The sequence below is a fragment of the Callorhinchus milii genome, unplaced genomic scaffold (assembly GCF_018977255.1).
Source record: "Callorhinchus milii isolate IMCB2004 unplaced genomic scaffold, IMCB_Cmil_1.0 Scaffold7, whole genome shotgun sequence".
In the NCBI taxonomy this organism is placed as follows: Eukaryota; Metazoa; Chordata; class Chondrichthyes; order Chimaeriformes; family Callorhinchidae; genus Callorhinchus; species Callorhinchus milii.
Genome location: NW_024704748.1, coordinates 26,562,639 through 26,624,841, shown reverse-complemented (window position 1 = coordinate 26,624,841; position 62,203 = coordinate 26,562,639). Strand labels below are relative to the sequence as shown.

General features: G+C 42.1%; 2 protein-coding genes across 2 annotated transcripts; both read right to left on the bottom strand.

Moving 5' to 3' along the window:
* Positions 1-1,595: 1,595 nt before the first annotated feature.
* On the bottom strand, positions 1,596-32,720 carry LOC103186581. Its single transcript, XM_042336862.1, has 26 exons — positions 32,626-32,720; positions 31,591-31,612; positions 28,455-28,553; positions 28,159-28,266; positions 27,699-27,815; positions 26,875-27,000; positions 26,235-26,406; positions 24,885-24,979; positions 23,335-23,608; positions 22,185-22,327; positions 21,596-21,730; positions 21,320-21,462; positions 19,567-19,719; positions 14,811-14,897; positions 14,393-14,420; positions 12,779-12,886; positions 11,828-11,935; positions 9,571-9,687; positions 8,961-9,080; positions 7,398-7,569; positions 6,635-6,729; positions 5,668-5,935; positions 4,832-4,974; positions 2,992-3,132; positions 2,355-2,500; positions 1,596-1,823 (listed from the first exon to the last, which is right to left on the bottom strand). Exons 1-26 carry the CDS (start codon positions 32,692-32,694, stop codon positions 1,668-1,670), a joined length of 3,345 nt encoding a protein of 1,114 aa, XP_042192796.1. The 5' UTR covers positions 32,695-32,720; the 3' UTR covers positions 1,596-1,667.
* A 6,782-nt stretch (positions 32,721-39,502) lies between these two features.
* LOC103186547 (hyaluronan-binding protein 2) lies at positions 39,503-46,794 on the bottom strand. The gene is made up of 7 exons (XM_007905653.2): positions 46,706-46,794; positions 45,763-45,787; positions 43,483-43,750; positions 42,295-42,440; positions 41,670-41,795; positions 40,797-40,945; positions 39,503-40,396 (listed from the first exon to the last, which is right to left on the bottom strand). Exons 1-7 carry the CDS (start codon positions 46,772-46,774, stop codon positions 40,241-40,243), a joined length of 939 nt encoding a protein of 312 aa, XP_007903844.1. The 5' UTR covers positions 46,775-46,794; the 3' UTR covers positions 39,503-40,240.
* Positions 46,795-62,203: the final 15,409 nt, after the last annotated feature.

Genomic DNA, 62,203 nt, shown 5'->3' with positions numbered 1-62,203 from the left:
ATGTGGAAGCACATGATTGCAATACTCTTTGCATTTTGGGAGTGCCTTATCACTTCAAAGTGTCTCAAAGAGCTTCACATGATTCAATGGAAAGTCTAATGTATTTGTAGGCAATCGCGGCGGCCAATTGCACATAGTGATGTCCCTCAAACAGCCATGAAGTGAATAACCAATTTCATTGGGGAGTTGTTGGCTGAGCCATTGGGAGAGAGAAACTCTCATTTTGTTTTTGAATAGGATTGTGGGGTCTTTAACATCCACCCGAACAGGCAGATGGGACCTCAGTTTAACATCTCGTCCAAAGAACAGGACTTCTGTCAATGCAGCATTGAACCCACAACCTTTTGACTCAGAGGTGAGACTGCAGCCAACTGAACCACTGGACGTGACACCTTTTCGGATAAATAAAGGACTGGGCTACTTATCCTCTTGAAGGAGAATATGCAATATCATCCTACAGCTTCGGGGCTTGAGATCAATAGGTTTTTCAAGTATCGCATTTTTTTAAATCTTCCCTAAGGGCAACTTTGGCCTTTAGTGTTGTCGCAGTTCTGAAGACACAAAGGCTATGGATGTGGTGCAGCAATTATCATTCACTCGCAATGTGTTAATGATAGAGAATTATTGCGTTGAGTTTATGTAACTGTCATACAATGCCTTCTTTGGGTCGATTAGAGAAATACAAAGAACTTCATACGATACTCTTAGAGGGCAATCTAGCCTCAGTCACTGAATTCTTGAAGTACCTTAACAATGCAGCCCTTTAAGGCACTATCTCAGCTTTCAGTCATGCCATCCTTTGGCACACAAGTTAAACATCAATACCCCTATTGTGCAGAGATGGCTCACTGTATCTAACGCTCAAGAAGTAGAGAGAAAAANCGTATCACACGACAAGGAGTATGTTCAATCCACAATAAGTATCTAGCACCTTGCGGCATCCACCCGATGTGAAAGGCGCTATACAAATGTAATTTGTTGTTGTTGTTGATCAAAACATCAGTCTCAGAAATGCGAATGTGGACAATATCTTTGTCTGAATGCATATATGTGTCACAGCAATCATGACCCAAAGTGGGAGGTAGAAAACACACATGGATGGAAAATCCATTGATCTAAAAGTGTTGAGATCACTAACAACAATAACAACAAGATTCCATTGATAAAGCGCCTTTCACGTCGGGAGGACGTCCCAAGGCGCTGGACAGTTGGGTCAGGACCCGAGCAGGGGGGAAATGGTCAGGGTGAGGAGAGGGAGGGAGCGAGAAGGGGGTAGAAATAGAAATGATGCTGTTTCAAATCGACTGACACGACCCATTTCTACTGATTAAAAGCTACTGATATCTCAAGAAGTAAACTGTTACGTTCATAAAATCCTTCCATTTGGCCAGGGAAGAGGCTGACCATATTCGAGAATTATTCTGACCAGGGATGAAACTGCAGCAAAAGCAATAGCCTGCGTACCTCACAAGTTAATATTAACTGAAATCTGGCCTTTTTACAGATGATAAGGAAACCCTCGTCAGTGTCGCAATCAGAAAAACAAGTAGAAACAAACATTTTCGGAAGGTTAGGCATTGATTATAGCAAAGGTCTTTTGTAAAGTCACAATTTATTTAAAAGTAAAACTCATTGAGTTAAAGGCAAGTGTTGAAAATGTGGGCCCCCTAATCAATCTGTTTCAGAATCCAGTTAAGGTAGGTGGTGACCCGCACGTAAACACCGGGTTTCTGTCTCAGTCCGCAGCTATCACCCCAGCTGACAATCCCGTAGATTTGGTGACGTCCATCCTTCAGGCAGGTCAGTGGGCCCCCAGAATCACCCTGAAAGTCAAAGGTTCAAGACTGAGCTTGGCGGAGCAGACATTTTGTTTTCATATCAATGAACCAGAAAGCAAGACCTCTTTTTAGGTCATGAAATAAAATCTGCATCAAAGCGTCCAGGAACAAACTGTACAAAAACTTCCCTTTCGGAAGTTCACTCTTCCAACGTTGTTAGCGGTTTTATCTTGTACTGTAGAAACAGTAGAAACAAAAATCTGCAGGGATGCTATTTCAGGGAGTGAGTCGTAAATGTATGGAACAGACTCCCTCGGGTGACGGCGGAAGCAGGAAGTGTTGCTTCTTTCGAGAAGAAATGAGATAGATTTCTGTGTGGAAATAATACCTTGGGATATAATATTTAGTTTGGGGCGACTGCCAGGATGGGGGAAGGCAAACTGGATAGACTTTGGTCTTCTTTCAACGAGCAAATTCTTATGCTCTAACTTGCTTGAGTGCTCGGCTACACTATTTATAACACTGACAAACCATTACGACAATAAAATGAAATAGAGTATTATAGCTGGGACAAACCTGACAGGAGTCCACTCCGCCCTCTTCTAAATTCCCTGCACAAAGCATGCCCCGATCTAGGATCTGATTGTAAGATACACGCTTGTTGCAGGATCTTTGTGAGATCAGCTTTACAGATGCAAACAATAAGTGTTTGGAATAAGTTCCTAGAAAAAGAAAACGGTTGCATGAACAAACATCAAGTTTGCTGTGGAGTCTTGGAGCTTAGTGGTTAGAGCATTCGCATCGCGAGGTTCGATTCCCGGGCAAGACAGGGTGAAAGGGTGGGCAAGTTTCCTTACTCCACATGCCTCTGTTTACCTAGCAGTAAATGGGAACCCGATTGTTAGTCAATTGGTGGATCACTTTTCCTGGGGTTAAAGTCCCTTCAAAATAAATAAATGAATTAATAATAATAATAATAATAATGTGGTCCCTCAAACCACGACTGTTTGTGTGGGACGCTGCTGTGCTCAATTGGCTGCCCGGTTTCGCCCACATAAATACACAGTTAATTAATTCACTTTACAGTATACTCTGTGAAGCGCTTTGAGACGTCTCGAAGATGTGATAAGGCGCCATATCAAATGCAAAGATTATTATTAGACGTTATTAACGAGGACCTGGTAACTTGAATCACGGCTTAAGAGGTACTAACCAAATTCTGTGGTACCCCACCCTGAAATGTAGCATTCGGAGTTGAGTGGCAGGTCAGTGTCACCATCTGGTAAGCAAGCTGTTTTGACATACTTGGTTTCGTTGGCACAATAACCGCTAACAGATTTCAATTTCATCAAAGCTGAAACACAAATGTTAAAGTTAAACATACATTGCTATGTCTTGGCCAACATTTCCCTTCCCTCCCCCCCCCCCCAATAAAATTGGTCATTCATATCATAGATGTTTGTAGGACACCAATTGGTTGCCAAGTTTCGTCTACAAAATTCACAGTCATTACACTTTACAGTAGATGCTGTGAAGTGCTTTGAGATATCATCCTAATGTGAAATGTGCTACATTTGAATGTAATTGTAAGATTTATTATTATTTTTAACCAAGTCGACACGTTTTCAGGACCAATATGAAAGCCATTACAATATGGTATCTTCAAAGTGTATAAGAGGAGGGTGAGGGGTGACCTGATAGAGGGCTTCAAAATGATGAAAGGTTTGGATAGGGTCGACATTGGGAAGATGGTTCCACTTGTGAGGGAGACCAAAACCAGGGGCCATCAATATAAAATAGTCACCAATAAATCAAATAGAGAAGTTAGAAGAAATATCTTCACACAGAGAGTAGTGGGAATGTGGAACATGCTCCCATGAGGAGTTGTGGAGGCAAATAGCGTAGATGTATTTAAGGGGAAGCTGGAGAGGTACATGAGGAGAAAGGAAAAGAAGGTTCTCCTTGAAGGCTTAGTTGAGGAAGGGCAGGAAGAGGCTCATGTGGAGCATAAACACCGGCATAGACCAGTTGGGCTGAATGGCCTGTTTCTGTGCTGTATATTCTAATGTATTCTAAGTATCTAGGGGCATGAAAATAATACAGATTTTTAATAGTCTGGCAGCAGTATCCCACCATAGCATTTATAATTATAAAAATAATAATCCTTGCCTTTGATATATCACCTTATCATGTTGTTAAGACATCTCACAATGCTTCACGTGATATACTGTAAAGCGATGTTCCTGTGCGTATTTTGTGGGTGAATTTTGTGAGCATTTCAATGCAAGCACAACAGCAACAACTTGCATTTATGCAATGCCCTTCACATAAACTTGCCTAAGGCAAAACCTTAGACACGTTTCCTTACTCCACACGCCTCTGTTTAACTAGCAGTAAGTAGGAACCCGATTGTTAGTCGATTGGTGGATTCCTTTCCGGGAGTAATAAACCCTTCCAAAACAAAAAGCAATAATTTGGTCACTCAATCCATGATTGTTTGTGGACGCTGCTTTGCACAATTGGCTGCCGTGTTTCGCCCACAAAATATACAGTCAATTCACGTTACAGTACATTCCGTGAAGCGCTTTGGAAATGCAAGGATTATTATTATTATATTATATAAGAATGTCCAAGTAGGAAAAAATGGCATTTGTAAACTAACATGCACGAACCTCAAATTTGTTCCACACTCAACTGACTAACTGAGCTACACAGGCCATTTCGTATTGAGAGTTCAGCAAATACTTTGATGCTATCAGATGGTGGATGGCGGAGGGGAGGATGGGAGGAGACGCAAAGCAGCTCACCCACAGCTAGCGTAGCCTCATGCACATTGGTAATTCATTGTATCTAGATATATGGAGGTGTTTGCTTCTCTTTAGGTTGGAAGTGTGGCATGTGAATAAGGAAGGGGACATTGTTTTCGAGAAAGAGAGGAAATTAAGATTTTTTTTCTAAGAAATGTTCTACCAATCACCCCAAAAATATTTCTAGTTTTGCTTCAGTTCATCTCTGAAGAGCAATCCACTGGACCCAGAAAGCATCCTGCTTACCTATATCATTGTACAAAGCATCGTCCGTGTCTTCATAGTCATCGTGCACAATGATTTGCTCGACATCAAACCTCTGCTGATTTATTTCTTTTTGTCGTATCTTATTTTTTCCAAGGAACACTTGATAATGCTTAGGTTGTAAGCTAAATATCATTGGGTAAAAAATAAACACATCTTCTTAGAATGCCTTGAAATATATCCATGTCATGACTTTATCTTATTATAGAGCATCAGGCTCTAATCACCAGCAAAGATCTACTCAGCTAAAGTCACTTGTAAATTTGATGTTAGTTTCAAGGCCAATTTCAGGTAGCAAGGACTACCTGGTATATGAGTGACAATTTCCATGAAAGTTGCAATCCTTTGAGTTACATTTGACAATATTTGGCTCAGAAAAAGAGTAATGTGTGTGTTGGAGTGTCACTGGAATTTAAGCAGCTAAAACCAAACAGTTTATCATTGTGAATATTGCCTGGCAAGTTTCCCATTGCTCATCCAATTAATACTATCCTGCCCATTAGAGCTTTGATTTGCAGGGTTATCAGCTGCTGAGTGAGAAGAATCCCTGCTCTTAATGTCTGGTCTGCCCCTTCAATCCCTGTCAATGAGCCAAGCTGTCTGGTGCCTTGGAGTACTCTGGATTTGGATGACTGAGACTGCCATCGAGAGTTGTATCAATTCTGATATTCCATTGCCCAGCACTTCAACTTGGAGCTATATCAGGCCCAAGGAGACCTCTTTTACCTTCCACCCAAGGAGGATATTGCCTCACCTTGCTAGAAGCTGCAAGCTAATAATGGATCTACTCTAGATCATGTTTGCTTCTAAGCATGTACCTTATCTCAAAGCAGTGGGCTGCAGTAAGAACCCAACAAGGTCTGATCAATGTTCCTCCACAAATATGTCCCGGGTCCTTTATACCAATGGCGAATTTCAGTTGCACAGATGCCTGCCAAGGGTGTCTGGAGAGAGTTGTCTTCTGCCCACCATAGATCCGTTGTAAAGAATTCTTGAAAAATGGCTGTCCACAGGTATCAAAAGTCCGAGGAAGTAGGAATGGTGTGACAGTAGGCAATGATGTAGTTTGAGGCAGTGTTGTGGTTTCTACGTGAAGTGCAAAATATTAGCGAAGAGAGTTGCGATCATTTCAAACACGTTTACTTCTATAAACTAAAGCACTATTACACTGTACGATTGCACTATAGTATTTAACACCAAATACGAAGGACAATATTACTTGCAAAGCTGACCCATAATGGTCACTTCACTTTCAGCCATTGCATGTCTGCTAACCAACACTCCACTGCTGGCCACCAGTGCAATAATATTAGCTATGGCGGAATTTTGTGCTCAACTATTATGATGAAGATATGAAGGATGTGGGAGGGGGGGGAGAGGAGGTCAGGGTCTTAGACAGTCTAAAGTGTCTTGTAACTGACTCACTTTGCTGACCACTTTTATCAACAATGTGCCCAGTGATAATTAACACATCAATTTTCAATTTCCTATTTGAACTCGTTCCGTAGCGGACAGCACCAAGACAGATAGATTCCACTGTATCTTTGTCAATGGGTTATGTTGTGGGGGTCGGGGGAGGAAGGGAGGGGAGGGAGAAAGACAATGAAACACAAGTTAAATGTTGTTACTTGGCGGCTACCTCCACTGACTGCATAGACCTTAACACAACAGTGGGTGGAAACTGCAATGCTTCATACCATATGTAATAATTATTACATCAAATCTGTTTAGCAATACTGGGTGTTAGCCCCAGGAGTCAACCATTCACAATAGCCAAAGATATACCTCTGTCGCATGAATAGACTGCACAAAAATCCCATTTCAGTTTTCCATTTGTACCCTCATAAAAGCACCAAGGTTTCTCATCATCATCTGGGTTCCTGGTCAAAGGTACAATTAACATGTAAAGCCAATGTTTCACATCACCCCAAAATGTTCACCTTACTTCGTGGTTGTTTCCGGGCTCCCACATCTACACAATACACACTTTACAGCAAAGCCTATGAAGCAAACCTGCGGAAACACTATTTCAGTGAGCGAGCAGTAAATGCAGGAAACTGGCTCCTCAGGATTCTTTCATGAACAAATTAGATTTCTGTTTGGAATTAATATCTCAGGATACAATAAATAGTTTGGGACACGACATGTGAGTGCGTCTGCTAGGCTGATGGAAGGTGAACTGGATGGACCTTGGTTTTCTTTCGCCCAGCAGTTTCTAATGCTCTTATGCTTTCAGACATCCGTCTGACTTGAAAGACACCGTAACAAATGCGAGGATTGTTATTTTATTTTAACATGGACATCGTTACTTTCATTTTTTTGGTGCCATTTATCTCCCATGTCTCCTTCACTTACATTTGAAGATTACTGCGTTCGACCACAAATACAGAATTACAGTAAAATCTGTGAAGTGCTTCGAAACATCCTCCTGGCATGAAAGGCGTTATATCACATGTAAGGATTAGGATTACTTTAATTGTGTCTTTAATAGTTAATGCTATTTAATCCTAATTAAGTTAATCCTAACCCTAATCCTAATCTATTTTACCTGCAAAACCTGTGGTTAGCAAGGCCATTCTCCTCAGCATGATCTCCAAATATATTGATGTTTTTTTTCAGAAGGCGATGGGAACTCCAATACAAGCACTTTTCCCCGTCATCAGTTATACTAACATTGCCTCTGTAGCTTTCACCAATTTCGTGATAACAGTCATTGGATTCTGCAGAAAATTAAATCCTGTGTTACTTTCAGGCAGGATTAGCGACATCGCTATTTCGTTGTTCTGTCCAGGGCAAATGATCATCCTGTAAAGCTAATTGCGGGATTTTGATTCGGATAATCTTTGCACTTGCTATGACACCTCATCCCATCATCGAAACGTCTCGAAACACTTCACACGATTTTACTGTAAAGTGTAGCAACTGTGTATTTTATAGGCGGACGAAACAGCCAATGTGCCCACGATAATATTGTGTAGCAAACGGTCATGCAGGGAATGATCAATTTTGTCAGGGGACTGGTTGATCAGCACACAGAGAGAAACTCCCTTCTCTTCCCAAATAACCGCTCTAGGCTACTACCTTGATTGAGGCACACGGCATAAATGCAAGCTGTTGCCCTGCGATCTTTAATGTCCATCTTTAACATCTCGTTCAAAGTATCTGCTGAGATTAGATGCACCTCATTGTCTGGATCTAAACAAGCTGATTCATTGAGTGAACCGTTGGACCAGACATGCTCTTTTCAATAGCATATCTTCTGAGGTTCTTTTCAGTAACTTATTTAAATGTGTGTTTCACTATGTGACATTGACTTATTTGTCTGTAATTTCATCCTGGGCTTTATTAAGCAGGTCACGGTGGAGGCGTAAAACAATTGGTACTGTGACCATTGAAATTTTCACAAATGGATTTCATTCTTGACATCTCTAACGCTCATCTTTTGCATCAACTCAAAGTAGTTTCAAGTTCCATTTGCTTCCCACTTATACTCATGATTTATGGTTCACTAAATCACATTTCATCTTAGGCAACGCATAAAGACGGCACTCAATGTTCCACAACACAAGAACCTAGTTATGAATTTAAGGTTGTACTCTGGGAACTCTACTCTATCTTGACGTCACCATGGGAATAATATCTCTAACGCACTATTGGAAAAAAACTTTCCACTAAAGGACGTACAATGAAATTGCAAATTAGCAGTTAACAGCTGAACCAGTGAGGATAGGTTGCCCTCTATCAAGCCTTATGATACTGATATACAATTGGAAATGACTAAATTCATTACTTTTATATCACAACAACACCTTGCATTTACAGAGTGCCCCTCACTCAGTCCCAGAGTGTTTGACAGTGGCAGGGCATGACTCTGAGCCAGGGGAGGGGGGAGGTGACTGCAGGCACGGTCAAACAGGAAGGTCTTCAGGCACGACCTGAAGATGAGGAAGGAAAGGGCAAGGTGGAAGGATAGAGGAAGAGTGCTCCAGAGTTTCAGAGTGTAGTGGCTGAAAGCACGGCTGCCAATGGTGGAATGGAGGGCATGAGGGAGCCAGTCGAGCGGAGGCAGCATAAGGAAATCCATCAAACAAAGACTAGAAAACATTATTACCTGCTTCACAAAATTGTCCTGTGAAAGCTGGAGGACAGGTGCACATGAACGATCTTCTTGCTCTGCCGGGGTTGCATGTTCCTCCATTTTTACAAGGATTTCGTGAACATGGGACAATTGCTGGGAAAAGAGGTTTGGGAAATATCATTTAAATTGTGCGACCATAAAATCTCTCAAGCACATTTCTGTTTGTTGCTTTTGCCTTCCGGCTTGAGTCTGGCTTATCTTTTACACTTTTGGTACGTTCTCAAATCCAGTAAAACACAGAAAATACTCAGGAAAAGATAATAGCTATCATTAATCAATATTGTCCAAATGGATCATTTCAATCGGTACCATAAAACGAATTTTAAGATTTGATAGAAAAGAAACACAAGTCTAGTAAGGATTATGTATTAATTTGTATTTGCTTGACTGGACCTTAGAAGGCATCCATCTGTGGTTATAGTTGGCTTATAGCATGGTTGACACACAACTGTCTGATATTGTCACTAGGCACCACAAGTTGGGATTCTGTATACTGTGTTTAGCAGCCCTGACATTTTTCACATTAAAGTGATTATAAATAGACTTATGTTGTGTTTTAAACGAAAGTTTGCAGTTTACCTACCTCTTCTGCAAAATGGCGGTTTGTAAGGGTATTCACATTTGCACTCGTAGAAAGGTGGAGATGCAGTGAGAACACATTCCCCTTTCCGGCACATGTTTCTCTTGCATGGATTTATCACTGCGTGAAAACACCACCGAACATTCAAAGAATAAAGCACAGGTTTAAAACGGATTTCATTAGTTCCCAGTTCCCGGTTTACCTGCTTTCAGGTTCGGGCGTAAATCAGAATTGGAGCGTCAGAGAAACGTGTCAGAATTATTTTCATAAGAGCAAGAAATCTTGACGGTGTTATAACAAGGTAATACCGATTCATTTATCAATTGAGTCAAACCACATTTCAGTCTTTAACATACAGCTAAAAGAAATGTCACCTGGGTCTAGATTAATCCAGCTTTTAGGGCCTCCAGAATTTTGCAAATTCAGTTTAAACTTTGAAGCCTTTTTTTTGGTAATTTATAAAAGAGTTTACAGAAAACTGCCTTTAAAAGTAAGCTCTTATTTAAGGATTTGCCAAATTCTGGACCCTCTGAAATGCAACCATAAAATAACTGTCATTTCTCCCTGATAGCGTTTGGCAAAACAACGGGATCTAAAACACAGAGATTTCTAATGGTGAGGGATAAGCAAATAACATTTAGCATTGGGAGGAAAGAGAGAGGAACATTTAGAGGCACAATTGTCATCCTAGCGCTGACAAAATAGAGACAGGACTGCAGACATCAAAGTTGACTTCGCTGATAGCATCTCGATTACCTTACCAGAGGTCATGGAGGGAAAACTAAGCAAATATAAGAACCTTGAACATTGCTCCATAAATTTGCTTTTGTGTCACATGGGTATACTTTGTGTTGCAAAACTACGAAGGGACGTCAAGAAACTGAAAGTCACATTCAGAGATGCCGGGCAAGAAAAAAACACAATAGGACTTGCTCAAATTTCACAAAGTGGAACAGTTGATTTAGGTTTTGTTCGCCGACGCTCATTTACCAGGCAAAGGATACCCGTGAACAGGGAGGGTTCGATTTTCGAAGCCGAGAAGATGAAACGCTTATGATAAACAGCAAAAAAAAACAATAAGATGCCCACAGATGTTTGAAGTGTTACGTAGATTCCATATGGTGTGTGCTCTGTACGTGCGTAGGTCTATATGGGTCTAAGCTGGACAAGCAGCGCGGAAGCTTGCCGGCCAGTGATATCAATGGCAAGCTGTGCGGTTTTAGCTGATTTGACTCCGGCAGTTACCCCCCACCACACATTCTGTGGCCCCCCCCCCAAGCCTTGGCTCTTGCCAACCTATGCCTAATACTTTCCAGAATTAGGTAAGCAGGATGGGTCCCTCCAGAGAGGCAGAGAGAGAGAGAGAGAGAGAGAGAGAGAGCGCATTCCATTCTAACAATCTATCCCTGGGATTCCCTTGTGGATGCATGGAAATCTCAGCCTTGGTTTGGAGCCGCTTAAGCAATGGTGATGGGTTTCCGCGTGTATCAGACACCTGACTGGGTGTAAAAATTTTTTTTTAAAAAATGGATGTTTGAATACCTTGAGCTAGTCTTCCAATGGAAGAAAGGAAAGCCACCATCAGGCCAATAGATCAGGAAGGATTACAGACTAGTCATCAATGTTAGAATGAAAAGTAGACGCTAAAGTCATGTTCAGCTGCCAGACTGCCCAGCTCCTCGCTATGAAAGCTCCAAATCATCCAGACTCCTGCAGTCTGTGTTCCCTCCCACACCAAGTTCCTTGAGCTCACGTCACTCCTACTCTCGCTCAGCTCCCTATCCCCAGTGGATTGAATGCAAGATCTTTGTCCTCACTTTCAAATCCTTACTCATCTCACTCCACCTACTGCCTCCTTCCACTCGGTAAAAACTGGCGTGCTTCATGTGGTCTACCCAATACATCCCACAACACCACTGGTGGATGAACTTTCAGCCATTCTGCCCCCACTCTCTGGAACTCCATTCCTTGCTCCCTCCCTCCCTTCCCGCCTTCAAAACCTACCTGAAGACCTAACGTTTTGGGCTGCAAGTCAACTACGCAAAGCTCTTTGGGACATCCTCCTCACATGAAAGGCGCTGTGTAAATGTAAATTGGTTTTGTTTTACAGATGGTTTCACTTATTGCATCAAAGTAAGTAGCAGTGATTATTAAAGCTTTTTTGTGGCACCTCGGTCAGATTTACAAAATAATAACATCAGTAAAAATATACCAGTAAAAATAAACTCTTCAGGAAGACAATATTGAGAAGAAACATTACCTAGTTGACACTTCTTCCCTTTGTACTGAGGGGTGCAATGACACTGGAAGCCTTTCAGCGTTGCTTTACAGGTACCCTCATTTTCACAAGGATTTGGTGAGCACGGATCTACAAAGATGTCTCAGTGTTAGTATTAACTGTGTGCGTAAGATACGTGCCTTAATAAACAGACAATGTACAGCTGATGTACAATACAGGTGTTCGATTCCAAGATCCTCTCACTCGTTTTCAAATCGCTTCATGCCCTCGTACCTCCCTCCCTCCCCGATCTGGTTACCCCCCACTCCACCACCCGCTGCCTCCGCTCGGTTGGCTCCGGCCTCCTGTTTGTCCCTCGTCCCCTCCGTTCTACCATCGGTGGCCGTACCTTCAGCCACTACAACCCCGAAACTCTGGAACTCTCTCCCTCAATCCCTCTGCCTCGCCCCCTCCCTCCCCACCTTCAAATCCCATCGAAAGACCTTCAGCTTCCTTGTCGACTGTGCTTACGGTCACCCCTCCCTCTCCCCCTGGCTTGGAGTCAGACTTTGCCACTGTTAAGCGCTCTGGGAGGCTATCCCTTGTGAAGGGTGCGACGTAAAGGTAAGTTGTTGTTGCTGTTATTGGAACGTGGAATGCCTTGCTGTGAGTGGCTCTCAATTCTAAGAGGTTAACAATATTTAAAAGGCAATCAGATAAATATCTGAAAAGAAACAATATAAAAAAGTTCCGGGGTCTATACTGTAAATTCTATGCGTCAATAAACTAACAGAAACATAAAACTAGAAAATTACCAATCAAGGACACAAAGAAAGTGTAGTTTTTCTCAAAGCCATTAGTGTGCCTGACCTGTTGGTGGGGAAAGGCAGGAATGAAATACCCCTCATCCAAGAATTTATTTTCCCGATTAATCTGTGAGATCAGATTGCATTAAGAATACGTTATAGAATTGAAAGAAAAAAGACAAGGGACCTTCTTCACTGTAATCGTAGTTAAGCCACGGTGGATCCAAGTCTTCATCATCTTCATCATCACCCTCATTATGTTCATCAGCATAAACCTCGTCGTAAATATCTAGATCTTGAGCAGAGTTCAGCAAAGGGTTATTCATTCTCTTTATATTTGTCATGCATGTTCTTGAGCATCCCACGAGTCAAGGCCATCGCACAGTTTGTACAAACTGAACAGAAGACCATTTGGTCATTTTAGACGTAATGGAGCTCAGCACAAAACAACGCCAGTTAATTCTTTGTAGAAACAAGCCATTCAAAAGATTCCTTCTTCTCCCGATGACCCAATAAATAGAGATTTCCCGAATGACCCAGGGAGAGCAACTGAGTACAGAGCAGCCCAGTCTCTCCACCAGTCGCTGATCGGAACCAGGGCTACTATTGAATGTTTTGGCATCTGTAAGTGTGTGTGTGTGTGGGGGTGGGGGGGGGGCTTTCTGCAAGTGTGTAAGGGGTATATACATCAGCATGGACTAGTCGGGTTAAATAGGCTGCTTTCTTGCTGAAATGTTCTCCGTAAAAGATACTCAATATCTTGTTGCATGAAGAATCATCAGTTGTGGAAAGTAATGCATAGCGGGACATTGTCTGTTCAGTAGATAGGAAAGATCTACTCAGGAGACAGATAGTAGCAAAGAGAGGAGGTTCCAGTTCCAGCACATTCAGTTAACTCATGTTTAATACTTCAGGAATGTATTTGTCAACGTAAAGCACGTGTTACACCCTTAGACTGTCTGTGGCAAATGTATACCAAACAGTCAAATTATTAAGCCTTTGCTAAGCCTCTGCAACTGCATGGCCCTGATGCAAGAGGGGAAATGAGGAGAATTATTTTTACCCAGAGAGTCTTCACGGTCTGGAACTCTCTGCCTGAAAGGCTGGTGGAAACAGATTCAATAACAACTTTCAAAAGGGAATTGGATAGGGACTTGAAAAGGAAAAACTTGCAAGGATACGGGAAAAGAGTGGGGGAGTGGGACTAATTGGGTAGAAAGAGCCAGCACAGGCACGATGGGCCGAATGGCCTCCTTCTGTGCTGTAATATTCTATGATTCTATAAGTTAACATCTATCGAGGATACAATCTCTATCTGTCACTATTCTCCCTTTGCACTCCTCACCCCTTCCGAAAGCCCCAAATTCTTTTCATTTTGCAAATAAATCCGTCCTTTTTGTCACAAAAAGCACATTCTGAAGGACTCTGACTAGAATAGAAATAATTAAAATGGCAAATTTGAATATGTAGAGTTCTAGAGATATAAGCTGGAATTAAATCCTTTGACTAAGTGTAATCAATTGAACCTTGTTATCATTTTCATTATGATATGCAAATGTTATGTCTGGAAAGTTCAGCTCCACAATAATCTTTCCTGCATGTTGTAGAGCTGTATAATAGGCAGATATTATATCATTATATTCTGCAGAACTATAGTTATACCTGACTGAGCCTGTGTACATTTCACACCAACTATGGCAAACTACATTTTATTTATGCTTTTGTTCGAAATCTTAATCCTTTTTCACACGAGTAGAAAACAAGTTTCTTGTTTTTATTAAAAAGAGGCAAAGTCACTTACCATCGAGATTCCAATATGCATAGGATTCCTACACAGAACAGAAGAAGCATCAGAACATTCAAGATTTACACAAACTCAGCAGAAATCAGCGGAAGCTTATCTTTTGTGCAAAAAAAAAAGCCATCAAAGGTTCAGCAAAGAAAGAATCAAACCAATCAAAGAAACCAATCAAACCCATGCAATCCCCCCGCCACCACCCCCACCAAAAAAGTAATACACTTTTGAAAATTTGCTTCTGTTGCGATAATATGCTTCTATTAGATAAAAACTCCGAATGACACCCGAAAGGACACGTATACTAAAGATCATGCCTCGTCTATGTACAGTCTGTGCGCGCATAAAGTACCATTCATTTACCTGAAGCACGTTAAAACAAGTGAGAAAGGTTTTGGAAACCAGATTTATTTCTGTTACTTACCGTTAAAGGAACAACCACTTGTAAGGCCACGCACATGAGGATCAGAGTTATGGCCTTTGCCATGGTGACAAGGAGCAGGCCGGTCAGTTAGCCACCAGCTAATGTACCTGAGTTTGATGTTAAAAAACCAAGCACGATTACCGGTGTCAGAATGGCCCAGTTTGGGCCATAGGTGGAAACTGTTAACTGGACCTCAAACCCAGATTAATGTTTAATGAACAGACGTCCTGCACTCTTACGCCATACCGATGGAGAACAGTCACCTGACCCCTTTGTTATTCCAGCGTCAGTTTGTTCAACAAATGTAACTTTGATAAGATAATCAAAGTCCATTTAACCAGAATTTACGCATTTTCTCTGCTACCTTTAGTTATCAGGTAACATTTTAAAACTATTTTATCGGGTACTTTTTAATAATACATAATAATCCTCGCACTTGATATGATGCCTTTCACATCGATAGGATGGCTCAAAACACTTTACAGGATTTACTGCAAAGTCCGGTGACTGTGTATTTTGGAGGCGAATTGGGTATTCAGTTGGATATTATATTATTGAATATTTTTTAAAAAAAGCTACGTGATAACGAAAAATCAATACTGAAACCTATGATGAAAATCAGTAATAAGATGAGACTTCTGCTGAAAGTTAACCAGGTTTCTCCAAAGTATTTTCACAGAGTTTAAATCAGGTTTTACTCACAGTTTACAATTTAAAGGCGATTTTTTTTTCTCGAACTGAAAATTGCCAATGTGTTTCTGCCATTAAAATTGAAACGTAAAACAAAAAATTAACCCCGGCCTAAATAATAAATTAAATTGCATAGTTTATCATTGGAGATTCCCACACAACCCTGTTCTTGTATCCCAATCTTGTAAATCATTCCATGTCTCCAGCACACGATTCTGCTGGTGCAAAACAATGGTGCTGCGTTCAAAGATTCACCTGTCCTAAAGATGTTGTTTTCCTTTGGCAATGGAAATACGGTGATCAACCTTCAATAGGAAAGGGTTCAAATCTATTCTAGTTTTAGGCTTGGATAATACAATACAAAATGACATTTGTACAGCGCCTTTCACGTCGAGAGCATGTCCTCAGGCGTTGGACAGTCAAGGACCTGAGCTGGGGTTTGGGATCAGGGAGAGTAGAAGGGTGGCTGAAGGCACGGTCAAAGAGGAGGGTCTTGAGATGTGCCTTGAAGGAGGCGAGGGAGGGAGCGAGACAAAGGGAATGTGGGATGGAGATAACTAAGTAATTTGAGATGTGCTATTTTTGTGACAGCATCTGAATCCCTCAAGTACTTTGTCCACAATTATAATTCTTTTTTGTCTAACAGCTCTTTTGCCTTAATTAAAAGAACGTGGTTTGTGGAGGAAGCAGCCCTGATCAGCTGAGTGACCCATGGTATTCTCATTTCCTGCTCGCTTGTGATCTTGCTCCGAACGATTGAATCATTTTCGATACAAAGCCCAGCGGCTCCTGTAATTTTGCTAACACCAGACCTAAAAATTTCCCAATGTAGCTAAGAGAGAAGTGAGACTCAACAACAACTTACATTTATATCGTACCTTCAAGCAGGGTAGGGTCCATTGCCCCGAGCACTTGGATAGAAGCAGTCAGAGTATCCAAACATACAGAGTACCAGAAAAGGATGGTCAACAAGGTCTAACCTTCAACAGGCAAGTCCAAGGAGAAGTGACAGGTTGGTGTGCTTTGTAGAGATACTTTCAAACCCATCTGTTCACATCAGATCACATTAGACAACAGGCAAATCTTTGGCGTTAAAGTCAGTCACAGGCTTATACAGGGTGAATCCAAGGTCCTCACTCATAGGTCTCTCTAGGAGATGTTCCAACTCTTTGTTGTGTAAACATTCACACACACCAACTCGGTGACAAAACCTTCAGGGAAAGACATCTCCTCTAATAGCTGCGCACTCTCTACCAATGTTGTCTTAAAAAAACATAATTAATAATTAAAAACTCGATAAGTAAGGACTTGTGATTCACCCTGTTTTATTGGCTAGGGCTTGTTTGTGTGTGTGTGTGTGTGTGAGTGTGTGCGTGTGTGGGGACCATGTTCAGTGTACTATTATTGTAAGCTTGGCCAGATGGGCTAGATTTCTTTTCATCAAACACTTCCTCTCTGACTTGGCTTTCCGCCACTTGAGATGTTCTCTGATTATGCTTCCTTCTCTAGAACAGTCTCCACCTCCAATCATTCTTTGCTTGTCCTTCTGTTCTCTGTAGGAATCCTTCCCCTGCAGGTACAGTGTACGATAACATTATTTTCCAAACCTAAATCCGGAAATACATGGATAACAGCAATTCCCGTCTTTCAGATTCAAGTGCACAGCTTATCTGTGATCAACATCATGTAACATGGCACCATGGACAAAGCACAACTATTAATATCGATCCTGCATATTAAAGATGGTAATACAAGTCATACCGACCTGTTTAATCTGAGGATGGATGAAATATTATTTAATGATTCAGTTAGTGTCATTCAAGGTTGCGACAAGTAACTGATGTTCGTTCCAACCTTTTCCGTCTGTCTGTGGTGAAAAATCGGTCATGCCTTTGCTTCTGCCACCTCTTCGTGTTTTTAAAATTAAAATCTTCCTCTTAACTACGAAAGCAGGTAATTTTTTGGGGGGTGTTTACTATTACTACCTTCTTTCTGTATCTTTAAGAGAGAAAAAAAACTATTTGCTTTGCACCTTTTGTGTCATCTTCAAAAGGGAATTGGATAGGTACTTGAAGAGGAAAAATTTGTAAGGATATGGGGAAAGAGCGGGTGGGGGGGAGTGGGACTGATTGGGCAGCTCTTCCAAAGAGCCGGCACAGGTATGATGGGCCAAATGGCCTCCTTCTGTGCTGTAATGTTCTATGATTCTATCTGGCAAAACCTCAGTAATAATAATAATAATCCTTGCATTTGAAATGACGCCTTATCACCTCTTCGAGACGTCTCAAAGCGCTTCACAGAATATACTGTAAAGTGCAGTGACTGTATATTATGCGGGCGAAAGTGCCAAGATATCCAATAGGAAGACAGATCTACCCACTGAGTGCTGCACCAGAGGTGACTGCTACTTACCCTTAGCAATTCCACTTGTTATCGAGGGCTTATTTTGTTTCATTCACTATGTGCTGCCAATCCTTCTACGTGCACTTATTATGGGGAAATTCCTGCACTTGGATGAGCGGAGTAGATAACAAAGATTCCTTGACGTGCAAAGCTTTCAGGCTGGAATGTCCCTGTTCGTGGTTCCTTACCGTTTTACACTGCTCTAGTCCGAGATCCTATAATTCCTAAAAGTACTGAAATTTAAAAGTATCATTAAGGTATGTAGCCCCTTGTTGTGAATATTCCTGAAGGCTTTAAGTGATCCTCCACCTCCCCACTTGAACCCAGAGGTCTGAAGCTATATGTTTTTATCGTTTTATGGGTTATACGATTCAACTACTTTCAATGGAATCACATGTATTCCATTTTAAAGGATTAAAATGAACTACTTTGGATTTGGGGTTTGTGCTAAATGTCCACTATTCTAGTGAGGAAAATATTCTGCTCGTCAATGTTCCTTTAATCCTGCAATCACAACACAAGTAAAGCCAATTTGCTTAAATCTAGGAATGAATGTATAAACTTCTCGACTTATAACCTCAGTACGTCTCAGACCTTAAAGAGGTTCAGCACAATGCTCCAAAAGATGTCCAGCTAAATCCAAATGAGTTCTAACCATCTCTTTAATCAACAACAACAACTTGTAGCGGCATACACGTGGGGTAGCATCCTGGAGCGCTTGACAGTGACGGAGTCTGACACAGAGCCAGGGGGAGGTGACCATAAACACGGTCAAAAATGAGGGTCTTTAGGTGGGATTTGAAGGTGGGGAAGAGGGGCAAGGATTGAGAGAGAGAGAGAGAGAGAGACAGTTGCAGGGCGTAGTGGCTGAAGGCAGAAGAAACATATACACGGACACTGAATTTAGAACTTTTCTACAATTCTGCACAATCTTAAATCCTTAGATAAAATAATTATCCTGGCAATAGCACCTTACCATATCACTGGGATGTCTCAAAGCTCTTCATATGATTTTCCTGTGAAGTGCAGCTACTGTGTACTTGTAGGTGAACGAATATTGAAGATCTTACAAGATATGTGGAATTAAAGCACTCAAAATTAGAGATAATAATCCTTGCACTTGGTATAGTGCCTTATCATGTCATAGAGACTTCTGAAAGGTTTCACGGGATTTAACTATGAAGTGTAGTGACTTTGTATTTGTAGGAAAACATGGCAGCCATGCAGTGAGTGACCAATTTTTATTTGAGGGATTGTTGACCAAGACATGATGAAAAACTTCTGTGTTATCAAGGAAGCTATGGGGAGAAATAGGCCATATATTCAGAGCTGGTGATCACAGAATAGCCCATTTGAAGTTTGATACCAAAGTCTGTATCAAAGACTTGACAGAAACAGTTACACTCAGCAAGTACCAGACAAATGACACCTCAGTAGTCCCCAAATTAGTCATAACCAGTCGTAATTGATACAGTATTAATGTCTTTATGGCAAAAAAAATTTAAGGACGGAAAGTGATCCCATTGCAATTAAAACTCTGGCAATAACACATTTAAAAGGGCTTTCGTTGAAAAAGAAATAGATTTTCCAAAGATTTTATCTGACGCCCTTTTTTCCCCACCTGTTATTGAGAAAGATCCCATAATTTAAGAAATTGGATTTAATTGATTCGTGCGTTAATCCAGGAGAGGAAGGCGGGGACACGAGCATAAACTCCGGGTTTATTTCTTAATCCACAGCTATCGCCCCAACTGACCAAACCGTACACATGGTAACGTTCATTTCTCTCGCACGTCAGAGGTCCTCCAGAATCACCCTGTGTGATAAAAGGTACATCAACCACACATTAAGTTTAGAAAAACATAATCCGTAATAATCCTTGCGTTCGATACAGAGATTTTCACATTGAGAGCAACACTGTAATGTGTTGTGACTGTGCATTTTGTAGGCAAACACAGCAATCAGTGTCCCACAAACAATCACAACAACAACTTGTACTTATATTGCGCCCTTCACACGGGATAGTGTCTTGTCTCGGAGCCTGACATCAAGCTGTGGGGACAGTGGAGGTGACGGTAAACATGGCCGAAGCGTAAAGTTTAATCTGAAAATGGGGAAGGAGGAGGCAAGGCGGAGGGGTTGAGGGGGAGAGGGCCAAAGTCTCGGAGGGTAGTGGCTGAAAGCACAGTCGCCAATGAGGGACAGGCAGAAAGTCATAGCCAGCCGAGCGGAGGTGGCAGGTGATTTGGGATTTAGGGAAGATAATATTAATAATAATCGTTGCATTTGATATAGTGCCTCATCACATCTTCCAGACGTCTCAAAGCTCTTCACAGGATATACTGTAAAGTAAATTGACTGTATATTTTGTGGGGGAAACACGGCAGCCAATTGCGCACAACAGCGTCCCACAAACAGTCGTGGATTGAGTGACCAAACTATTAGATTTCCGAAATCTCACAGCAATCAGGAGTGTGGTCGCTTTACACCTTATGTTACTCGGTCACTTTTTTCTATTTAAAAAAGTGTTGACTTCTGAATTTTATGCATCAAAAGCTCCTTTGATATTTTTTTCTCCGCTGCGGCTGCTACTTTTTTAGATATATACTGGTAGTTAGTGCCGCAGATTAAAGGAATCCTCTGGGGAAGGCTCAGGGTAGCTGTGTTTCTGAGTTTACTGTGGTATCCAGCAATTTCTACACTTAAAGCATTACATTTAAGTGCACTTGGGTTTCCCAGTCTTGTATCTTACCCGCCAATGGTCTAGCAGGATATCACTTTGACGCCTCATGAACAATGTAAAGGAACCGACTGCCTAGAGGTGTTAGTGTATGATGTTACAGTCAGAATTTATTCTCAGTCAGACTGGGCAAGTTTCCCTACTCCACACGCCTCTGTTAACCTAGCCGTAAGTAGGATCCCGGTTGTTAATCGATTGGCGGATCGCAATTCCGGGCGTAATAATCCCTTCAAAATATTTTTGAAGGGAAATCTAATAGATTGGTCACTTCAGTCAACGACTGTTTGTGAGACATTGCTGTGCGCAATTGGCTGCCGCGTTTCGCCCACAAATACAGTCAATTCACTTTTCAGTACATCCTGTGAAGCGCTTTGAGTACGTCTCGAAGACGTGATAAGGCGCTGTATGGAATGCAAGGATTATTTTCCAGCAGTGGCCCCAAAATCAGACACAGCCTGATTAATCCCCTCGATACTGCAGCACTTCCAATTACTGCTACAGCTGAGATCAGATAACTCAACAAAAACAAGAACTTTATATAGTGCCCTTCATGCCAGATGGCGTCTCGGAGCGCCTAACGCAGGTTAGGATTGGAATCTGCAACTGTATTAGCTATGTCACCTACAGGATCAAACAACAGAGCAGGTTCCACAATCCAATAGTAAGTAATGCAAACCTGGCAGGAATCCACACCACCTTCTAAGTTCCCGGCGCAAAACATGCTGTTATCAAGGAGTGTTCCATAAGACCGAGGATCCTTGCAGCGTTGATTGGAAATCAATCTCACAGTCGTATCCAGTAACTGATCTGATGTTACATCTTGAAAATAGTCAATAAAAAAATATTATATATGTAAGGAAATGTTTTGTTAATAATCAGCAATTCGTATGTTACTCTAAATTGGGTGGGGGAGGGGGGGGGGGAAACCTATATATAATAATAAATGACGTACCTAATTCTGTCTTGCCCCATCCTGAAATGTAACATTCAGTGCCTGGCTGGAAATCAGTGTCTGGTAAACAGGCAGGCTTCACGTACTTTGTGATCTCGGCACAGTGTCCGTTGACTGGTTTAATCTTTACTAAAGCTGGAATGAAAACGTGGATTTCCATCAGCAGTGTCGCTGGGCAGGCCAGCTGGACAACGATATCAATGGCAAGCTGTGTGGTTTTAGCTGGTTAGACTCCAGCAGTTACCCCCCAATGCACACTCTGGTATCCCCCCAAGCCTTGGTCTCTTGCCAACCTGCGCCTAATACTTTCCAGGAGTGGATAAGCAGGATGCATCTCACCAGGGAGGAAGAAAGAGAGAGAGAAAGAGAGCGCATTCCATTCTGACAATCTATCTCTGGGATTTCCATGTGTAGGTGGGGATGCATTGAATTCTCAGCTTGGTTTGGAGGCTCTTAAGTCACGGGGGTGGGTTTCTGCGTGTGTCAGACACCCGGCAGACGAAATAAAAGTCAGCATTGTCGGCGATACTGAAAGGTTAGTGAAGAGGAAGCGCAGCCGATCTACTGAAATGGGTTGCGGTTTGCTTACCAATATCATTCAACAAAACCATTGGGCCCCCATAAAAGTTCTCGTGGACAAAAGTCCTTTCGACATCAAAGTTCTGCTCGTGCATCTCCGTCCTTTTAAGATTTTGTTTACCGAGTCGTAAGCGAAAATCTCTGGCCTGTGCACTATGTATTGGTTAAAAAAGACAACAACTTCCAACTATAAAGGTCTTAAAGTGAATTGCAACAAGTTAGTGAAGAGCACACAGTATATTCATTCCAATCGTAGCTGGCTCTTAACATTAGACGTTCCTTAACAGATTTAAGGTCCGAAGTACTTGTTCTTGAGTTTTTTTGCAAGAGCCAAGCAAAAGAAAATATATTTTATAGATCACAACAGTAATGTCATAAGATAATTATCCTTGCATTTGATATCGCACCTATTACAGTGAATTGACTTTACAGCATATTCTGTGAAGTGCTTTGCGAGGTCTCGAAGACATAGTAAGGCGCTGTATCAAATGCAAGGATTATTATGTTATTATTATATCGCATTGAAACATCTCAATTGGTTGGTTGACAAGTGCTGTAATTTTATTTTATTTGTGGTATAATAGTGACTGCTCCACATTCCCCATCCACCCGCCCCACCATCGGCATTCAGCTTCTCTGCCCCCACCCTTTAGAACTCCATCCCACAGTCCCTTCATCTTGCTCCCTCTCTTGCCTAGATATTTTATTTGTAGTCACTTTTTATTGGTAGACAATAAACACTGCAGCCAATTCTCGCACAGGAAGGTGCCCAAAAGCAGTCATAAAGTGAATGATCAGTTTATCTGGAGAAATGCTGGCCGGGAAACTGAGAGAAATTCCCTTCCCTCTTCGAATGGGATCTTCAATGGAATATTATTATCTTTAATGTGCACCTGAGCCAACAGAAGAGAAATAGCTTTGACATCTCATTTGATGGTTGGCACCTCTGATAACACAGCGCTGTGCAGTACTACCCTGGAGTGAGAGTGTGGATGAACTATTAGCTTTTATCCTGAAGTGGGGATTGGGACCACAACCTTCTGAATAGAGACAAATGTGCCACCGACTGAGCCAAATTCAGACCGAACAGATTTTTTTTTAAAAAGAGGATAGTTCAACAACAACTCCAAAAAATAATTTGTAGACCGGTCAATACTTACCCCGAAATGATGCAGTGGGCAGCAGTGAGGACCCAACATGGTCTGATCAATGTTCCTCCACACAAATGTCCCGGATTATAATGTCCAACAGCAACTTTCAGTTGTAGAGAGGCCTGCCAAGGATGCTTGCCTGGGACTGTGCTTTTTCCACCAAAGATTCTGCCTCTCGCTCTGGTAACCTCGGGCTTTCCACACTGATCAAGGAGCGTAATGGGGAGTCGCAAACCAGGTTGGGTTGCTGGTATGGCAGTAATTTGAGGTATTACGGAAGGTACTACAGAAGAGAAGCCATAAAGTGTTGAAACCTACTCGGTGACAATGTGTCTTTTATTGTGCGGGTTATTGTGAATTTGGATCTTTGATAACAGAGGCCTTCTCCATGTCCCCCGCCCCGGCTCGCCCCACCATCAGCAGTCAGGCCTTTAGCCTCTCTGGCCCCGTCCTTTGGTACTCCATCCCACAATCCCATCGCCTAACTCCCTCCCTGGCTTTCTTCAAAGCACGTCTCAAGACACTTCTCTTCGACCGCGCATCTGGCAATCCCAGTGTAGTGACTGTGTACTTTATGGGTGAAACGTGGCAGCCAATTGTGCACAACAGTGTCCCCCAAACAGTTGTGGATTAAGTGTGCCAGGGGGTGGAATATTAGCCCTGGAAAGTGAACTGCCAATTACCTAACAAGTTGTTGTGACTGAGATTGTGTAATATTCACTTTGATTTTAATTTAATTTTGATTTTAATGGATGTTGATCTATACTACAATATAGCTTCTAGGATCTTAACTTTGATCTTTTTCAGTGGATGGAAGTTTACTGCTTTCCACTCGAATGGTGCTGGGAGGTAGGGTTATGACCATCTGCTCAACACTATCTGGAAGCTTAACAGGATCAAGAATTTGTAAACGTAATTATTTTAACTTCTTAAAATTGGCATCGATTCCAAATTAGGCCTGTGGCTTAGTATAAGAATCTGAGCCACGTAAAGCATCAGTGACATCTCAAATAGAATTGTTCTGATGTAACAGTTCAATGTCCACTGGTTGGAGACTTGAAGACAAGGGGCATGAATTCAAGACAGTGACTACAACAATCACAACTACAAGTTTCATTTATATGGTGCCTTTCATATCGGGAGGACGTCCCAAAGCGCTGGATATTGAACAATTTGCATCCGAGCTGATGTGAAGTTATGTTTATTTATCTTTTGGATGAGACGTTAAATCGAGTTCTCCATCTGCCTGTTCAGGTGGACATTAAAGATCCCTTGGCACCATTCAAAAAGAAAAGGGAATCTGTTCCCTTCAACAGAACTCCAGGTAAAACTGATGATTCATGGCAGATTGTGGGACATTGTTGTGTACAAATTAGTAACTAGGTTTGCCTACAAATACACAGTCACTACACTCTACAGTAAATCCTGTGAAACGCCTCAATAATGTGATAAGGCATTATATCAAATGTAAGCATTATTATTATTAAGGTTAATGTTGAATTCCATATTCAATTCTAAAAAAATTAGCAGTTTTGCAAAATAATGTAAAATATACATACTGTTCATGCAAAGAGAAACATCACAATGATCCCAATTTAACTTTCCTTTCTTCTCTACAAAATAGCACCAGGGCTTTTCATCGCCATCCGGGTTCCTAAACAGAAATACATTCGACAAATATAGTCCAGTGTTGTGCCCATTCCTGCCACTTGTATTTTCACATTTCCATAAAACAATTTCAGTGAAAAGTAATGTAAGGACGGTTTTCCTAAAGTGCTACTTTCAACAATTCTACATTGTTCTACACACCTCGCCATTCTCCAGCAGATTACAGTTGACGGAAATCTAATTAAATGTGAAGTGATACTTCACTGTTTCCATTAACTGAGCCACCTTATTCTAGAACAGGAACAAACTGGGAAACTAACTATTGCCCCAATCATTGCGTGGTATCAGAATGTAGGCTCACCTTTCCGGGTCAAATACAAAGATGTGTTAAGGATCCCTAAGTAGCGTTAAGCGTTCCACTCTATTCAAGACGCCCTTAACATTCCTTTACCTTTGAATCTTACGGTCCATTCTGAATTTCTGTTGCAATTTAGTGAATTGAATGATGGTGCCCTTTTGAATGATATGTTGATTAACACAACTTGTATTAATGGGTACGTTTTAAACTTGACGTGATGTATGTTCATGAATATACGAGGTGCATACATAAGCATGATGAAGGGCTGGATGCAGGGTGGTGGAACATTGCCCTGAATGAGTTCATTTAAGCACTTCATTTCCAATGCACAGAATTTTAACAGAATTCCCAAGGTCAGCGTAGGTATACTTCGCTAATGAACACTAGGGGCTACACACGACTTCAAGTCTTTTCTAATTTCATGTAACCATGTACGGTCAGCTGGAATTTCTGACCGTACATGGCTACATGAGATCGGAATAGACATGTAGTAGTATACGCTAAGGTCATCTAGACCAAGGTCCATCTAGTTCACCTTCCAACATCCCAAGCAGTGGCTTGACATGTCATGTCCCAAACAATTTACTGTATCCTGTGACATTATTTTCTAGCAGAAATCTATCTCTTTTGTTCTTGAAACCAAAGGCATTTTCTGTTTCCACCGTTGCCCTACGAAGCCTGTTCCATAAGTTACTACTCGCTCACTGAAGCAGTGTTTCCGCAGATTTGTTCTGAATTTACCCCTTTTCAATCGCAGGCCGTGTCCTCTGGTTCTACCGTTCAGTATTTAAGAATATGCCAAATTGTGGGTCCTACGAAAACGCAACAGAAAGAAGAATAAATCTAGTCCCGTGTGGAATTTCTCCCCGGTTATCCCACGATTTGAAGAAAGCAACCAAAGAAACCGCCCTAAAATCAAAATAGTTTAACAGTGTAAATCTACCGGCAATAATTGTGGTCACCAATGCCAAATCGTTCAGGGTTCTGCATATGGGTCCCAACTGGTTCCAGAAGAAGTAGGTGAGAGCTCCAGGACAGACACCTCGTCCCCCTTTCAGTTTGTTTCACGAGACCTCGATAGGTCACACCATCATCACGGTAACAATCATTTGGAGCTGTGTTTGGAAGAGATTCAATACATTTGTTTTGATAATAGTAATAATAACAATAATATTGCATTTGATATTGCATCTTCGAGACATCTCAAAGCGCTTCACAGAATATACTGGAAAGTGAATTGACTGTATATTTTGTGGGAAAAACCTGGCCCAGCAGGGTCCCCACAAACAGTCGTGGATTGAGTGACCAAATTATTTTATCTTGAAGGGGATTATTACCCCGGAAAAGCGCTCAGCCAATTGAATAACAACCAGGTTCCTCCTTACTGTTGGGTAAACAGAGGAGAGTGAAGTAAAGAAACTTGGCCAACTTTTCGCCCTGCCCGGAAATCAAACCTGGGTCCTCTCGTTTGCAAAGCCAGATCTCTAACCATTCAGCTACAGGGCTCCAAATCATAAATATTATAATTATTAATAATAAATACATAAAGTTCATGGTACAAACGACGTGTGAGATCACTTTACCTATCTCACACAGCTCCCCTCTGTACTGCCCTCGGCAAGAACACGTGAATGCTTCCTTCTTATTCCTCCCAGGCCGGCAAACACCTCCGTTTTTGCAGGGGTTTACAGCGTTGCACGCTGAGGCGACTTGAAAAACACGCAATTCAGAACAAATTAATTCGTTATTATATTTTCAGTCTTTAAAATATTGCCCTAACTGGTCAAGTTTACCCTCAGCTCTCTCAGGATTGTTTGTTGAAGCACATTGAATCCGACCTGCTTACCTCCCACACCACCACCCGCTGCCTCCGGCCTCCCCATTTTCAAAGACCTTCCTTTCTGATCGTGCTACCGGTCAACTCCCACCTTCGCTTCTTCTTCCCCTGGCTCACGGTCAGACTCCAGCTTTCACACTGGGAGGATGTCACCAAGGCCACAGACAGCAGGTGGCTAGGGCTAGAGAAGGCTCAAGTTCTCCCAGATCTATCTACAGCTGCCAGGGATGATGCAAGTCTTGAGACGGGCTTTGAAAGTGGGGACGGAGTGCGACGAGTTGGAGGATCGCCGGGATGGAACTCAAGAGAGCGAGGGCAGAATGGGTGGAAGTTTGCCCGCCGATTGAATTGTATGGCTTGCATATACGACAGGGGACATGGAGCAAACCAGTTTTCGCTGAGCGCAGGAAGAAGCTGGGTTGGAAGCGCGATAGCAGGGCATGGGGTCGGGTTGGGTGAAAGCCTTGGAGGAATTTGAAAGTGAGGATGAGGAAATTAACTCATTTTATCAACTCGTTTTCCTTCAAATCTGAAATTAAAGAGAATAACCATCCATGTAGCATATCCTACCTTTTTTGCATGTGGGTGGGAGGTATGGATGATTGCATTTACACTTATAATATGGAGGATTTCGCTGGATAACACAGTCACCATTTTTGCACGTGTTTTTCTTACAAGGATTTTGGACTGCAAGAGAAAAGTTAAAGTTAGTACAAGATACAGAATAAAAACTATGCATTTTGTAACATTCTGCAATCAGCTACTAATTTATTTATCTGTTGAAATGATCAATCAATTGTTTTCTCTTTTCACATCATTCCTCACAGGAAAAAAAAAATACATTATTGCAGAAATCCTTTTTATAATCACACAAATTACCATTTAACTGACACAAAATCAAAGGGAATCGAGGAATTGACATTTCTATTGCAAAGTAAATAATACGGTGCATCAAAAACATTGCATTTTCCACCCTTTTTAGTTTGGAATTCATAATTCTATGTGTTCAACAATTGTTGTGCAACTTCACCTCTCTGACAGTTTCTTCCAAAATATGGCTCAAAGCATCGGCATTGGTAACCAGTCTCCGTTATTTCACATCTTCCCTGGTTCAGACAAGGGACTTGAAGGCAGGGATCTGGGGGAAAACAGCATTTGTGTTGATGCAATCTGTGGCATGTTAACATAACCCTTTGCTTGCCCGAAGGATTGCTGCCTTCCTATCAAAAACAGTCACTTCACAAGACAATGATAAACTGCGGAGATATTTTACATGATAAAGTTTCGTAAAAATGCAAGCTTTGTTTCCTAACTCTGGTAACATACCTTGGTTATCATAGTTATTGTCAAGCCAATCAGGATAAGTGGCGTCATATGACATGGGCTCCTCCACAACAAATCGCCGATATCCGTATAATATTGGCTCTGAAATTTCAAGGATTCCACACACGTCAAGGATGAACAAAGCTCCGCGAACCTTTGTTGGTTCTAAACTGACTCAACCGCTTTCTTCAATCTTAAGATTTTCAACTACATTTTTCTTTACCGAGATTGATTTTGCAAAATGAACCTTTTCTATTAAATTTTTTTTTTAAAAAAATCAATGTTTCAGGAATAACTTGCCAATCGAGACGGTTGCTTGGTTGTCCACCCGACAACTGGAAACAAGAAGAAGGCCACTCTCTGTTTGACATTGGATAGAATCCTAGAATATTACAGCACAGAGGGAGGCCATTCGGCCCGTCGTGTCTGTGCTGGCTCTTTGGAAGAGCTGCCCAATCAGTCCCTCTCCCCCGCTCTTTCCCCGTATCCAGGAGAAATGCAAATGTTTGCTTTTCAAGTCCCTATCCAATTCCCTTTTGAAAGTTATTATTGAATCCGTTTCCACCAGCCTTTCAGGCAGAGAGTTCCAGACTTTCTGTGTAAAAAAAAATGTCTCCTCATCTCCCCTTTGGTTCTTTTGACAATTATCTTAAATCTATGTCCCCTGGTTCCACCCCACCGGCCAGTGGAAACAACCATTCAGTTAATGCGTCTCCCTACTCGGGAATTCTCTCCGAAGATCCCTTTACATTGCTCCTTCTCTCCTTGCCTTGTCTTCTTTTTTGACCATGCCTTTCATAACTGCTCACTTTGAGATGTCCACCCTACATAAAAGATGCTATACAAGTGCAGGTCACTGGGGTTTACTCTCTATACATGCTGGGTAGCAACACTCTCCGATACCTCAGTAATAGTTCTTCATATGAGAGCCTGATGACAGAATGTTGACAGTTTATTGCAGCTTTTGACTGTCGATTGGTGGGATATGAGTTTTTCACCAACCTAAAACCTCAGAGTAGCAAGATTCTCACTAACCCTGAAATTCAGACATGAGTCTAGCTTTGTGGACATTACCATTGAGAACATAACCCAAAATACAGTTTACATTTATACACTATTTCATGTCGGAAGGACATCCCAAAGGACTTAATGTGGCTGGCTGGGCACACAAGCTGAGGAAGGAAGGGTGGTTTGGGGGAGGGTGGGGGAAAGGGGAAGAAAGATAACCTAAGGTATGATCAAAGAGGCAAGTCTTAAAGTAGGCTTCAAAAGGAGGCGGTGCAGGAGCAAGTTGGAGGGACTCGGGATGGAGATCCAGAGAGCAGGGGCTATAAAGGCTGAAAGCTCTCCCACTAATGTTGGGGCAGTTTGGGCACAGACATGAAGCAGGCTGGTGTTTGCTGAGTGAATGGAGTGGCCGGGTTGCTAGGGTTGCAGAGGTAGGATGGGGGTGAGGGTAGGGAAATGGGGTGGGGGCACCTGCAGGATATCCAAGCACAGGTCAATATGATAAATATGGAAGAGACTTCTAAACTGACCTGAGTGTTGGGATTGCTGTTGGAAACTTACCCTCTGTGAGTTCTCTCTGCTCACAGGAAATGCCAGTGTGCATACGTGCACACAAATGAAACAAAATTGGCTGGTACTCAATGTCAGTCAAGGCCACAAAATTCTGAAGTTAGTCAAAACTATTTGTTAGCCCACTTATTCATTGCAAAAGGAAGGGGTGGGGGGGGGGCGGGGGTGGGGGTGGGGAGGTGGGTTGTTATCTGTGAAGCTTCCCAAAGAAAGGTAACCCAATCTCCCATTGCCTTCTCCCATTTTGACGATTCACAAAGTCCTCCTGACCAAATGCTTTTCTCATGTTATTACTTATGCTGATTATAGTCTGATCATGTCAATAATTAAATCCATGCAGGAGGCTTGTATTTATTGTTGAAATGAGTCATACTAATTGACATGTTATGATTTTGTAGTAAGTAATGGACATTGTGCACAATCAATGTAAATTCTGCATTGAATTATACTTGAGTATGAGACCATGTGTCAAGTCACATCAATCTTATTTACTCGCAACTGATGGTTTTTCAACCCGGTGGTGGGAAATTTCCATGCTTGAATGAAAGGCTGCATACCTTGCTACGGTTCAGTGGAGTAGATCTCATTAATAATAGCTTACAACTGGAGAAAAGAATGTTAGCAGCATTGATAAAGAAGTAGGAGGCAAAATGCCAAGCAGGAGGGATATGCCAATGAGGTTCTGAGCCCTGTGGTTAGAGGAAGAGGATTTGACTGTGGCTGAGCACAGTCCCACAAGCTGCCAGTTGTAGGACTTGTTAATTTGTCCTCAATTATGGTTCCTATAATAATGGTCTTCAGAACACGAGGACTGTCAGGGTTGACCGACAATGACAGGAATGTTCACTGAGAATGCAATCATGCCGTCACACTGCGGACCTATCGCTTACTGATGGGGGCCTTTAACAGAAAGACTTAGCTTGGGTCTCTGGCCAGAATCCCAACTGGGCTCTAATTCACAGCATTTCTTCAATGGGATCCAAAGGATCACACAATCAGTTTGGCTGAAGAAGGCCCTTTGGCCCATCTGATCTTACCTTCATAAGAGAATCAAAGTGGTCTCAATGGAGACTCCTTCTGCTAAGCAGATTTCCTTGATGCCAGCCCACAGGACTTATAGCCTTGACAAGATCTGTTTCTAGAAAGGAGATGGATTCCTTATCTCCTTATCCCATGAAGAAATACCACAAAATTTGATCCCTGGTTCTGTTCCGATGCCTCTATGCCAGGTTTTCACCAGGCCCTCTAACCTTCCCCTTTCCTGAATCTAAACAATCTCATCTCAACATGGACCTATCCTTCATACCTCTTCAACCTCGCCTCACTATTGGAAATTTTCCCCTATTAAATGACACAGAATTGCACTTGACGCAGGATCTACAGCCCACTGTTAAAAAAAAAAACTCCTGCCCTGCATTCTGCACGGTTTCAGTTTTATTTTGATGCCAATAAAATCCAGATCTACGCACCATAACGAAAGAGCTTTCACTCCAGCATTTTATCAATAAATTGCCAGTTCTGCATAAGAGAGAAATGGAAACTTATTAAAAGAAACACTTACCATCGTCACTGCCAAATACTTTCTGTGGAGGGAGGGGATAAAAAAATAAAACACAACAATTTAGAACATTGAAACGGGCTGAGTAAATGTTGTGTATGACTTTACAAAAGGAGCGTTCTCATTGTGCTAGGCAGTTTTAACCCTAACCCCTCCATCTGACCACCTCTTTATTTATCCTTAAATGCCACCTTAATATCTACCTCTTCAACTGTGCTGAATGTTCACCTCCCCCTCTTCGCTTGCTCAGCATCCAACCCTGTCACTGTACAGCGCTCTGAAACTTATTTTAAGAACCACGCAGAAAAACCCCAAACTCACAGTTGGCAAATTTGCCAAAATCTGGAGGCGCTGGAATCCACACCCGGATGGAATTTCTACCCTTCTGTGGGTTAAGCTGAAGACAAACCCAATCCTCACCGCACATTTTATTCTATTGAGTATTCTCAGCTGTTTCTTGTAAAGTTTCACCCCCCGCCAGCCTCCAGTGTAACAAGACATTTATTCCTTAAATCAAAATAAAGTAATGGGGAGCGGGCTTCAAGCAGCAACTATAAATCCAGGGTGACATCATTTAAATATAATTCAAGACAGGGGGAAAAGAAACAACAAAAAAGGGAGAGACTATATCTGCTCTGCAGGCTTTGGAATGAAGTGATTCTTTTAACAGCGTTTACTGAGACACAAGAGACGTTACGAAAAGAGCCGGGGAATTAAATGGACAGGAAAGCATGAAGCTAGACGGACAAGTGACTTCACCAGTCGCTTTACTTCTCCCTGTCCTTGACGGGAGGAACAAGACCATTTGACCCTCGTGGAGACAATTACGCTCCGGTGAACTGATGAGCACAAAAAAGACAAGAGACCGTCATTCTAACAGCACTGCTCAGAATAGCTCCCGTGCAGGAGAGGAACTTGATTAAGAATACTCTTAATTTACTTCTTATAAAGTTTTAAAGTTGATACTTTTGTTTTGGAAGTGAAAACACACGCACGTCTCACTTTACAGTCAAAAACGTCGGTAAAATAGTTACTTACAGAGAATGGTACAGCAGCTAGCCAGATAAAAAAGCACCTGGTAGATGACCAAACTCTTTCTTTTGGCATAGTACAAAGGGTTTAAACAACTAACTCTGACTCTGGACGCAAGGCTTCCACCTATTTATATCAGAACACATCCACCAGCACAAGCCAAGGGTCGTACGAACATGCTGGAAGTTATTAACCACTCTTCAAACATAAGCGATTTAAGGAGGCAAGAATTTTGACCAACTGAAATGACTGCAACGTACATACTTACAATGATTATAGCTTTATAATGATAATAATAATCCTTGCATTTGATGCAGCACCTTATCACGTCTTCGAGACGTCTCAAACCTCTTCACAGGATATACTGTAAAGTGAAATGACTGTACATTTTGTGGGCGAAACGCGGCAGCTAATTGTGCACAGCAGCGTCCCACACATAGTCTTGGGCAGAGTGACCAAATTATTATGATTTTTATTATTATTATTATTCTTTAATATTCTTTCCTTGCACCTCCTAATTTTGAAGCTGGAATGTGCCGATATCTCACTTAAGTGTCAATGGTTTGATGTGAAATTCTGAGGCTGTTTAACCAATCCATTTGTAGAGGGCTGGTGTGGCGAGAGAGAGAGAGAGAGAACACATTCAAGTTGTTTTAGCCTCACCTGGCATCCATATGTGCACTTCTCGTTGAATGTGTTTAATTTAGCACTAAGTGTTTACCACCGGTGGACTAAACACTTCACTTCAGCCCATTAATAGGGTCGGATGCAATTATCATAAGTAAGTGTCATTTTCCAACAGTGCTAAAGCCTGAGGCCACCCACGCTATAAATCACACATGGACATGCCTTGAGCACTGCTGAGAGATTTAGCCCAATGTTCCCCACGCTGGTTTTGTGGAAGGTTGAACTGAATTCATACACGAGCGAGACAATAGGATTGTATTAACGAACACAAATGAGCGTTGCAGTGAACACCTTGGCCAGAACATTGTTGGTTACATTGGATTTCTATAGCGTTCTCAATAAAAATAATAATAATAATCCTTGCATTTGATACAGCGCCTTATCACGTCTTCAAAACATCTCAAAGCACTTCACAGAATATACCGTAAAGTGAATTGACTGCGTATTTTGTGGGCGAAACGCAGCGGCCAATTGCGCACAGCAGCGTCCAACAAACAGTCGTGGATTGAGTGACCAATTTTTTTTGGAGGAATTATTACCCCCAGAAAGCGATCCGCCAATTAACTAACAACCAGGTTCCTACTTACTTCTAGGTAAACAGAGGCGTGTGGAGTAAGGAAACTTGTCTAAGTTTGTCACCCTGCACGGCTCCTTTCAAGCTATAAATGGAATGAGGGAGAAAACAAAGATACAGAGATGATACTAATAAAAATACAGGCTGAATAGAAGGCAGTTTCACTAAGAAATTTCTTAGTGCTGCTCAGGAAATGGCCCCAACATAATAAAAGAAAGCCCGCAAAAAATAGAGGCCATTTAACCTCTCTGACTCCTTGTTAAATGCTTTTAAGGAGGAACTTGCACAAACTTTCACATCTGAGAAGCTCATTGAGAGAAGAAAAATGTCTGGTCAGACGTGTAGTGAAAGAGAACTGGTAGAATTATTCTACAAGCAGGGAATTGGGGTTACGAAGGATACAATGGAATTTACATTTATACAGCACCTTTTATGTCGCGAGAACTTCTCAAAGTGTTGGACAACACTGGATGGGTACCCAAGCTGGGGGTGGGAGCCGAGAGGGATGGGGAGGGGGAAGGATAACCGAAAGTGGGGTGAAAGACCTCTGTATTGAGGTGGGCCTTGAACGAGGTGAGGGGTGGGGGAAGCGAGTTGGATGGATTCTGAGTTAGAGTTCCAGATGGCATGATTGGAGGAGCAAAACATCATCAGTAAAGCAATGGGCCGAATGGCCTCCCTCAATGTCATATGGTTCTATAACCACGGCAGTAAAGGTTAGTGGCAGAAATGTAATATTACTACTTTTTTGATGCTCTAAAATGTTACATAAATTGAGCTCCTGGTGGAATTTTTCCCTACTGATGCTTTGCTACTGTTTCTTCAGCGTTGCCTTGGGATCAGCCTGGCAATACAGGTAACACCACCTTATGGGAGGCTCCGCAACTGTTGTATGGGAGGCATCTGCATGGAGTATGCCGGTGAAGACCAGTGCCAACCTACAGTACAAACCATTGTGGCCCACGTGCCTTGAGTATACTTTGAGACGTCTTGAACATGTGATAAAATCCTGCATCAGGCATAAAAAAAATATTATTATTAATAATTGCAAAGAAATAACGAGTTGCGTCAATGGATCTGTAAATGAGCATTATTATTGAAGGTGAAAGTTTTTGTTTAGCTTTCGTCTGGTTCTGGCAGACTTTCCTCTTCGACCGTGCTTACAGCCACATTCCCCCTCCCCCAGCTCGGAGTCAGGCTCCGCTACTGTTGAGCGCTCTGGGACGCTACCCTGTGTGGAGGGCACTATATAAGTGTAAGTTGTTGTCGTTGTTGTAGGTTGGATTATTCTCACGACTGATATTGAGTTTTATGAGCCTTCATGTCATGTTAGTGATACCATGACAAGTCTATTGAATGGGCTTTTACAGCTCTTTTCAGGGCCCACTCAGCTGTGAAGTAAGGTATTGTGATACGTGGGGTTACTGATGGATTTTTCCTACTAAAGAGCTCACCCGCACACAGCAGGAAGATCCCAGCTTCTACATGGCTGTCCATTTGTGCACAGCAATGATTGGTAAACAATCATTAACCAAGGTTTTCTGTCAAGCAACCAACCAGGTAGCTACAGTTCACAGGATATACTATGAAGCAACAGTGACTGTATTTTGTAGACAAATGCAGCAACCAATCTGTACACAGCAACGCCTCACAAACAGCCATGTTTGTATCGGGGGGTGGGTGGGGGGATGGTTGTTGGTCAGGACAATGGGAGAAACCCCCGTCTCTAAAATTGATTTGCCTTCATCTGACTTGATTCCCCCTCCTTTGTAGTCTATCTCAATTGCAGAATTCACCAGGAGTAACCAAAGACCGTTCGGTTCTCTCCCACCTTGCCTTACGTTTCAGACACATGCTCTCTCTGGGCTATTTCATGGGCCCTTCAGGACGTCCACACAAAACAAAAATGAGCCACGAGTTAACAAGCCTATAATCTTTCCTCTCAAGAGGCATTTCATACGTGTTCTGTAACTCAGTCACGGGCTGGAAGAAATGCAATGGTGGAGACCTTGCCATATATTATCGTTGGTTCCATTAACACTGAAAGATTTCCAGCTGACGCTTGTGTAAATGATTACATATGTGGCTCTGAGAGAAAATGCACCTCTTCATTTTGTCACATGCTAAGATGAATCAATATTTGATGCTACTTCAATGCGTTGCTTGGGTTCAATTGCAGTTAATAATTCTAGGGTTTTTTTTCCATTGCAAGTAAACAAGCAACACATCAATAAAGATCAAAGTGTAAGTAGACACAAAGGAACCCATTAACTACTCTTCAAATACAGACATAACATGGAAGGCACTGATTTCTACAGGTCTTGTCAGCTGGAGCAGTAGGGACATGGTTGCATCCTTTGACAGTAATCCTGTAAGAACATGTCTCGGAGCTACATCAGCTAAAATTCTCTTGTGAAAGAAAGACTTGGAAACACTTTCTTTTCAAACAATCTTAAGAAGCCCATTTGGATTCCGCTCACAGGAGAGGTTTGGTTGAAGAAGTCCCTTCAGCCCATTTGATCTCATCCTCCCACAATACCATCCCTAATGTCATCCCATTTTTACACTCCTGTCAGACACCTAAACCCGCAGTTAACTGGATCAATTCATTCCTGATCTAAGCAAAATTCCAAATCGGGAATAGAATTCCAGTGAATTCCATTCATTTCCTAATTTCTCTAACTGTTCAGAAGTCCTGATCAGAGTATCAGTCTTAAATTCAAATACAAAGCGTGTTTACGACCAGATTAATAGTAATAATCCTTGCATTTGATATCGCGCCTTATCACATCGTTGAGACCTCTCAAAGCGCTTCACAGAATACACTGTAAAGTGAATTGACTATATATTTTATGGATGAAACTCGGCCGCCAATTGCACACAGCAGCGTCCCACAAACAGTCACGGACTGAGTGACCAAACCACAATTTTTAAAAAATTTCTGCGGACACAATAATAATCCTTGCGTTTGATATAGCGCCTTATCATGTCTTCGAGACGTCTCAAAACACTTCATAACATATATTTTATGGCAAGCGAAGTCCACACATAGCATCTGAAGTGTCTGCAGGTTTTTTTTTAAGCTCGAAAGAAGAAGCTGCAAGTTTTCAACCTGCATTGAAAAGTGAAGCAGAGCCCCTGGTGGATCTCAGGGGACATTATAAAGGTGTTCAGGGTGTTTAAATGGGATTTACTTACAAGGCAGCAAGGCAAGTTGTCAAGTTTTGGCAATTCATAATAATAATAATCCTTATGTTTGATATTGCTTCCCTCAATTCATGTCTGAAAGCGATTGATAGGATTTGCTCTAAAGTCTGCTGACTGTGTATTTTGTAGGCAAAGCTTTCCGTGACAGATACCAGGAATTAACCACAGAGCATAACAGCTGGAATGCGTTAGGAGTGGAGTGGGTGGTGGGTGGGTTACGGCTTTCCAATCCCTTTTCATGACTTTTTATGGCGAACGAAAAGTCAAAGTTACAATTCCGCTAAAGTCAGTCGAAAGTCGTGGCCTGTGAGCACAAAGTTGAACACGTCAAGAACATTAGCAACACTCACTGCTGTCTGTGTTGAGGCAGTAAATTGCTGACCTGTTGAACTAGAGCGGAGGAAGATGGAAAGTGACTTTCATTGCCCGCAATTACATCAGCTGATGACACATTTATGTCCGCAATATGATTAGCTCTCCTTGGGCCGAGATGGTTTGGACCCCCTCACTCCCCAATCTACCACCCAGTGCCTCTGCTCGACTGGCACCTGCCTCCTGCTTATTCCTCGCACTCTCTGCTCCACCATTGGAGGTTGCGCAAGGACCTGCTACATCCCGAACTCTGGAACACTCTCCCTCAATCCCTGTGCCTTGCCCCCTCCCTCCACTTTTTCAAGTCCCGCCTGACAACCTTCCTTCTCGACCGTGCTTTCGGTCACCTCCCCAACCTCCCACTCCCCACCCGACTTGGGAGTCAGGTTCCACCACTGTTAAGTGCTCTGGGACGCTACCTTGCATGTAGGGGGCGCTATATAAGTGCAACTTGTTGTTGTTGAAGTACTGCACACTCCCGTCGAATCTCACAGTAACTTGGTCGCTGAGGTTCTCAGCTGCGTTTCGAAGACTTTCTTTCATAAAATGTGCACCATAAAACAAGTGCTCTTCGCTAACATGAGCAAAAGGCTCCCAACACGTTTCACTCAAGTTAAAAAAAATGCAGAAGTTCCTGAACATGCGTCTAATTTTCCAACCCCCAATTTTCAATTTTCTGATCACCAAAGTTCTTGTCTATTTAGATACAGGTAACAAATTTCTAGGATAAGTAACAGGTCAAGTCATTTCTCGGCTAAAGGTGAGAAGCATACAGTGAGTAAGGTCACTTGCGTTGCTTCTGAGTGTATTTTACCCTTTTCAGAATTTGCTTTGGGTTTCGTCAATGAACGTTATCGAGACAAAATTTGATTTTTCTAAATGTTCTTTGTGTGGGTCCATTATTATAATTTATTTCAGTCCATCACAAGTATTATAGACCATTTGATCATGGAATTTGAAGGTTTCGGAGCAATAAAATACTCTCCGGAGGAATTAATAATTTCTGGAAGATTATAATGAATGAGTTTTTATCCCACACATATTGTCTATAATTGATGTGCGACTGTTTTTATCAGATGAACATTTCTTTACGTTTTACAACATTTGAGCTACATTACAAAAGTGAGTGAAAAGGTCATGAAAAATAATAAGCAAATGGCTCATTAAATGACCATCTTGAGGTTAAAGCTGTGTTTCCAATAGATTTGTTTCCTGTTGCAACATCTGTACGTTGATCCAGTCAAATTTAGACAGTGAGATTCAGACGGTGCCACTTTTTTTCAGAGCCCTTTTTGGCTCAAAACAAGCACATTCTGGAGGGATTTGATGAGGCCTTGATCAATGAGGAATTAACAACTCATTAGCTTTTATTATCAGATCTGCAAAAATCACTCTAAAACGTCTCAAAACACTTAATATATCCACGTCTGCTCTGCTGCAGTGAAACAATAACTTGAACGGACCTCTGAACCTACGTAGGGCTTCTTTTACAAATAAAACATATGGTTCTCTCTCAGCACTTACATTTTGGCCCAACATATTCTCACAACTTACTATCGCCAGAATACAACAGCAGCAACAGCCTGCATTCACACAGCGTCCCTCCCACAGGGTCGTGTCGCAGAACGCTTGAGAGTGGCGGAGCACGGCGCTGAGTCGGAGGAGGGGGAAGAGGTGACCGTAGGCAGGATCGAAGAGGAAGGTCTTCAGGCAGGACCTGACGATGGGAAAGGAAGGGCAAGGTGGAGGGAGAGTGTTCCAAAGTTTCGGGGCAAAGTGGCTGAAAGTGTTGGTTGAAACACTTGTGTTTGCCGGTGAGCCCTGTGCGTATCCGCTGACAATCTAAAACCTTAACAAACAACAGCCGGTACTTGATCCCTGTATTTACTTGCTGCTTGCGAGCAGGACTGCAATGTCAAAGTAAATTTGTTCCAGAATTCACCGTTAGCGATTGCTTGCCCAATTGCGACCGGAATACCTATCAACTGCAAAGCACATGTTCATTACAAGGCATTTCTAGCAATAACAAATATAAAAACTCTGTGCCGGAATTGGATTTTATTGCGTTGACAAAAGCAACAAAAGCTGTCAAGTTTATTCATAAGGAGAGGGAGTGAGAGAAGGGACATTGAAATCCTGAAAAGCAGTCCACTAGATCCGATTTGCCAGATGAATCTGAAATCTTCCTTGGTCAAAAATTGTGGCTGTAGATGGCATGACAGAAAGTGCCCCAGTGGGGCTCAGGAAAGCTACAAGTGTCTCCTGGCACAGACCTTTGTTCTTATTAGCAATTGCCACTAACATCGGCATCACTTGGAATGGGTATTTTGCCCCTGTTTTCACTCTTCCACACGCAAACAAAGACAATAGCTTCAGTGAATGTTATCCTAAACACAGTTTCTGCTGCCTCTTCGGCTCAGTTTACACTCGCACACATTTCATGGGCAGAGATATTGACTTGAAACTCACTTTTAGCGCAGCAGAAACTACTTTTAAGATAACATTCACTGAAGCTATTGTCTTTGCTTGCATGTGGAACCCTAAAAATCATAGGAGGAAAAGTGCACTGAACCAAGCAGCAACATTAGCTCGTCTATGAAAGTAAATTGCAGGTCCCATGGAATACAATCTCCTGTTGGCCATTGGTTTTGCATTGGCTGTGAACGGATGTATTTATTTCCTCAGGGAGAGAGAGAGAGAGCAGAGAAGGAAACTTAGGTGGGAAATTGAAATGATCAACCAAAGCAATTCAAGGCTGCATTGAAATTCAAGAGGGTGAAGCTACTGCATATGTGCTCTTATCCAGTCGAGGTATTTGGGGATAATGATATAAACGCCAGGTTTATTTACTTTCCCACAGCTCCTGCCCCAGCTGATGATTCCATAGAGATATCGTTGACCATTTCGCTCACAGGTAAGTGGACCTCCTGAGTCACCCTGTCAATGGTAAAGTTTAGTATAAGTTCAAGCTATTCGTGGTTTATTACTGTACAAGAATAACAACAACAACAAACAACAAATTACGTTTACACAGCGCCTTTCACGCCAGGGAGGACATCCCAAAGTGCTGGACAGTCAGGGACTTGTACCTGAGCAGGGGTTTGGGATCAGGAGGGGTGGAGGGCAGGGCAGGTAGGGGTACATAACCAAGTCACAGTAGCTCTTCCTGCCCTTTGCAAATAGACTAAATTACACACCTTCTGCTTTCTCCCTTTCTTGATCCAACTCCCTTGCTCGCCCTGCCAGGGAATCAAACCCAGGTCCTCTCGCTTGCAAGGCGAGTGCTCTAACCACTGAGCTACAGGACTCTACAGCTACATTGTCCGGTCTGACGAACCTGGCAAGCATCTGCTGAGGTTCCACTCAGATCTCCAGCGCACATCATTTTATCGTCCAGGTGATCACCATAAACCTGCGGTTCCATACATGTAGTTCTGTTTATCAGCTTTACGGTGCCTTCCAACAGTCGCCTGTAGGAATAAATTCCTGAAATGAAAGCAGCGTGTAGGCGTGATGGAGTGTCACATTATCCAGTAATGCCATCTCTCACTGACCTCACTTTTGCTTTGTTGCTCCCCGTGCTGTCTGGTGCATGAAACACATAGAATCCCAGAAGTTCCAGTGAGTGATCTCAGCTGGATCAATGGTAGGCGGTGCTACAATTGGGCTCAGTGCCATTGACAAGGGAAAGGTTTAAAATGTATATACAGGGTGACCAAAAAATCACAATATCATGACAATGTTTAATAAGTCTTATGAGTGTTTGGTGATTAACTGTGCTTTCACTGATAGAGTCCTTAGCAAACAATGTCCACAGCAATTTTCTGAATGCTCTCAAGTTTGTAAGTCATGAGTGTGAATGCCATGAATAACCCTCTCGGATAAGGTGCCAAATCAAAACTGCCTGATTTCGTTTTCGATCTTAAAGACGACATAAAACTTTGGCTCCACTTCAAGCTTCATCCTGTCTATTGAAGAGAAACATGAACCAAGAACAACATGATCTTGGCTCAGTTCTACCAAACTATATGCGAGTTTGGAACCTTTCTTGACCTGAATTATCGTTAATTGAGAACGTTTTAAGAACTGTTTTTGGAAGGAAACATGATGAAGTGGGGAAGCTTAGTGCTGCAGGAGTGTTTGTCCCCACTTAAATGAAACACAAAATTGACAGTTCTTGTTAATGGACTTAAAGAAACAGTATAAGTACCAAGTTCGGTTTTGCCCCATCCGGAAATTTGACACGCCATACCAGGGGGGAAAGCTTCCTCTGCCAATGGCAGTGTTTTTACAAATTTAGTTTCCGTAGCACACGTGCCATTTAATTTAATTAACGCTGAAACAGAAGACAGAAAAAAGTTGGGTTCAGATTGTTACCGGAAATGAACAGTAAACTAAACTAGAAATACAGGAACACCCCCGTTAGTTGGGTCCAATGTATCAGCCATTGCGTTGTAAGCCGGGTGTAAAAACATGGCTGACTTCTGGCTCATTATCAGATAGATACAGAAAAAAACTGTGACTTCTGGTGGGTGGGGGAATCCAGACCAAGTCGGCATCATCTCAAAATTAGAGGCAGGCCGTTTAGCAGTGAAATCAAGAGGCAGTTTTTCACCCAAAGGGCAGTGGAAACCTGGGACTCTCTCCCCAAAAGGCTGTGGATTATGGTTCGGTCCATTCACATCTTCACAACCGAAGTGGATAGATGTTTGTTAGGTCAAACAAACCTAGGTTTGTTAGGTTTTGCCGCGAGGCGGGGACATGTCCCTTTGATCCACGAGCGCTATAATCAAAGGACAATTTATGGGGATCCTCTGATTAATATGTTTACTTACCGATGTCATTGTACAATGAGTCATTAACTTTCCGAAAGGCTTGATGAATAATAATTTGCCCAACATCAAGGACCTGTTCAGTGCTGGGCTCTTTCCTGTACAGATTATTTTTGCCGAGTTGTATTTTCAAACTAGATGTTTGAGCACTATAGAATATTTAGGGAGAAAATGAAGAAAAAAAGTGAATTCAAAATCCAATACAATTAAAACAAAACCCTTGCATTTGATATAGTGCTTGTGACACCAAAACCAATCTCAGAGCGTTTCGCAGAATTATCTGTGAAGTGTAGTGACCGTCGCTTTGCTCACAATCTATGAAGCAAACAATCAATTTATCTGGAGGATCATTGACTAGGACAGGAGAAACTCTCTTTTCTTTACAAATTGTGTTACAGGATCTTATAGATTTACCTGAATGATATAATGATCCTTGCATTTGATACAGCGCCTTATCACGCCTTCGAGACGTCTCAATGCACTTCACAGAATATACTGTAAAGTGAATTGACTGTGTATTTTGTGAGTGAAACACTCAAGCCAATTGCGCACAGCAGCGTCCCACAAACAGACGTGGATTGAGTGACCAAATTATTATTATTATTTTTTGAAGGGATTATTACCCCTGGAAAGAGATCCGCCAATTGACTGACAACCGTGTTCCTACTCACTGCTGGTAAACAGAGGTGTGTGGAGTAAGGCAACTTGTCTAAGGTTTTGTTTGCCCAGGAATCAAACCCACATCCTCTCGCTCGCGAGGCGAGGGCTCTAACCACTGCACTACGGGATCAGGTAGATGGAACCTACAATGTGTATTAGTTAGGGGGAGTGGTTTTGGATGTCAACCGCTGAGCCCTTGAATAGAATGAGTTGCACAATCAAACTACTCAACTTACAAACGCATGGGAATCTGCGGTTTGCTGCCAGCAACCTTGTGATGGCGCCGATTGAGATTTAAAACACAGAGAGATCATTCATTTAAAGTCACAGGGTATTTTAAGCAACAGATAAAGGGCCTTTTCACCAACAAGTCGCACGACTGTAGTCTTGTAAATTAGATTGCCTGGTGGTAAACTCGAGAGATCTCAAACCCACACTAAATCTCCATTTCAACGAAAGACTCAAATGTGAACAACAATGGCATTTCCTATGATCATTTCAGTATAGTAGATTGAAAATATTGAAACCTACCTATCATTGACACAGTGTGCTGCTGTAATAACCCAACATGGTTTGATCAGAGTTGCTCCACATGCATGGATCTTTCTGGATCCAGCGATTTCCATTTGGATCGACGCTTGCCAAGGATGGCTGCCAGGAATGGCATGTTTCCCTTGAAGTAATGGAAGAGCCATCCTGGGCTTTTCCTCTTGATACGAATAATTGGTCCAAAGTACAACAGCATCGGGTGGATTTTTACCTCTTCCTGTTGCCTTATCAGGAATCGCCGTTGCAGACACTTTAAGAGATTTTTTTTTTAAATGACACCAAACACGACATTTGTGTAAAAGAAACATTGGGGTGAAAATGGATTGATTGATGAGACCACGTCCAGAAACAGAGTCCACTAAATTTGCTCACACAATCACAAGATTAGTTTGGATCGAGAAGGCCCTGATCTCATCCTTCTAGACTACACACCCAAACATCCTCCTCCTAACACAACATTTCATTAAAAAAATGAGTCCATTGGAAATGACTCGATTGGAAAAAAACAGCGAGTGGGATAGTGACTTAGCTCAACAAAAAAAAAAGTAATCGGACTGAAATTCTATACTCAAACACGGATGTCATGCTGTTACCTACATTGCACTTCCACTCTGACTTTATTCTGCCTCGCAACACCTGAGATAGAATCACACTGTGTTCTATTTTTTTTCTTCTGCTCAGTTAACAATGCGCTTGGAAAGAAAGCTTGGCATAAGTGATAGGCTCACATTTCAGCAGATGATGTTCCCTTCACACCCGAGCCTGCCTTGTGTCACTCAAGCTTGCTCAGAATGATTGACAGCGCCAAACCTGCAACAAATATCTTTAAGCCATTCTTTTATTGGTGTTATATATATATATGTGTATATATATACATATATAATATATGTATAATAAACCGGTGTAAGAACAAGACCAAATTCAGGTTATTCCTAATCCCAGCAGATAGAGGATAAAATGTTATTGAACATTTTTATATATATGTGTGTGTGCGAGTTAACAATATAAGGATTATATATGCCATGTTTTTTTGTTTTATCTCGCAGAAGAAACGATAATAAAAAACAACTACTGTTAGTGCATGTTGGAGGCTGATAAGGGTGTCTGCATTTACATTTATAATAAGGAGGACCCACTGTGACTAGACAGTCTCCATGGTTGCATGGGTTATTCTTACAAGGGTCATTCACTGTAATAGAATAAATCAAACAAGAGGGTAATTGTTTTTTGCTTGAACTGAACCAAATTAACCCTTTCTTTAAACGCAAATACACACACACACACACACAAAATTAATGTAACCAAAATCGTTTTAAGGCGTTTATTATATTTTATCATTTATTCACGACTTTCAATGTAAAACTAAAGTCAAGCAAAACTGGGGTAGGTGGGGGGAAGGGATAATCTGAAATTGGGCAATAATAAGGAGAGATAAATGGTAAATAAATGAGGAAAAAAATAAGAGGTATGCAGCACTGTGAGACTATTTTCACTTGAATAGAATCTGCACTATTATATTATATTAAATTCAATATTTATGTTTCTACAGGTCCCGTGATGTTTGCAACTGAGAACCTGCATGTAATTAGGGCCTGGCTTTTATTCAAAGAATCAAGAGATGTTTTTTGGTGGGGAAGTGGGGAGGGGTGGAAGAGCTAAATTTCAATTCACACAGCCAATAATAAAACATATTATTGTTAAGACATTCAATGTCAGAATTGGATAAAGACAACTGATGGAGCTAATTATCGCACTATTGTATTATTTTGCCTGTAAAAATAATAATAAGGACGCAGTTAGAAACTCCCTTCTCTTTTTGAATAGCGTCACGCAGCCTTTAATGTCCACCTGAACGATTTGACGTCTCATCCGATGGACAACACCTCTGACAATGCAACACCCCCCACCCCCCCCACTGCAATGGAGTGTCAGGTTAGGCCACGCGGGGCTTGAACCCACAATTTTCTGACTCGGGGCGAGAGCACTACACTGAACAGGGCTAACACATCGTTCTTATGAAACGGGGTACGGAGAAGAAAAACATTATCCAAAGAGACAAAACAAGTGCCACAAAAGTGGCACAGATTTTATGAAACCAGGAGCGTTGGGCAAGTACTAGAATCAATTTGTACTTAGTTTTTACTATTGCGCCCAACCCACAATTTATTTCAATCCAAGTAATTGATGCAAATTCCTCGACACGAATGAACAAAGTTCCTGTTCGTACATGTAGCAAAACAGAATAGGATTAAGCTTACTTACCAACCGATGCATATGCAAAGACTTGCTGTATGAATAGAAATAAAAGGGGGAATGATTATCTCCAAAGACAAACGTAAAAAAAAAAAAAAAAAATACTTTCCTACATCGCAAAACTCTTACAGACCTCGACAGAAATTTGTGGGACATTGTTTATTAGTTCAAAGTCCCGACAGAGGTCTTGAACCCACAACCTTCTGACTCGAAGGCGAGTGTGCTACCAACTCAGCCAGGCTGACGCACAAATAGATTTAGAGGCGTCTGGGCGAAAGATGCTTTTTGGAATTGTTTTTTAAAATGATACACAGCGTAATATTCTTATTGTTCCACTGCTTTAATAATAATCCTTGCCTTTGATATAGCGCTTTTCACGTCGGGAGGACGTCCCAAAGCGCTTCACAGAAGACTCTGTAAAGTGAATTGACTGTATATTTATTTTTATTTATATGTCTTTTTTAAGTAAGACAGACTGGAACTGCTGTTGTGCTTATGGTGAAAGCCCCTTTGACGTGTTGAGATTGCACTCAAACTAACAAGACATCGCTAAGAATATCCATAGAATTCTGAGCTCCGAACATTAACAGCCTGGTCATTATAAAGTATAACTTGAGTTAGCATCGGCACAGTTTTAAAATAAGTCAGCTTTTAAATGCACAGCTACCTTGTTAAGTATATATTTGTGTCACATTGCTGGCTTCCCCACAACAAAATAATAAATATACAATAATAAAACAACAGTTATAATAACTCGAATGAACATCATACTGTTACAACGACAAAGTGGACTCTGCAAATTAATTCCCAAGGAGGTTCGAGTTATTAAAACGGTGTTTTTACTTTGATACTTGCTGCAATATTTTCACCCGACATTTTTTTTCCCCAAAGCAAAAGCCAAAGACAGTCAAACCACACTGGCAAATTGATTCAATGAAGATACTGTACTTACAGACAATAAAACTATTCCAAGCCACACAAAGCACATGCTGACAGACAATCGGGCTGAAAGTGCTGCCATTGTGATGATATCCTACACTGTTGTGCGAATGCATGTGAACAAATTTATTTGGGGCCACTAAAGTCAATAAATGTCACTTTTAATCTAAATACTGAAGTTCAAGTGGGCCCAAAGTCTGGTACTGACTAATCCTCAAATACAACTGCTGGAAACTACACTGAAGTAGCTCAGCGATTAGAGTACCCGCCCTCGCTAGCGAGAGGACCTGGGTTCGATTCCTGGCAGAGTGAAATTTTGGCCAATTTCCTTACTACTCACACCTCTATTTACCTGACAGTAAATATGAACCCCTTTATTAGTCAATTGGCGGATCCCTTTTTGTGGGGCGCAATAAACCCTTCAAAAATAGATACATAAATAAAATTTGGCTGCTGCGTTTCACCCCCAAAATTTACAGCTTATTATTATTATAAAATAATAAATACCCCGTGCGTTTGATATAGCGCCTCATCACGTCTTCGAGACGTCTCAAAGCGCTTCCCAGGATATGCTGTAAAGTGAATTGACTGTATATGTTGTGGGCGAATGTGCTGAGACCCCAGAACACACACAGATTTATGGTTAGGAATTTACAGTGCAGCAGGAGGAGGCCATTTGGCCCGTTGTGTCAGCATCAGGTCAGATGCAATGCTCGCTCACATGGTTGAAGCCAGGTGGCTGAACTCATTTAAAAACAGCCTGGTGTTTAACGGCTGGTGGTAGGGTGGGTATTGTGGCTATTTTGGAAAGATGAGATCTCCCTCATCCAAACCTGCATCTCTCAAATGCAATGGCACCACACACCCTCTTGTGGCATAACACAGCGCCTTTTGCTTAGTGGCTGCTCAGTGACCTTTGGGGCTTTTACCTTGAGCACCTGTGCGAGTCGATAAAGTAATCGTGAAATGCACATCACGTCCACCCCTCATGTTTCAGTGTTAATGATTCTCATGTATCTACAGGCTGAGCATTGGGCAGTGCCAAGCGAGCACTGGCTATCTCTGTTGCATAATTAAACTCACCTTGAGGGGAAAAAATAATTTTCAGAACCAAACCGAACTCTTGTAGAAGCGTGGTGTGGAGCGGGTTGTGGATCTTGCCATCTATTTTTTGCATGAAAGGATCTTAAAATCGATCCGTTCAGTAATTAGGAGTCAGTGGAGCCTGGCAGGGACTGACTGGAGTGATGGAGTAATAATACCACTTATAATAATAATAATCCTTACGTTTGGTACAGAGCCTTTCACATTGGGAGGATGTCCCAAGGCGCTTTACACGATGCACTGTGAAGTGTGTGTTTTGGGGACAAACACTGCAATCAATCTGTGCACAAAGATGTCCCACAACCAGCCAAACGGAGTGAGTGACCAAGTTATTTAGGGGATTATTGGCCAGGACACCAGGAGAGAGAGAGAAACTCGCTTCTCCTTTCGAATAGTGTTGCGGGATCTTTAACATCCACCTGAACAGGCAGATGGGGCCTCAGTTAAAAGTCTCATCTGAAGGACGAATTAGCATAAGGGAAGAAACGTACTGTTTTTTTTAAAAAAAAATTGGCAATGGAGACTGTGCACCACTTATGGGCTCCTTTGATGTTGCAGGATCTGTGTCACGGACGGGGTGGGGGTTGAGAGTTGATGCGACGACTCCTCGTTTCAAATGAAATAACTGTGGCATTGCCTCAGGCTGCCCTCTATCACGTCCCAGATGGTGACTCCAAATATTATGTGCTGGGATAACCGGGCGGATGTGAGGAATAAAATACAGCGCCCCACAAAATATGCAGTGAATTCACCTGACAGGATATTCTGTGAAGAGCTTTGAGGCATCTCGAAGATGTGGTAAGGCGCCGTATCAAATGCAAGGATTATTATTATTACTTTGTTAACATGCTGCAAAGTTCCCTTCTCATTCCATGACACGACTGTGCAGCCCTGATAGATACAAGCCCTGGCTCTGGCCTTTATCCCTGTCCATAGCTCTCTGATCTGGATCTACATGGCTCTGCACTGGTAGGGAGATCTCCATGCTTGTTACTGCTCTTTCTCTACGTCCACAATCGGTCCAACTGGTGCAAAATAATGCCCCAAAGCCCCTTTGACGTCTTGAATAAAAAGCACACAGAACTGCCAGTTTGTTGAACACTCATCGATTGAGTTCAGCACTTTTTTTCTCAGTGGGTTGGTGCAGCAGTGCCCCAGGTGAAATGTTAATCGAGGTCACGTTTCACCCACAAAATACGCAGTCAATTCACTTTATTCACAGTATATTCTGATAAGCCGCTATATCAAATGCAGAGGATTCTTAATCTTAATGGACCCCAATTACCACTTTGTAATGGGATTCGAAAATACTTCCTGCTATCGGTATCATAAATACCCTTCACATCACCGAATCTGTACCCCGTTGCACTACCTTTTTGGTGTATCTGAGAGTGTTGCTTTTTGGCTTGCTTACTCAAGTCCATTTAGCATCTTACCCACACCTATAAATACATCCCTCTGAGATGTCCCTTTTCCACGCTGATGAGGGACCCCCCCCCCCCCCCCCCCCGAGTTAATCCATTTGTTCCTTAGCCCTTATCCCAATTTACCTAATTGTTCCGCTTATCCCAACTGACTCGGAGGGATAAGCTATAAGGAACAAATATCACTGGGGATCAGTCCCATTGTTCTCACCTCCACCTTGTCTCTGGGGACTCAGCATTTACAAGGATTGCCTGTGGCCAACAACAACTTGCATTTACACAGCGCCCACCCCCTACCCCCACACAGGGTAGCGTGAGGGGCACAGGAAGGGGGAGGTGACCGTAGGCACTGGTCGAAGAGGAAGGTCCTCAGGCGCGACCTGAAGATGGGGAAGGAAAGGGCAAGGCAGAGGGATAGAGGAAGAGTGTTCCAGGGTTTCGGGGTGTAGTGTTCAGCGATACAGGAACAAAACAGAACCGAGTTTTTATTTCCATATTTCCATACAACAACCAGCAGCAACTCCGACTACCTGGTAAGAACACAAATCTCTGTATGCAGCTGAGAATCTAAATATTCATACTCGCCTTATATATTATTGACAAGAAAATATTTTGGGCTGTAAAGGTCCTATGGATTTTTAACAATGCGCACAGCGAGCTAAAATGAGATCCAAGTACCTGCTTGTTATAATTCCCATTAAAAGTGGCGACACGCGCGCACAAAAAATCAATAAAGCTCCAATTACTTTTTTAAATAAAAATAAAATCGGTTTCCACACCTTTGGTGTGAACTCTTTGGATGAGAGGAAACATTCAAGTGTTAATCCACACACCTCTGTTTACCCAGCAGTAAGTAGGAGCCCGCTTGTTACGTCAATTGGCGGATCACTTTCCGGGGGTAATAATCTTTGCAGAAATAACAATAATTAGGTCACTCAATCCACGACTGTTTGTGGGACACTGTTGGGTGCAATTGGCTGCTGCATTTTGCTCACATAATACAGTCAATTCACTTTGCAGTATATTCTGTGGTGAAGCCCTTTGAGACGTCTCGAAGACGTGATAAGGCGCTAATCAAATGCAAGGATTATTATTATAACTTGAAGGTTGAGAAGGTGAGGAGACCAGTCGTTGTGGCTAGGTTGAGGGACGGTTAAAGGCCTGTAAATTAATAATAAAACTTGTGCATTTATTGCAAAATAAAGCTGTAATAAATCCTTACATTTGACAGCGCCTTTCACGGCAGGATGTCTCAAAGCTCTCGGCAAACATACACTGTAAATATTTTGTAGGCGGTTGCAGCAGCCAATTTGCGTCCAGCAACGTCATGCGAACAGCCACAAAGTGAATGACCACTAAAATGAAAACCATGGTGGGATATGATTCTACGTTAAGCAGCTTTACCCCTTGTGCTTCAGTTTCTCCCGTCTGAGCACTTTTTGGGTTTGGCAATCTTTTCCCTTCTCGATCGTCCGTTGAACAGAACCTACCCTCAAGTTGGGTGGCACTCTGCACCTTAGTCCCCGACATAAAGGGAAGTGTCCAGACTGCCCAGGTTAAAATGAAAGAGTCGGTTAATTCATAATTGATTGTCGAGACCCAGCAATAAAGATTATCTGACAGAAACCGAGTCCCACATTTAGCACCTTTATTGTGCTCCCTTGATCAAATAGCTAATAATAAGGCTTTTTATATCATTATAAGGGTACAGTAATTTTCATGAGAGAGCAGCATGCCCTTTATTTATAATTAAATATAAATAGCGAATCCTTGACACATTGAGGTGGCATCGCCTTCAGCTGTTATGACTTCAAAAAGAATCCCAAAATCAGCCAGCGATCTTCAATGAAAAGACTATTAAAGTTTGGTTTATGAAGCCGTGTTTAATAATAATACAACCTTTCTAGAACACCATCACAGGGAATGTTTTTGACAAAGCGGTGATAGGCAAGCCGAAAAAAAAATAAAAATAATTAAGCGTTAAGCCAGGAATCATTATGCGCTGAAGCGATTCATTCAAGGCAATAAGACCTTGTGATTTCGAGAAACTAAATAATGAAGGAAGGGCCATTGAAAAGCCATTGTTCTGTCGGGGTATCACTGTGATTGATTGACTGAGCACTCTGTCTTCACTCTGTCAACAAAGATCAAAGCGAATCAGGATATCTGCCCAAAGCAAATATCAGCCAAATAAGGTCCCCTTAGACAAATGTCCTCATTTAATATTCTGGAGAGAAAATAATTTCTGTGCAAAACACACTTAGCTATGCATTTTCCATCTCTTTATCTTTAACTCTACGTGCGCGCCACTGATTCTGTCCATCGGGCATCCTGGCTCAGTCGGTGGCACTCTCTCTCTCTCTCTGTCTCTCGCCTGCGAGTCACAAGGTGTGGCAGGTTCAAACCCCCGCATCGGGACTTTGAGCTCCTATAGTCTACGCTGACACTCCAATGCAGTGATGAGGGGGGGCTGTGTTGTCGGACGTACCGTCCTTCGGATGAGATGTTTGAACTGAGGACCCGTCTGGCTGTTGAGGTGGACGTTAAAGATCTTATTTTCTATTTGAAAATAGAAATTTCTCCCAGTGCCCCAGCCAACACGCCACGCCCCCCACTCCCCAGACACCTTTAAATTGCCAATTTTCCGTCACCCACTTTGACCATCAAACTGCACCAGAAGACAGAAAGACTTCATAGAACAAGAGTGACCATCTCTCCACCTGCCTGTTGCGATTCTCAACTCAACCCACTACCATCACTGCTCAATAGTCCTGAGATCCCACCTTCTTTTAGCCTGGGAAAATTAATTTTGTCTTAAAATTCAAGCCCACGCAGTATCTCGGAAAGTTCTTAAATACTGTCTTAATTTAGAAGCCATTTATCTATTTATTTATTTATTTATTTATTTATTTATTTAAGAACCGAAGAGAAAGTGAACAGTTTTGCCTTTAATAACATTAGCACCGTGCAGATTTGGGCAAGATTGTGAAATTCAATCCTTTGCCCATTCGGGTGCCAGGTTTCCGGAGTTTTTAAAACGTATCAGCGTCCAAAGTATTCAGAATTTAAGAATTATCCGCAATTCTGAACCGTCTCAGAATTGAAGATAACAATGGTCTCACAGGTTACAACTCTATAGAATTTGAGGCCGTATAAAGTCCTCTGTTTTAGCGATCTCAAGCCATGGACTGAACTGAACTGCCGAGTAAAAGCTTTTAATGCTTTGAACAAATGCAGATGACTGGAAAGAAAGACATTGAACATTCACATCAAACTGACTTGAAAAAGCCTTTAACAGTGATACATTCAGATCACCAATTGCCAACGGTAGGGGAGCAGCAGTGTTAAATATCCACTCAGACCCCTGTCCTGAATATAAAGTTTCTCTGCTCTGTTTACGTAACAATGTCTGTGGGACCATATAAGAAGTTCTCAACCTGCATGAGTGGCATTGAAATTCTTAAGCACTGCCTTATAATTCTTAACCATTAACAGATTTAGACAGAAGTACTGTGGAAGTTTGAAAGAGCCAAAACTCTCAGATGAGCGCGTTTGAACAATAATATTCAGAATCATGCTTTTGAGAGCTGGGACATGAAATTTTCAGGAGGGATATAGAAGGAAAATAGGAGGAGGATGGATAGCAGCATTAATCAGAGACCCCATTGCAGCATTAAAGCTTAAAGATATAGAAACTGGTGCTCAAAGAAACTCTGAATACAGCTGAGAAATAATAAGGGATCTGTCATTTTATTGGAAGTACACTATCAAATAGTAGGAAGGAGACATAGAATGAAATCTGTACGCAATTTAGAGTGGCGCGATGTACTAACAGGGTCATAGTAATGGGATATTTTAATGATCCAAAGATAAACCTGTGATAAGGAAAATACGGGAAAGAGATTTGGGGTTAGTCAAATCGGGGAGATTTTTTTCACAATGCATTCAGATGTGTTCCTTAACCAGTCTATTGCCTGTAGCAGGTCCACAAACAAGCATACATTTGCACGTAATGGAAAAGGGCAAGTAGCTGATCCAAAAGTTAGAAAAGATGTGAGAAACAGCAATAGCATACTGTAGCTCAGTGGTTAGAGCACTCGCCCCGCAAGCAAGAGGACCTGGGTTTGATTCCCGGGCAGGGCAAACGTTGGGAAAGTTACTCCATACACCTGTTTACCAGCAATAAGAAGGAACCCAGGTGTTAGTTGGTTGGCAAATCGCTTTTCCGGGAATAATATTCCCTTAAAAAAAAAATAATAATTTGGTTACAATTGTTTGAGGGACACTGCTGTGCGCAAATGGCTCTGCTGCGTTTCGCCACAAAATATACAGTCACTGCATTTTACAGCATATTCTGTAAGTGTTTTGAGGCGTCTCGAATATGTGATAAGTCCCTGTATCAAATGCAAGGATTATTATTATTATAAGTAGCAGCCTGGTTTTGAATTATACATTTTATACAAACATAATCTTGTTGTTGTTGTTGTTGTATATTCAGATAGGCGGTAATACCTGTGTATGGATGGGGAGCACAACTGCGTGGAGGCGTTTGCAAAAGTAAATATAAAATTGGGGCTCCAGGCCAAGATGGGATTATTCCATTCACTGGATTTAAGTTCAATTGAAGTTAATTTTACAATGCTTTGCAAAATTGCTCCACCACCGAAAAATATCATCGCCTAATACTGTGCTTCTGAACCACCTCCCCCAAAGGCACGAGCGAGCTGGCTGTATTCACCAAGATTTAGGTATTCTTATTGACGCTGAGTCCCTGATGGATTTAAAATGCACTTAAATCCACTGATGGGTAGAAATTCCACCTGGGTCTAGATTTACTCTATTAACGCAGCATTTCAGTGGGTCCAGAATTTGTCAGATTCTTAAGGCTTAACCTCGAAGCCGGTTTTCCGTACGTTTCTTTTGCAAATTACAGAAAGGCGGCTTCAGAGTTAAAACTGAATTCAATGGTTTGCCAAACTCTGTGATGCTTTTATCTACTCTTAAAGGCTCCTGTCTGGCTCATTAAATTAAACAGCATAAAGTACTAACATTTTGGTTTTAAGCTTCAGCTGTATTTTAATGCTCAAGCCTAACATTCATCGATACCCCGCTTGAAATATTTCTATCGAGCTGGCATCTACAACGTTGCGAGATGGTGAATTCCACGTTTCCGCCAACCCTTTGTGCGTGGGAAAAAAATAACGTTATCTGATTTCACTCTGCATTCTGATGTCACCAGCAACAACAACAACAACAAGATTCCATTTATAGAGCGCCTCTCACGTCGGGAGGACGTCCCAAGGCGTCCCAGCGTGTGTGTTGAAAACGGCTCACCTCTGAGCCTGAGGATCTGGTACAGGATTGCACTGAGTTTTACAATGAGAGCATTCGGGCATTCAGCCCACAACCCATCGCGTGGGGAGGTTTTGACCTCTCTGTGCCCGTTAGCCTCTGCCGTTCATACAGTTCATCGCTTTCAGCCTTGATCTTCCTATTCTGCCTGTGCTTTGGACTCAAGAACAACAACAACTTGTATTTATGTAGCACCCCTCACTCAGGGTAGCGTCCCAGAGCTTTTGAAAAAACTCCTATACCTGGTCACAGAGCTCGCAGCACTTTGCAGAAGGAAATTGTATTGGTAACAGTTTGATTTGCAATGGAGATAAGATTTATTTCAGTGCCGAAAGGCAGATTAAGACCACGCCATGAGTAACGTACAGTGCATCAATCCATCTGGGCTATATCTTTGGATTTGGTGCACAAAAGATATCAGTAAAACAGAAGAGCATTGTTGTTTTTCAAATGCGAAATTTGAGTTGCAGGTGTCAAATATTGCATTTGTCTTCTGACAAGTCAATTATGTCACAAAAATGTCTGCACACTCTTTCAGCAACCCATTCTTTAGCAAACTACTATTCCTCCGTGACTTGCTATATAATCATAAATTACATGTTTATTGTGTTGACCTCCTATCTTTTCTGCCTAAAGTAATTCACTCTCGTGAGTGAGCGTCTCATGTATTCTTACAGTGAAAACCAATCTGCAGGAGTTGTCACTGTTTGCCGCTTGGCTCATTCTCAGGAACAGATGTGCTGTCTTTCAGCTGTTGCATGAAAAGACTGATTGTCAGTGAGAATTGACAGCGAGGGTTTGGGTAGTGAATGCACACTTCTGTACCCACATTTTGCTGCAGAACAATCGGTATATTTTCACAATTTAATGTACCAATGACAATGCTTTTCCAGAAACCAAACACAGATGCACCATTCAAAAAAAAAAATCAAAGAATGATCATCTGCTCAGCTATAAACCCTCAGACTGAATCGGCTTACAAAAGCACAGTTAGGAACAAGAAATTATCCGAACGTGGGTGTGTTTCGCATTCGGGATTCATTGGTGCCACCAGCTACATCAAATGCTGCTGTGCTACTTAGAAATAGAGCAAATTTGGAATTTTTAATGCTGCTTTTAGACTTGCTTTTGGTGTTACAATTGCAGATCACTGTGAAATTGGCTGTATGCTTTTTCATGTTATCATAGAGCTGACCCTGTTTAATAATAACATTAACGACAGGGTGCTGAAAGTACATGTGGTGGGCCGGAGGTGATGGTGGGGGGGGGGGAGGTGGGGTCAATCCACAGCCCAAGTCAATTGATGGGGGAGTGAGGCCACCGTGAGATTAAACCCGTCTCGTTAATAATGAAACAATAATAATAATCCTTACATTTGGTATAGCACCTTCCGGACAGCAACGTCCCACAAACAGTCGTGGATTGAGTGACCACATTTTTTTTTTGGCTTTGTTTTTTGTTTTTGAAGGGATTATTACCACCGGAAAAGCGATCCGCCAATCGACTAACAACCAGGTTCCTACTTTACCGCGAGGTAAGCAGAGACGTGTGGAGTAAGGAAACTTGCCCAAAGTTTCGCCCTGCCTGGGTATCGAACCCAGCTCCTCTTTTACTTGTGAGGCGAGCGCTATAACCACTGAGCTACAGGACTCCAAATTGAAAGGTATAGCTCTGCATTGTAAACAGCAACCGATTTTTAGACTCTAAGCTATGGACAACCTATCTTGTTAGAAACCCTCACCTGCCTGATCTGTCAAAGGCACAGCTTTCAGGTGGAACATGTGGAAGCAAGATGGGCTTTGACGCTTTCTTGAACAGAGGAAGTTTCCAAACGGCACCTTATTAGCTGCAGGAGACTGTTCCATCTCCTGCCCCTACATTTCTGGAGGCAAGGGCTAGGCAGAGATGGTAATTAAAATCTACAGGAAGATACATTTATGCCACATTCTTTTCTCGTAGCTTGACCCGATTTAAGTGTTTTCGTGCTATTTTCGGCTTGGGATACCCAGGGTTGCAGATTGCAGTGACAAAGGCAAATAAGGACCAAGGCGAGCAGTCATTACCTGCGCTGTCTAGCTAAGGAATCTCAGCAGCGCGGTGAAAAACATGTAGCAGAGGTGAAATGATCTAATATTACTGGGAACCAAAAAGATAACTGCGGTCTGAGGATACACTGCATAGAACTGGGCAAGGATGCACTTAAGCCTCCATTCACTACGAAATGGATCATCCTTTGATGACAGGTAGAAGCTGGGAAAGCTCTTGGTTTAAACAAAGTACATTTTGACTGAAAGTTGGGAGGTTAAAGAGAGTGATTTAATGGGAGAATCGTAATCATAATAATCCTTGCATTTGATATAGCGCCTTATCACGTCTTTGAGGCATCTCAAAGCGCTTAACGGAATATAGTAAATTGACCCTACACTTTGTAGGCAAAACACAGCAGCCAATTGCGCACGGCAGTGTCCCACAAACAGTCGTGCATTGAGTGACCAAATTATTATTTTTTTAATTGTACTTTTGAAGGGATTATTACCCCCGGATATCAACCAGGTTCCACTTACTGCTGGGTAAACAGAGGCTGGTGGGGTAAGCAGAAATCAGCTGCGTTACTCCAAAAAAATCAGATGATAACATGATAAGTAAATTATCGCATCGATTCCATGTAATTTTACATTAAAGGAAATGTGAAATTAAAAGATACTTTATTATACCTTTTTTTTAAAAACCTGATTGCTCAGATACAATCACAGACAGAGAGACTCTTGATACAGATTTACTTCTGTAAACTTGAATTGACTGTATTTTTTTTGTGGGTGAAATATTTTGAGTTGTTAAGAATCAGAATACGGTGCGAGAAATTCTGACAATGACAGTTTGAAATAGCATTGCAGTTTCTTGAAAACTAAATAGTGTTCCTCTTTACCCAGATTATGCAGAGTTAAAAGTGTCTGTAGTGTTTTTGTAAAATGTAACTATCATTGTCAGAGAAAATAATTTCACCGTAATTTCGGTTGAAGTACACTTTACAGTAAATCCTGCAAAGTGCTTCGAGAGGCTCCTGATGACATGATGAGATGCTTCATCACACCTCATGAGAGGATTATTATAAATTTACAGAATATATCCTGTAGAGTCCTGTAGCTCAGTGGTTGGAGCACTCGCCTCGCAAGCGAAAGGACCCGGGTTCGAGTGCGAAACATTGGGCAAGTTTCCTTACCCCACACACCTCTGTTTACCCAGCAATAAATAGGAAGCTGGTTGTTAGTCGATCGCTTTTCCGGGGGTAATAAACCCTTCAAAATAAAAAAATAATAATTTGGTCACTCCATCCCTGACTGTTGTGGGACACCGCTGTGTGCAGTAAAGCCGACAAAATACACAGTCAATTCACTTTACAGTATATTCTGTGAAGCGCTTTGAGACGTCTCGAAGACTTGATAAGGAGCTGGATGAAATCAATGATTATTATATTATTATTATTATATGAAAGATCCACAACCCTGTATAACAGAGAATCATTTTGTTCACTAGAGGGCGTCCTATGCATTGCATTTGACGATATGATCCCTGTACAGGAAGCACAAGGACAGGAGAATTGGAATTTGATTGAGTGATTTTACGATCTCTAAACATGTAATGGTCTATGACAGAACAATTTTATCAGAACACTTCTGAAGTGTTTAATTGGCATCTATCGCAGCATTACATTAAAACCCTCACACTTTATTTTCTCGGAGCCAGATAATAAAAAAAATCAGTGGCATGGAGCACATTTGAATGCAAAACAAGTTATATTTGTGACAAGCCACGGTAATAATAATATTAATAATACTCCTTGCATTTGGTATAGCGCCTTATCACATCTTCGAGATGTCTCAAAGCGCCTCACAGGATTTAATGTAAGGTGTAGTGACTGTGTATTTTGTGAGTGAAGCCCAGCAGCCAATTGCACACAGCAGCGCCCCACAAACAGTCGTGGGTTAAGTGACCAAATTATTATTATTATTAGTTTTTAAAAAGGGATGATTACCCCAGGAAACGCGATCCGCCAATTGACTAACAACGGGTTCCTACTTACTGCCGGGTAAACAGAGGCGTGTGGAGTGAGATAAATCAAGACGCGACAGTTAGATGGCAATGATACTTAGTTAGTTAGAGTCTAAGGGACATGAGAAATTCTACAGTTTTCAGCCTCCGGCCGTTATACATCAGTCTTTACAAGCAACCAGAAAGCAGAACGTAGATTCACTGCTCATTTTGATAATTACAGGCTACTGCCATCGAAATTCATGAGGATAAAATAAGCAGCAAAATGTTTCTCCCCGATGAGCTCCCTACCTACTCACTGACTAACTCTGATGTGAACTGACTGACTGCACACATTAGGAAGGAGCTGGGCTGACTCACGTACTGTAAGGGTTGTGCTTTGCACTGTGGAGGTCATCCCCAGCAATCCAGTTATTATAATATAATGTATATTGATGATTTATTTTGTAGACACTCGTTTGGGATAATGCAACCAGCCACAACATTTAAAGGTTTTCCCTCTTTTTCTTTAGCGGATGAACCTTCCTGCGAGTGAAATTCACGTCTGAGACGACAGATTCCAAAACATCCCTGCTCATCTGCTCCACGTACTTAAGCTGTCAACATAATAGATGGCTCTTTATACAATAGTATTCTTTACATTCACAGCAAAAATAAATCTTCTCTTTTCTGGCAAATGGTAGAATAACGTTTCCGCAGACTGCAATCGGTTAATGGCAGTAACTAACGTGATTCAGAGGCAGTATTCCCTTCACGCCCTACCTACCATCTTACCATCTCCACCCCCCCTCCCCCCGATCTCTCTCCCACTCCTCTGCTCATCCAACTCAGGCTTGTTCCACGTTCCCCATCACTAGTGATTAAGCTTACTGATTCCGAGGTCCTAATGTCTGGAACACCCTCCCTCTATCTCAGACCTCTAGAGGCCCTCAAACCTGTTCCACCATTCTATAAGATCATGGGTGATCTTTACCTCAACTCCATTTACCGGCCTTTGCTCCATATTCCTTGATCCCCTGACATCATAAATTTCTATCCACCTCAGTCTTGAAGATGTGAATGGATCCAGCCATAATCCACAGCCTTTTGGGGGAGAGAGTTCCAGATTCCCACTCCACTTTGGGTGAAAAACTGCCTCCTGATTTCACTGCTAAATGGCCGAGCTCTAATTTTAAACTTATGCCCATTTGTTCTGATAGACCCTCTGTGGCCTATGGTCACCTCCATGTCTCCCATTCTCCCCACCTCCGCTTCCAAGTCAAGCTGGGGTGAGTTGGGTGGGGGGTGGGGGGGGGAATGTGGGGGGTAGGTGACTATTGGCATGGTTGAAGAAGTACGTTTTAAGACGGGAATTGAGGACAAATAGTGAAGGGGTGAGACGGAAGGATTCACGCGAGGGATCTAGAGGTTAAGAGAGGTAGAATTGGAAAGTTTAGTCACTGATGGTGGTGAACAAGGGCAGGTCCAGAGATGATACAATTATTTTGAGGGTGGTGGGGGGGGGGGGGTGTCGGGAGAGAGGAGGTGTGGTTCGGGGGTGGGGAGGGAAAGTGTGTATTGGGAGGCCAAAGACATGCTCTGTGTACTTGCCAACCAACGCCTCTCAAACACCTCATGACCTTCCAGAGTGGAGTTCCCGGCGTCCAAAGTGAAGGGTGGCGGATGAGGAAAATTGGCATTTCACATCTGCCTACATCTCTTCCTCTTTGTTTCTGTGCTGCCTTTTTGACCCGGTGGTTCTGACCCTCAGCACTCAGTATCTGGAAATTAATTCAGGCCCCAATAATGGCTTATTATTGAGCTGTGTTATATTACACTGGCCAGTCAGACACCGTCTGCTTCAGGGCCATCAGCCAGTTTTTATTGAAATAACCCGACGCCCTTAAATGCAGCTAAAAAAGGACATACTATTAGTTAATGGTTGATTAGGCCCCTGAATGCTGTTTGCAGAAGAACTAAAATGGCAAAATACAATCCGCATCTCCAGCTGCACCTATAAGAACAGAAGAATTTGCTGGTGAATGAAGACCGAGGTCCATCGAGTTCACCTTCCACCATCCCGCCCGTCGCTTGACATGTCGTGCCCCAAACTATATGCTGTATCTATCCCCAGATATTATTTTCTAGCAGAAATCTATCTCATTTGTTCTTGAAACACACAACATTTTCTACTTGCACCGTCTGTCTGTCTCCCCAGGGAATCTGTTCCATAAGTTTACTGCTCACTCACTAGAGTAGTGTCTCCACAGATTTGTTCTAAATTTACCCCATTTCAATCGCAGGCCATGTCCTCTGGTTCTACTGTTCAGTACCTAATATTTAATTCAGCTGCTACTCCCCTAACCTCTGGAAATCCACAATTGCAGGCAATTGCACACAGCAGTGTCCCACTAACAGTTGTGGATTGAGTGACCAAGTTATTATTTTTATTTTTTGAATGAATTATTACCCCTGAAAAAGCGATCCGCCAATCGACTAACAACCGGGTTCCAACTTACTGCTGGGTAAACAGAGGCGTGTGGAGTAATTGCCCAATGCTTCACCCTGGCCGGGAATCAAACTCAGGTCCTCTCGCTTGCGAGTCGAACGCTCTAAGCACTGAGCTACAGGACTGCGGTATAAAGACAAACGAAAAGACACGTTCGAGAGAGAAGGGGAGAAACTCGATGAAAAAAAAAATGACGATGAGGAATTTAAAACCAAAATAAAATCGGTTCAAATTCAACCCAGATTTCTTGAGCCTGCGGTGAGGAATCAAGCAATTTTCAAACTGGAATCAGAAGCGAAATAGTTAACTCAAGAATTTGAGGGCTTTAATTACAAGAACTTGAAGTCCCCAATTCCAGTAGAAGTCTCCTGCGTTGTCCATCACTGACTGAGTGGGTGGCTGAGGCATTCATCTGAGCGGATCATCTGTATTCAGCGTCTTTCTGTTAGCAAGGATTTTGGAATTTATTCTTATGATGTTGGTTTTTGATCTGCTCGTTTGATTGTTGTGAAAAAAAATCACGTAGAAATCGTTCTCGTCTATTTATTGTCAGTTGATGGAAGTACAAATAGCTGCATGTGGTAGTTACATTCCCTATAGCAGAACTGGAGTAGGCAGTGCATTGAGGATCATTATACATTTGGTGGAGACATCAATTATGCAATCACAGCTGTAAAGCGACCAGGGTATTGAGCTGTTGGCAGGAGGAGGGGGTGAGGAGGAGTGAGGCGATGGGACCCTCACAGTATGCATTTCTTACAGGGATTAATGTCATCCGTTCCAATAGTCCAATAGGTCTCAGGCTGGTTTAATTGGTAGCACTCTCACATCTGATTCAGACATTTGTGGGTTCAAGGCCCACGTTCAGGATTTTGAACTCATATGGCGTAGGATGACGAGGTAAGGTAAGCAGGGTGTGTTCCTCCGAGGAGAGAGTGCACATTGCATTCCAACCAATCTATCTCTGTGATTTCCATGTGTAGGTGGGATGTATGGAAATCTCAGCTTGGTTTGGAAACTCTTAAGCATGGGGATGGGCTTCCGCATGTGTCAGACACCCGGCTGACCCCCCAAAAAGGTGAGAGAGCGTGAC

What these genes read in the sequence shown, in the direction of transcription:
- LOC103186581 (XM_042336862.1), bottom strand. Translation starts at nt 32,694, where the DNA reads ATGCCAAAAGAAAGAGTTTGGTCATCTACCAGGTGCTTTTTTATCTGG. An exon ending in CCCACCCACATGCAAAAAAG is followed by an intron (nt 27,001 to 27,698) that starts GTAGGATATGCT and finishes GTGTTTTTCAAG; the next exon opens with TCGCCTCAGCGTGCAACGCT. An exon ending in ATGGGGCAAGACAGAATTAG is followed by an intron (nt 21,463 to 21,595) that starts GTACGTCATTTA and finishes ACTATTTTCAAG; the next exon opens with ATGTAACATCAGATCAGTTA.
- LOC103186547 (XM_007905653.2), bottom strand. Translation starts at nt 46,774, where the DNA reads ATGGCAGCACTTTCAGCCCGATTGTCTGTCAGCATGTGCTTTGTGTGG. An exon ending in CTTTGCATATGCATCGGTTG is followed by an intron (nt 43,751 to 45,762) that starts GTAAGTAAGCTT and finishes AATCTCTTAAAG; the next exon opens with TGTCTGCAACGGCGATTCCT. An exon ending in CCTCAGCAGATGCTTGCCAG is followed by an intron (nt 40,397 to 40,796) that starts GTTCGTCAGACC and finishes TACCATTGACAG; the next exon opens with GGTGACTCAGGAGGTCCACT.